This window comes from Wyeomyia smithii, chromosome 3 (genome assembly GCF_029784165.1).
Source record: "Wyeomyia smithii strain HCP4-BCI-WySm-NY-G18 chromosome 3, ASM2978416v1, whole genome shotgun sequence".
Taxonomy (NCBI): domain Eukaryota; kingdom Metazoa; phylum Arthropoda; class Insecta; order Diptera; family Culicidae; genus Wyeomyia; species Wyeomyia smithii.
The window spans coordinates 124,159,917-124,229,424 of NC_073696.1; the positions used below are offsets into that span (position 1 = coordinate 124,159,917).

General features: G+C 37.9%; 8 protein-coding genes and 2 long non-coding RNA genes across 15 annotated transcripts; 5 read left to right on the top strand and 5 right to left on the bottom strand.

Annotated features, from left to right (window-relative positions):
- Positions 1-437: 437 nt before the first annotated feature.
- Positions 438-4,175, top strand: LOC129729445 (uncharacterized). 2 transcript variants are annotated; one of them, XM_055688009.1, is made up of 9 exons: positions 438-492; positions 570-718; positions 781-887; positions 1,351-1,411; positions 1,466-1,858; positions 2,399-2,527; positions 2,580-2,739; positions 2,792-3,329; positions 3,825-4,175. In XM_055688009.1, exons 1-9 carry the CDS (start codon positions 466-468, stop codon positions 3,905-3,907), a joined length of 1,647 nt encoding a protein of 548 aa, XP_055543984.1. In that variant the 5' UTR covers positions 438-465; the 3' UTR covers positions 3,908-4,175. The 2 variants fall into 2 exon arrangements, with proteins under 2 accessions (XP_055543984.1, XP_055543985.1); XM_055688010.1 differs by having other exon boundaries at positions 440-492; positions 557-718.
- Positions 3,970-5,029, bottom strand: LOC129729446 (BOS complex subunit TMEM147). The gene is made up of 3 exons (XM_055688011.1): positions 4,840-5,029; positions 4,624-4,765; positions 3,970-4,564 (listed from the first exon to the last, which is right to left on the bottom strand). Exons 1-3 carry the CDS (start codon positions 4,914-4,916, stop codon positions 4,094-4,096), a joined length of 690 nt encoding a protein of 229 aa, XP_055543986.1. The 5' UTR covers positions 4,917-5,029; the 3' UTR covers positions 3,970-4,093.
- Positions 5,030-6,535: 1,506 nt separating this feature from the next.
- On the top strand, positions 6,536-8,389 carry LOC129731562 (syntaxin-5). 3 transcript variants are annotated; one of them, XM_055691657.1, is made up of 4 exons: positions 6,536-6,613; positions 6,746-7,324; positions 7,394-7,674; positions 7,733-8,389. In XM_055691657.1, exons 2-4 carry the CDS (start codon positions 6,823-6,825, stop codon positions 8,192-8,194), a joined length of 1,245 nt encoding a protein of 414 aa, XP_055547632.1. In that variant the 5' UTR covers positions 6,536-6,613; positions 6,746-6,822; the 3' UTR covers positions 8,195-8,389. The 3 variants fall into 3 exon arrangements, with proteins under 3 accessions (XP_055547632.1, XP_055547634.1, XP_055547633.1); XM_055691659.1 differs by having other exon boundaries at positions 6,550-6,613; positions 6,810-7,324; XM_055691658.1 differs by having other exon boundaries at positions 6,612-6,744; positions 6,810-7,324.
- Positions 8,390-9,925: 1,536 nt separating this feature from the next.
- On the bottom strand, positions 9,926-10,965 carry LOC129731563 (protein SCO1 homolog, mitochondrial). Its single transcript, XM_055691661.1, has 2 exons — positions 10,622-10,965; positions 9,926-10,565 (listed from the first exon to the last, which is right to left on the bottom strand). Exons 1-2 carry the CDS (start codon positions 10,854-10,856, stop codon positions 10,009-10,011), a joined length of 792 nt encoding a protein of 263 aa, XP_055547636.1. The 5' UTR covers positions 10,857-10,965; the 3' UTR covers positions 9,926-10,008.
- Positions 10,966-11,493: 528 nt separating this feature from the next.
- LOC129733176 (uncharacterized) lies at positions 11,494-27,805 on the top strand. Its single transcript, XR_008729442.1, has 3 exons — positions 11,494-11,655; positions 27,288-27,406; positions 27,462-27,805. It is a non-coding gene; the product is annotated as an uncharacterized LOC129733176 (long non-coding RNA).
- Positions 15,626-34,790, bottom strand: LOC129733172 (cullin-1). 2 transcript variants are annotated; one of them, XM_055694797.1, is made up of 13 exons: positions 34,295-34,790; positions 28,424-28,509; positions 28,196-28,281; positions 19,245-19,339; positions 18,688-19,177; positions 18,272-18,629; positions 17,950-18,213; positions 17,543-17,887; positions 17,354-17,485; positions 17,197-17,278; positions 16,819-16,945; positions 16,525-16,744; positions 15,626-16,413 (listed from the first exon to the last, which is right to left on the bottom strand). In XM_055694797.1, exons 2-13 carry the CDS (start codon positions 28,478-28,480, stop codon positions 16,333-16,335), a joined length of 2,337 nt encoding a protein of 778 aa, XP_055550772.1. In that variant the 5' UTR covers positions 28,481-28,509; positions 34,295-34,790; the 3' UTR covers positions 15,626-16,332. The 2 variants fall into 2 exon arrangements, with proteins under 2 accessions (XP_055550772.1, XP_055550771.1); XM_055694796.1 differs by having other exon boundaries at positions 34,255-34,790.
- Positions 34,790-43,362, top strand: LOC129733173 (hepatoma-derived growth factor-related protein 2-like). The gene is made up of 9 exons (XM_055694798.1): positions 34,790-34,992; positions 35,064-35,119; positions 35,299-35,446; positions 36,444-36,512; positions 36,637-37,099; positions 37,159-37,296; positions 37,352-37,533; positions 42,549-42,675; positions 42,741-43,362. Exons 1-9 carry the CDS (start codon positions 34,912-34,914, stop codon positions 42,863-42,865), a joined length of 1,389 nt encoding a protein of 462 aa, XP_055550773.1. The 5' UTR covers positions 34,790-34,911; the 3' UTR covers positions 42,866-43,362.
- A 3,780-nt stretch (positions 43,363-47,142) lies between these two features.
- Positions 47,143-61,516, bottom strand: LOC129733174 (uncharacterized). 2 transcript variants are annotated; one of them, XM_055694799.1, is made up of 4 exons: positions 61,086-61,516; positions 48,053-48,184; positions 47,662-47,992; positions 47,143-47,603 (listed from the first exon to the last, which is right to left on the bottom strand). In XM_055694799.1, the coding sequence occupies exons 1-4, from the start codon at positions 61,153-61,155 to the stop codon at positions 47,303-47,305; spliced, it is 834 nt and encodes a 277-aa protein (XP_055550774.1). In that variant the 5' UTR covers positions 61,156-61,516; the 3' UTR covers positions 47,143-47,302. The 2 variants fall into 2 exon arrangements, with proteins under 2 accessions (XP_055550774.1, XP_055550776.1); XM_055694801.1 differs by lacking the exon at positions 61,086-61,516 and adding an exon at positions 48,284-48,424.
- Positions 48,300-51,815, bottom strand: LOC129733171 (transcription elongation factor SPT5). The gene has a single exon (XM_055694794.1). It carries the CDS (start codon positions 51,696-51,698, stop codon positions 48,429-48,431), a length of 3,270 nt encoding a protein of 1,089 aa, XP_055550769.1. The 5' UTR covers positions 51,699-51,815; the 3' UTR covers positions 48,300-48,428.
- Positions 59,058-59,565, top strand: LOC129733175 (uncharacterized). Its single transcript, XR_008729441.1, has 3 exons — positions 59,058-59,137; positions 59,196-59,303; positions 59,367-59,565. It is a non-coding gene; the product is annotated as an uncharacterized LOC129733175 (long non-coding RNA).
- Positions 61,517-69,508: the final 7,992 nt, after the last annotated feature.

Below are 69,508 nucleotides of genomic sequence, written 5' to 3' on the forward strand. Positions count from 1 at the left end.
ATTATTAGCGCTCTCAGGCTTTAAACAGTCGGTTCCCGATCTTCTACAAAGTTTCTTGGTATAGTTTGGGCTTTGATTTGGATGTTTGAAATAGTTCGGAACTTAGACGCAAAGGTGGCGTGGCAATGCCAACTTCGCGGTTTTCGACAAAATTGTAGATCTCTAAATTTTGTGAACACTTTACAGAATGTACGAAATTTATAGCTCTTCAAGTTTCAGAGCTTTTATAAAATTTGTCTGAATTTCTTGTGGGTTTCTTGTTATAGTTTTAGGAGTTAACTTAAATTAATTTCTTGCAAATTTTTTCTCGATAGAAATTGAATTACGTCGTGAGCTTCGTTCAATTTTTTGTCGGATTTCGATCACATATTGTCGGTTTTCGGGTCTACATTTTCAAGAATATCTGGCATCTCTGAATAGAACAAATTAGACCGATTGATCGCAGTATCCGTGTCGTTGCGACATATGCCACGCTTGATTTATTTGAATTGGGTACCTATACCTACTTGAATTAGTTTCTCGCCAACACTACATTTACTTTAGATTTCTATAACAGAATTTGTTTGCAGTTGTCCAAAATGTACATTGACGTGGACCTATGGTCACGGCAGAAGGAAAGTCAATTTTCGGCGGTATGGCTTGCGGCAACTAATAAAACTCTGTTTCGCCGGTATTTTAAACGTAATCACTGTGAAAACATAGCGATCGATGATCTTTGGTAAGTGCCTGCGCTACCACATCACATAGATTAGTCAATTTTGATCTTTTTTTCTTGTTCAGTCAGTCTATACTGGATTACATGAAAATAAATAAACCCTTGGTTATAGTAGCGAGACTAGCATACGGATTAACCTATATTTACCAACAGCAAGTTAATTTTCTTTACAGTAAGTGTGCACATTTTTCTATTAGTTTTAGTATTGAAATATTTCAGAATTGTGAAAACCGCCGGCGATCAATCATGCTCATGTATAAAGTATTTCAGAATATTATTTTATGTTAAAAACAAATGAACAAATACGGCACTTCAAATTTATTTAGTATCTTCAATGATTCGCTTGTGATTTTATATCAAGTATCATAGTATTCGTTACATATTAGTTGTTCTAAAATAAAATAATCCAAGTGATAACGATACATATTTTGTAACATGGTATATATGTATATGTTCGTCGTTACACCATAGAACTCCCTAATGGAATCATGTGGATAACCATTGCTAGGATTAATTGACCTTTACAGAAGCCGAATCAACTCGACTTGCCCAAGTATTTCTAATGAGACGAGTTGCTTGTCGAAACAACTGTAACACGGCCCTATATGCTATATTCCTAATCTTTTTATTTTTAGATCGAGTCAGTGCAGCATATAGTCAATCCATTGCCCTTCACAACATGAAAAAAGAGAAATTGTATGTATTGTGTATTCAACTATTACTAAACTTCTAAAACATTTTTCTTATCAGTGTCTCGGTTAGCCAGCGATATGACAAGCATACTGCTCTCGATTTTGTAGATATTGACGAAGAACCTTTGCTTCCAATGGAGAAGATTATAGCAGAACTTGTCACTAGTAAAAATGGTTCGACAGTCCTACACGAAGAAGACATTACTTTGAGAGATTCAGTCGCAGTTCCGTCAACTGTTACAAATGAATTAGAATTTGAAGAAATGCATTTCACCAATGATGAAGATGTTCTTGAAGTAGCTCTTGAAAACTGGAACTTTATCGAAACCAGAAACGATTCGTATCTAGCAGAAAAAACATGCAGTGCAATGGAATTACCTCCTGATAATTGTACACGACAAATGCTTGTACCACATGAAAAAGAAATGGAGAGTCCTTCGCTCGCCATTCTGTAAGTATAACACCCACTTATCGTGTCGTGCCATAAACTGGTTTTAATTGGAGTCCCTAACAATAATGAAACAATCTATGACACTTCCGAAATAGGCTTGACGTTATATATTTTCTAAATTATTCTTTCTAATATGTGTTTCTTTTTAATCGATTTAATTTTATTGATTATAATTTTATAGACGTACCCAAGACTTGAAAAAGGGGAAGGTCGAATTTTTCGAAAAGTAACAAATTAAAATAGATATTGAAAAAAATGTTTTCTTTTTAATTTTTTGTTCGAACAACTGACTAGAACTAGGATAAATTTTCCAAAATGTAGATGGCCTGATAGGTCATTGAATCAAATCACTAAAATTCTCCATTGACACAGAGAATCAAACCAGGGGTGTCGCACCCTCTCTTTCTCCGTACCCCTTGTCTACGCCTATGTATGAAAAGATTGAAATCTACCTACTTCACTTACGATCAACTGTTATTTTCTTTCAATTTTATTGAAGCTAAACTGAGCAATATGTTCATCGCAATTTTCTTTTTCAAGTGAAATGCCTATCGCAAGCACTTACGATTCACATTCCACTAATGATAATCAACACACCGGAAATTACTTACCTGTAAATGAAGAGTTATCTGATGTTTCATCAAGCATGTCGAATTATTCTCAGCACCGGTAAGTCCGTTGTCCTAATTTATCAAATCAGATAATTAATAAAGCACTTCAGATCTCTGATCGAGAAAAACTCAAGTCAAATTATAGACTCCGTACTTAGTGTCCGTAAAAGAAAAGGTGCTAAACATTTGATCATGGACAAAAGAACCAAACTAGCAGCTGATGTCATGAGGCATGCTATCGAACATAGCGCAAATACACTGCGATGCCAGGTGATACATGATAGTTTCATGAGTCTCCTAATTATTTTTGTAATGATTCTAGGATCCTCGGAGTGACATTTTGCCGATTCATATTATTCGTTATCCACTCGATATTGTGTCAGCTATTTTTAAACATCCTGCACGAAGTACGCGATCATCTTTTTTAAAACATTTGTTTCAACGAAATGCTCGAAAACGAGCAGCAGATAATGAGGATCTACTCATGGATGAATGCTTTGATAGAACGCAAATTATGAGGAAAGAAAATGATGGAAACGATCCTTCTTCAAAACTAAGAAAGGTGGAAAATCTAAGTAAAACACCCACTTTACCTTTGGGTCATATACATCCTGTGTACAGTGGCGCGCAGCAAACAGAGAATGTAAATTTACAATGGAATATAGAATCTAACCGGCCGAAACGGCACATTTTTGACTCGACAAACATTCGAGAGACGGTTGATGAATTTTGTGAGGAACGTCTACTTAAATTTCTAGAAAATTTGTGGAGTAGTAATCCAAATTCGATATTATTTACAAGTTTGGAAGCGTATTTCTTTAACAAATTGGATGCAGTCAGATGTTTCTCTGCCATTTTAGGTACGTAAGCTGAATTATTGCTCAAATATTTTAAATTTAAATTGTGTTGAAAATTCAACACATTTCTCTTAATTCTGAACATTTAGAACTTACAAAAAAAGAGCATTTCTATTAAGAAAGCATTATAATTGAAATTTAGTCACAGTGGTCCATTCGGAAATTTACTCAAAATTTCTGTGCGAAGATTGAAATGTTATCCGTTGCAAATTATTTGATAAACTAGCCATCACATTCAACCCGGAAGATATCACCCAAACCTAAAACTTCAATAAAATAGCGTAGATATCTAGCGATGCGCATGATATAAATATTTCAAATAGATTTTTTGCTCAAGCAGAGGTTGGCTGTGCTTGGCTCTCTGTGACTCAACTTTCATTGATTAAATATTCAAGAAGTGATTTTTTTTATTCTTGTTAGTTGTAATTGATTAAAGAAAGCGCAATGCTACCTACTATACTTACACTGTACAAATTCTAACAATAAACTTGTTTTTAGTGCTTGTTGCGAAACAAAAACTGGAAATATCTAGAACCGTTGATAACCAGATCTCTGATATAAAAAAAGGACCTGCATTTTAAGTATATCATTTCGAGTAGACTGATTGTCTCAAGGAGTTTAGGGTAACGGTGGTGAACAAAACTACACATTTCATCTTATTTATTTGATTTAAATAAAAAATGAGAACAATCATGTATTTTAGGCAATAAATAAAGCCAAAACGGTTGGAAACATACATAGCTTTTCTATAAAAATAAAATATTGGTTTATAGTCCTATCGATTGCGCTAGCCCAGAATAAATATGAAGAGTAACAAACCCAAAACTAGCTGTCAAAAGCGCTTTCAAAGCTAATCCAAACCATGCCCCTGCTGACAGGGCTTGTAAAGTTCCTTCCAACCAAACTCCACGAAAAGAAATTGCTATGAGCAGCGTTATTACCACTGGAAAGTATTTCTTATCGAGGTCGTGGCGCGAAAAAAGCCACAATAGTGTAGCTGTAGTTAAATGCTGCACTAAAAGAATGTTCGATTCTAAACATCGCTGGATGTAAACCCATGAGAACTCGGCTCCGCGAGCACCAACCCACAACATTAAACCACGTGACAAAATAACTTCGGCTGTTGCCCATCCAAGACCGGCCGTTATAAGTTTACTATGCCCTTTTCCAGGTATCTTGGACAAGACAAATGCCAAGCCAAGCAAATCTACCAGATCCACGCTACAACGGAGGAATTCCTAAAAATGAAATTCAACAAGGTTAAAGATTATAAGCAGATTAGCTCTATCAAACCTACCGCAATTAAATTGAAGTGTTCCTCTCCTGTAAAACTTTCCGTATCTGGAAAGAATGTCGCCAATACCAACATTTTACACAATTGAGTAAAAATGTAAATTCCGCCGGCTTGAATGCATTTCCAAAAGGCTCCATATTCAGAACTAATTGACAGGTTAGTGATTAATTTAATTTGCTTTAAATTAGTGGCAGGGATATCAAACTAAAAAGCACTTACAGACCAGAGTACTTGTATGTCATGTAGTATGGAACATAAACGAGCGCTACACAGTTTCCAAAATGGTATAAAGTCATTTTACACAGTTTTAATTCAAATTTTTTAAAGTAAGTATTTATACAAAATATAGAGATCGAAACGAGCAAGGAAAAATCATGGGAAAATGACAACCAGTTCTAGCGTAACCCAACAAAAGGGTGTCACGTAGACGATTGTGCACTCAAAAAAAATATTACCAAGTGAACACATAAATTTACGTGAACCTGAATATTTTTACTATTTTGGGTAAAAATACGTGAAAAATTGGCAAAAACAACGCAACAGCGCAATAAAATGCAAATAATTATTTTCGGTAAAAAATATTATTGGGTTTTTTATATTAATAATGATGGTTCAAGGCAATCAATTTTACCTAGTGATGAATTCAGCGCAGGTACTCAAAAGTAAGTAAATTTCGTTTAAGAGTTCCTTCCCGCACAGAAGGGCCGATATACGTTAAAAATACGCATATTTTGGGTATGGGCATTAGGGTAAAATAGGCCTATGAAAAAAGGCCACGCACACATATATGAAATTTGTCAGCAGTAAATCTCTGGCAAAAAAAGTAAAATGCGCGAGTCGTTTTTTTGAAGTAGAATACTTCTCTCAGGAAGTTCGGCTACATAGGGATGTGAAATGAAAATCCAAAACTGAAAAAAGTGAGAAATATGTCAAATTTCAAATGCTAATAAATCGGTTAGTTTTCGATGGATTTCCTTCGTTTTTGCAGCAATCGATTAGAAAATCTTCTAAGATTCTTACCAAATGCATGAAATTGCAATTTTATTATTCGAACTATTGTACTATTGAAAATTCTTAAGCCTTGTCAAAACACAAAATTCGACCTCTGATTGGTCGTTATACTGCGCTTTCCCAAGCACGGTCGACAGAGTTATGGACCTAGTAAATTGGGAATGCATCATTTGGCCTATATAAGAGCTTCATCAGATAATAAACAGACATTTCATCGGATATAAAATTGAACAACTGAAATATGAAGAACACAAATTAATATTTGAAGAGTTAATATTTTCTCGTTTTGCGCTATAATCCAAATTAATTATAATTATCTTCATCTACATGCATACTCTGACTATTATTACGTGTTTGCGTCGCTTAGTGTTTGGCTACGGTTATGCAGAACGCAAATAACGGCGCGATGCGATTCGGCAAGACGAAATGTGTTGAAATGTATAGCTCTACTTCGCCTAAAAAAGAGCTGTACATTTTACACGGTAAGGCGAATCGCATCGTGCGTCATTCGCGTTCTACATAACCGTAGCCTTTGTTCCGTTCCCGTTTAATGATGTCGTATTAAATGTACATATTACAATTCGGCAGCACTTCAACTTCTCATTTGCACAAAATTTAAAAATATTCAATGAACTTCATTCAAATTATCAAACAAAAAGAAATTGCAATACTGCAAATGAACGGTCAACGTTTATTTACTAGAAAAAATGACTGACTCGCAAGCAGCCGGGTTATCTTTCTTGTAAAAGTATTCTACTTCAACCTTGCGGTTGTGGCTTTGCATACAACCTTCCTGTGATTTTTTGCGATTTTTAGCTAGAACGGTAATAACATATTCACACTTTGCGACTTGCGCCCATTTGAAAATCTTTCCGAAAGTTTTTGCTCATTTCTGTTCACATTTATCTGTTCTGGCATCTCTGCTGTTCGTATTAGCTGTCTAATAGGAAATTTGAAAAACGTCACTTTAAATTAGTAAATGGTAAAATATTGTATTTTTCTTTGTGATTCCACGTCATTTTTAAATATAATGTATAAAAAATAAAATCCTGAAGACTAACCATTGCTTATAGGAAACAGTATTCTGTATATCATTGAAATTTTGGTTTTTTAGTTGAGAAACCATCAAAACTCCAAGTTTTCCAGTTGAGCAATAATTTGTATGTTTTGATTGGCAGACATAATTATGAGATGCAATCTAGAGCTAGACGTCGCGTTGCTCTATCGGAAGGACACGATTTATTATCTGGAGTAAAAAACGAAGAAATTTCCGACAATACATATATAGTGGAACCAGAGGAAGAGTTTAAAGAAAAATCCAAATATCCTGTCTCATTTGGAACAAGTTGGTTGCCCTCGATTCCGCATAAATTTTTGTCCAATATCATCAACCCAATAAGCATCTCAAATACCAATCAGCAGTCGACTATTCCTTTCGACTTAAAAGATAATAGTGACCATTATTTGTCGGAAGATAACGAACCTGAATTCATGATGACGGCTAGAGATCGATCAACTGAGTTTTCCAACGCAATTCGTTCTCTACAAGGTAGAAACATTCAACGAGCGGCCAATGTGCGGGACCCACGTAAAGCTAAACAGTTACAAAGCTACTCAGAATTTATGATGATAGCAAAGCACATCGGTAAAAATATCGCTAGTACATACACCAAGCTTGAAAAGTTAACTTTACGTAAGTAATGAATAGTTTAATACGTTTCGAAGAATCACTTATACATAACTTTTTTGTACTACACTCTAGTGGCCAAACGAAAAACATTGTTCGATGATCGACCAGCGGAAGTTCAAGAACTAACTTACATCATCAAGGGTGACTTACACTCGTTAAACCAACAAATTGCTAGACTTCAAGAGGTTTCAAAATGCCAACGGAAGTCTACTACTGGGAAACATCTGCTATCACATTCCTCAAATATGGTTGTAGCCTTACAGGCCAAGTTGGCTAATATGAGTTCAGATTTCAAGCAGGTATTAGAAGTACGCACGGAAAATCTCAAGCAACAGAAATCGCGTCGCGATCAGGTTGGTATCATTCAATATCCAAGAGACGGTAAAATTACGAATATTTTGAATATTGTAGTTCAGTCAAGGTCCAATTTCTAGCAGTTTACCACCTTCAACAATGCGTGGATCAACGCAAAGTAGCCTACTTTTGCAGGAGCAGCAAGAGCAGACTACTATTGACATGAATTCTTCTGGTGCTGCAGAACGAGTCCCTCTACTTCAACAGCAACATCAATTAGTTCTGTATGACGAATCTGACAGCTATGTACAAGAGCGAGCTGAAACGATGCAGAATATAGAAAGTACTATTGTAGAACTGGGTGGCATCTTTCAACAGTTAGCTCACATGGTCAAAGAACAAGAAGAAATGGTAGAACGTATCGATACAAACTTGCAAGATGTAGAGCTGAATGTAGAGGCAGCGCATGGAGAAATTTTAAAATACTTCCAGTCGGTGACCAAAAATCGTTGGTTGATGATAAAGATATTTGGTATATTGATACTATTTTTTATCTTTTTCGTAATATTTTTGGCGTGAGCGATTATTAATTACTTGTTAGTGGTATACATTCTTTTCAATCTTTTTGTATTCGGACGCTGGAGTCGCTATGTATGTAGGACTAGGAACCTATGACAACTGAAATGTTAGTTGATGGCACTGCTGATGGTTACGTTGATGTATATATATATTTAAATCAATTTATCACACATAAATATTCAATATTTTATCACAGATGGTCTTATGCCGAATCCGTTTTTGCGGTGGTGCCAACACCGTTTCTGCAGTTGAAAAACGAACATACAAATCAAGCTGCTTAGCTTATCTTTTTTTTATGATAGAATTTGACAGCATTTGTATTTGTTTTTGGTACTGGTACAGTCTGTTTCATACGTTTCATTCGCGTGCAGTGAAAGTGTAGTCTGATATAGCTTGAAATGGACAACGAACAGTTATGTGCAGAAGAGTGGTTCTGGTGTGGCTAAGCCGCAAAAACAAATTCGGCAAAAGTTTTTTTATAATCATGTTACGTTTCGAAGTTGAAAAGCCGAATTCCTGAACCTTCACTTACCCTTCTACGAACGAAAAAACAGAAAATTCAAAATATTTGTTCTTGATCCCACGAATTTTACGTCATGTACAGCAATATTCTTGTAATATTCTGTAATTGTAAAATGCTATTCCCAATGCCATTCCAATTCTGTAATTGGAAAATGCTATTCCCAATTTTGTATGAACTTAATTAAGAAGCGTTGGCTTAATCAAGTTATATGCGTTTACTTGCGAATTAAAAGTGATGTGTTCGAATGAATTCTTCCAAAGTTTTTATAACAATTGATTTACTAGTTAAACTAAATATTTTCACTAACATTAAATCGACTAGCTCAATTAAGCAAATCAAATGAGAATCTGATGCTGTGCTTGCAGCGTAATATTTTACTACCAAGGCAAGAAAGCCGCAGATAAAATTTGAACAGGCATTGCTAATATTCGAGTTATGATTGCCAACTGATCCAGATCTCTCGCCCAAAGGTTTTTGTCCTTAGAAGAAGAAGCGTGTTGAATTGGTCCGCCCAAAGTTAACGCCGCAGGCCCGAAAACTTGTATAGGGCATACATAAGGCTGAACGCACGAGAAGCTGAATGTCAAAAGTCACGGAATCACGAAAAATTGAACATTCCATAATTTTAACCTTTATTGATTTACATTGAAGTAATATTAGTACATATTGGCGAAAATGCTTATTCGAGAACAATAAATCGAAGTAGCATAAAATTACTGAAATTTCCGCTGAGTTTCTCAGGTTTTTCTCAGCACTAGGAATTATACTTTAACTAGGTTCGAATTATGCTTTATACCATTTTCACACATTCGGGTTTTCAATCTTACGACCCTTCATTTACTGCCGCTCCAAGCATAACTGTCCCTGCGTCCATAGGGTTTGCATAGAATATGGGACAGTTATGCTTGGAGCGGCAGTTTAGTACTTTGTAGAAGACTTGATCATCGTATGATCTCACTGTTATGGTTTGTCGAATAGTTTATACTATAAATTGTTGTTCAATCAATACGCGTTCAGTGAGACAGAACGACTTCAAAAATTTGTATTCGTTCTAAACTTACATACAATTTTAAAAGAGTGCCAAAAAACAGAGCTATGCAATAACAATTCGAGAATGGTAAACGGAATAATCGTACGGCCATCGGCAGCAGAAGTGTAAATTGTACAGAAACATCATCAATCATTAATTCCCAACGAAAGAACTATAATTTCTTGTTAGCTTATATTATATATTTTATTATCAGTTGTTATTTTATATACATTAAATACAAATCTGCTGAAAAATACATACTTAAAACCATGATTTTTTATTTGCTTGTTTGAACTTTGCCATGTTTATAAGTATGGAATTTTTAACTTGCTCCTTATCGCGGTTTTGTCCATAGTAGTCAACAAATTGACCACTTGGATCAACTAAATACATAATAATTGTATGATCCACAATGTAGTCATCATCCTGATCTTTAGGGCCGGCACTAAAATACACACGGAAAGCCTTACACACCCGTGATACCTGTTCTACTGTGCCCGTTAGCCCGAGTAGTTTCGGATGGAATTCCTTTACGTATTTTCCAACCAGTTCTTTGGTATCTCTGTGGGGATCTACTGTAATAAATATCGGTTGAACTGGCTCAGCTTCTTCGTGTTTAGCTAATCCATCAACTACAGCTGCCATTTTTTCCAATTCATCTGGACAAATGTCGGGACAATGCGTGAATCCGAAATAAATTAATAGCCACTGTCCGATGAAGTCGGACGATTTGCGGTCATTACCGTTGGAATCTACGAGCTCCCAAGCTCCACCTATGGCAGCTTTACCTAGTTGTCGCTTACGCTCCTTCAGCAAAGCTGCGAATAATGAAATTCAGAACTATTGTTACAATATAAAGATTTATAATACATACCCTGTTCCTTTTCGTCTTTCACGTACCACATGAAACCAAGACTGCCAAGGCCAGCTGTGGCAATCAATGCAAAGCTTCGCCATGTGATTGGACCTTTTCCTTTCATAGGATCATCGGTTCTTTTAGTAGCAACGGAACGGAACAAAGTGGTATTCCAACATTGAGCATTCCTAGATTTTGACATATACACTTTATTGCTCTGTTGCGAAACAACACGGGTGAAAATTTTAAACATGTTTAACGACTTAAAATGTTAATATGAAAACAAGAAATAAATTTATTTTGTTTAACCCGGTGTTTTGTAACTTTCGGACGTGCGCGTATTGCTGTTTTTTTTTTTTTTTTTTTTCATTCTATGTGTCAAGAAGACAGAAAAACAGTGAAATCAGGGTACGTATATCAGAGTCTATGTGTATATAGAGTCGCGCGAAGAGAAAATCCATCGTTTCGGCAACACTGTTTTTGTGCCGTTTGTTGCCAAGAACTATACAGTTCTGTTTTTCACCATGCATAAGCGAATATCATTTTTTTAAAATTCTTCACAAGATACACAGGTTTGAAAGATTACACCGGTGATGTTTTGTTAAATTTAAGTGAACCGGTGTACAGGTTTAATGTTGGATTAAAATGTGTAAGTAAAACTTCGGAAAAACACATATTCTTTATTACGCTCAATTACAACACTTTTCATCCACTCCTAACATCATCACCTTGTTTATTTACATTGCTCGATTGGTGCCCTCGTTTGACACTGATTTGGTTCCTTTGGTTTCATCTTTGCGGGACTCTTATTATAAACATAGACTCTGACGTATATGACAGCATAGTCTGTTAACCATATTGCATCAGTAGTAGTGCGGCTTTGACGTGTACTGCCTATAATCGCATAACAGTCCCTTTTGCATTTTCATCGTTTTTGAGTTAAATATTTATTAAAAGCACTATAGTACTAAAGAATTCATTAGACTTATTTCCCTTACCCCTTATACCCCCTACTGTTGCCTGTTGCGTGCAATCCAACCATGCAAATAGGGGTATGTATATTATTTTTTCTTTTGATAAGAAATGTCAAAAAATTCATATTCCACTGACCTTTTTATTTCAAACAGCAGAACTATTGAAAAAAAAATTGATTTCGAATTTTAACAACTGTAAAGGCCTGAATACACACACAGCGTAATGACGCCTTCTCTATTTGGGATGCCTTTCAACCAGAACCTTCTAGCTTTGCCTTCTAGTAAAGAAGGTACTCGTTCGCCGCCTTCGGCTGCGTAGTTGACTGCGTTCCGTGTAGACGCATCGTGCCTTCCACACGGTCTTGTGTCGCCTTTTTTTGGCGAATGCGCTGAAAACGCCGTGTATCATTTTGCGCCTGCTGGTGATTCTTTATTTTTTCTTCCAACAACAATAAATTAACATAAATTGGATGGCATGACGACAAAAAGGTAAGCACACGGAGCACGGGTGGAAGGTGGCAGATGCTACAAGGCACATTAGAAGGCTTCAAGAAGGTACTGGCAATCTTCGCCAGGAAGGCGTTGTCGTTGTCCTCCGTGTGCTAACAATTCATGTTTGTTTATGTTTGTTGGAACAAAAAATAAAGCAACACACTTCTTGAATCACCAGAAGGCGGAAAATAATACAACACGGCGTTGTCAGCGCCTTCGCCAAAACAAGGCGACAAAGACCGTGTGGAAGGCACGGTGCATCTATACGGATATCAGTTAGCCGAAGGCTCTAATGAAAAATCGAAAATCGTTTCGATTTTGTACATCCTTTAAGAAAAAAAAACGCCGAAAAACCTAAAAAAATAACTTTTTCACCCACGCCCAAGTCTTTAAGAGACTGCAAGAAACTAGTGAAACCACCTGGGAGAGCTAGTACTAATCCCCATCTTCCGAGTGAAGACTGTTGTTTTTGCAGCTTTTCGAGAAATTTTATTTCGAAAAAGTGCATTTTTTTTATCTAAAATGTCCTAAACCCTATGAAAAAATTTAAAAATTTGCCCAAGGTATGTTCGGCAGAATGATGAGAATGAGTAGGCCTCTAAAACCACTTAATAAAAAGTTATTTGGTGTTTTTCGATTTTTATAATTTTTAAGGATGTCTGTATAAAACTATCTGTATGTGGTCGATTTTCAAGAGATAGAACCAAAGTGTGTTCAGCAAAGTTTTTCTACATAAGATTGTCTACAACTTTGCTGAAGACTTTGTTTTGATTTGATAAGTAAATAAAAAATAAATTTTTTATCTCACTTTTAGGTGAATTAATCAAAAATTTATTTGCATCAAAAGATGCCCCTGAATATCTACAAAAACTTTGTCGAATACACTGTAGCATTTGAATGGCATTTTTCTACTCAAAAGGCTGACGATCACGTTTTTCGCGTTTTAAACCACTGTGAAGTGAACCGCCTCGATTTTATTGATTCCGTTTTGGTAATATGGCGCCCATATGACGGCTGAGTACTCGAGCGTTGACTAAAGCACAATATAGAGCCTTCAAGCAGTACACATCCTGGAAGTATTTGCCAAATCGGAAGATGAATCCTAACTGAGATGATGCTCTCGAAACAACGTATGACACTTGATTTTTGAACGTTAGTGAAGAATCAAGAAGTACTCCCAGGTCTTTCACGGTGCTCTCGCGTTTTATAACAGTGCCGCTTAAGACGTAGTCGGTGGAGGCTAGCTGTCGCTTACGCCCAAAGGATATCAGAGCATTTGGAAGCATTGAGGACCATTCGATTCGTCTTGCACCATGCCGCAAAGACGTTCAGTCCATTTTGGATAAAGAGGGCATCACTTGGGTTTTCAATAACATAGTAAAGGTTTAGATCATCAGCGTGAGATTTCTTCTGGCATTTCAGAACGTGGTTTACATCGTTCGTGTACAACAGAAACAAGAATGGTCCGAGATGACTACCTTGTGGAACGCCGGATTTTACTTGGAATGGGAACGAAACATGATCACCTATTCTAACGGAAGTGTTTCTGTTAGTCAGGTACGAGCGCAGCCAAGAAAGAAGACTACCGACAATGCCTAATCTTTCAAATTTAGCCAAAGCAATTTCGTGATCCATTTTGTCGAATGCAGCAGAAAGATCTGTGTAAATTGCATCTACCTGCGACCCTTTTTCCATATGCCGTACAATAAAAGAGGTGAATGATACAAGGTTAGTGGTAGTGGAGCGTTTTGGAACGAAGCCATGCTGGCCTGACGAAATACACTAAAGCTGCTTTTTACGCGGGGGATACATGCCGCGTAAATTCCGGATTCCGCGTAAAAAAACCGCGTAAATTCCGGAATCCGCGTAAAAAAACCGCGTAAATTCCAGAATCCGCGTAAAAAACGCGTAAATACTGCGAGCATTTCTGTGTCTAAAGGCTAAAAACAATCAGCTCGAAAAGCTTTGACGAAGCACACAAGGCGGCAATTCCTCAATAGTTGGAAACGGTACGCTTACATCCTTTTTTGTGAACCGGGAAGACAAGACTGCTAACGGGGACGCAAGAGCATAAGTGCAGTTTTTGAGGACAACGGCTGGAACACCATCTGGGCCAACACTGGAAGAATTTTTCAAAAGTTGCTGCTGTAATAGTAACATCCCTAGTTATCGAGTGGTGAGGACCAATATCTGGGAAAACGGGAACATTCGCAGTAGCGCTGATGATAGCATCGGAGCTGGCTGGTACACCCAGGAAAACGCTGCTAAATTGTTCGTGAAAAAGAGAGGCTATTTCCTCCATGGTAGAAGCCTCGCGATTGCCATTTCGCATACATGTAGGAAGACCAGTTTCCTTCCACTGAATACTAACATAGCGCCAGAATCCCTTCGGCTTCCGTCTCAGATCACGTTGCAAATGATTAAGGTGTGCATGGAACAACTGTTTGTTTATACTCCTGAACTGAGTATTAGCTATGAGATAGCGCGCTCTTGACGTCGCAGTTCGAGTTTTGCTGTATTTTTCCAGCGCCTTTCTTTTGTTTTTCTTAAGTCGTTTAAGGTAAGAGGTGGCCCATGCGGGATGACGTTGCTCTTTTGTAAACTTCTTCGGAACAAACTGATCAATGGCATACAGTAGCACGTTACAGAGAGTAGAAGCGGCTAAGTTGACATCATGATCTCGAATAAACTCGTCCCAGGCAACTCCCATGAGAAAGGAGTTCATCTCTTCATAATTGGCTTTGCTGAAGTCATAATAAACTGCTTTCGCGCTAGCATCAACGGAAACACTCTCACTGTCACGCTGCATTGATAATAGTAATGGTGGGTGATGCCTACAATCTTTTACTAACGAACATGGGGCCCGCATTACGCTACACTTTGTACCCACGACGCAGAGGTCTAACAAACGCTCGCTCACGAAGCAGAGGTCTAACAAACGACCGTTTTCATTGAGAACCCTATTCAGCTGTCTAAGGCAAGCTGTGCAGAGGGCATCCAACAAACATGCGGATTTATAGCTAATTCCAGAGCGAGTGACGTCGGGATAGAAAAGGCCTTCCGAATTTGACTGCCATGTAATACTGCGAAGGTTGAAGTCGCCGATAACGATAATGAGTCCGTTGCATTTGTTTGAGAAACGATCCAATCAAGTGAGTTAATATGTTTCTCTATGACTGACTCATCTTTGCAGAAAGTGTGTGAAAAATACCTTACTGTAATTTCCGAATGAAAATTTCAAAATTAGAAATTTACACAAACAATTCTGTTTTGATTGTTCTATCTTTTCAGATTAGTATAAAATTTACCATACCTACAAGCTAAAGGTGTATCATGCATGAATAAACTATTGTATGGAGTAAATAGTTGTGTCATCAGGCTGATGCGTAATGAGAGAAAAGATAAGTTTCAGTACATTCCGTTACTGCAAAATTGCTTTAAAAAAAACTAGCAAATTCAAGCGGTAGCGTGACGTGTTGGTGATTTCTGGAATCCTTACTCTTTAGGTTAACATTATTGGACATTTTCTCAGCCAACTATTAACACACGAAAAGTCTACATTTTTGCCAGCAGGCTCTCTTGTGGAGAACTAAGTGTAACCGTTTATTTTACAATCGCATCTTTTGTCTATTGTGTTCATTCAAATGATTAGAATTTCCTTCTGAACATGTATCAACATTTTCCTCTGTAGAATCATTAGGATAGCTATCTATTGTACAACAAAGAAATGGACTCGCACTATTGTAATTTTTTCTGACGGATTATTGACGCTGGGTTCTCTAAAACATTTTGAATATGTCAGTAACTGTAAATTAAAAAAAATAGTGTACAACCACAAGCGAACAAGGTATAAAATTATTAGAAAAAAATTAAAATTCGTCTAAAGTGTCTTGCACATCATATTACTCTTTTATGATACACTGGACGATATCACATCGTTTTATTGAAAATGTGTCCAAAAACCAAAAACATAAATTAATTTCAAAGAGCTGATCCGTCCTTAATTTAAAACGCCTAAAACAAGATACAGTTTGAAACAAAACAAAAATATTGAATATAATCTGAATCTTGATCGTGTTTCTCAAATTCTGTAGGACGGAGGAACAGTATATTTTAAGGTTTAGCTTGAATCCTTTGAACATTACAGCATGTCGGCATTATATCTGTTCTCTATTAAATGTTATAGTTAGACTTTATTTCTACATTCAGTTTTGATATTCAAGGAATTGTATGTATAGCTACGAACAGTAATCTAACTACTGATCAAGCCAAATAACTGTACGTATCTTTTTGTCCTTCCTGGCGTTCGAGATATTCCTTCTCTATCAGGATGTCAATACATTTCTGTGGAATAAAAAATTATAATGTTATTTCTCTCACATTATACCACTAAAAACTATGAAACCGAACTTAAATATATAATTTGAAGTTATTCTTAAAACATAGTACACTTACCTTAATCACTTGAACCTTAGGTTTAAACCGTGTCGACAACTGATTTAGCACTTCACCGACCAGATGTGTGTGATTTAGTACTTTGCGCATTTTCATGATCCTTACAATAGCTGCCTGTATTAGAATCTTTCGGTCTTCTTCAATATGTTTATGTGTTGCTTCTTGCTCTACTTTCAGTTCTGTTTTGAGCGGGAAGTTTATGTTGATCCGAAGCTTTTTGCTAATCAGCATTGAAAAAAAATGATATAGATTGGTAAAACTAATGAATCGACGTTTAAAAAATTGAAAACTTACTTTTTGAACCCAGTATTAAGCTCGACACAAGATCCAAGCTGAAGGTTGGCTTCATCGTCATAACATGTGAGCAGTTTTGTTTTCAGAAGAATCTGGAGTACTTGAATTAAGCTTTCGTGATTGATACCTGCAACAAAATGTAGCAAAATGTGTAGAATATAATCATTTGTTAACTAACTTTTCAGGATAACTGTTTTCTTTTTCAATGTGGTCCTTCATTCACAACCGTCACTGAACATTCAGAATAAGATATTACAAAGAAGAAATATACTCCTTTCAAAAGGTTAAAGCAGAATTTCACAATATAATTAGTCATTGCAATGTCAGTTGCGCACATCTTATGCTAAACTTACATTTTCATTTTAATTTTATACTTACTTGTGTTTTCACCTAGCTGTTGAATCGTCCATGTTGTCTGCTCATTAAACTGCAACAAGACAGCCATTTGGAACGTGCTGGCCTGTGAAAATAGAACAAAAATTACACAGTTTCGCTACTGCCATGTTGCACCGTTCCTGCTTAACATGACACTCACCTGCAATGTATATCGTAGTCGGAAGCAATTCGTTGTAAGTTCACCACGACACATATTGTAAAGCCAGTTTAATTTTCTGCCGGAATGTTGTTTAGCGTAGAAATTATTGAATCGGTGAACAGATTGTTCCAACTGCGAAAGAATAGTTCTAATTTAATTACACATATTACCGTTGGACCTTGACGTTACCTCAAAAGGCAAAGAAAAGGTAAAGCTCTGATTGAATGGCCAAGAGCCACTAGACAGTACAAGAATACCAAAATCAATTTCATTGCCTGTGGATTTGGATGCTTCGCGTAAACCTTTAACATGCTGTCTGTATTGTTCATTGAGATCCTTCGAAACTCCTATGTCCTGGAACATCCGCTGTAGCTTACTGGTGTACTCGAAGCCACAAGCCTGTTTAAGCTTGGAAATCATTGACGCTTCAGCATCATCACTAGCGGACATGTGATGACAAAGACGCTTGGCGAGCATTTTACTGTAGAACTTTTGAAACACATCTTTGTCTTCGATGTACTTGAAAACGACCATCTTGACAAAGAATTTAATTTAGAATGGTTGTAGTTTTCTTTTATTTTGTATGATATACATACCACTTGATTGAGAGTATCTTCAAGCTCGGCCTCCTCCGGATTTTTGCTCGATTTTTTCAATAACAAATCGCAATACTTCGCCAGTAGTTCGGGACTTTTACTGGCACTTTTACTCGCATCCGTTACGGCATTAGTGTTAATGAATTTTCCGCAAGCTTTATCTAAAGATGCAACAAAACCGCTGTCATTATTAAATGCGGTAAGTACCAGGGCATTATATTTCTTATGAACCTCCAGGATAGTCTGAACGTAAATTTTTGGATCCTGAAAATACATCTATTGTAATTATAATCGTCTACGATTTAAATCGGGATATGTTTACGTTCAGCGCCGCCTCGCCACATTTTGCAATCGCAGCCAATCCTTGGTTATGAATATGCATTTCAAGAATTGATTTTAGTTCAACCAAGCCTTCAGTAATACGCGCTACTAGTGAATACATCCTACGCAGATCTGAGTTTTTATCGGAATCGAGCAGATTTTGAAATTCGGTCCGAAACTGTTCCAAGTGCTTTTGAATCAACACTCGCTCACAAGTTTTCGCCAGTCTATCCTGTGTGCTTTCATGCAAATATACCTGCACACGTTTTTGCTCTTCATTCAAGCGTAGTTCTACACGCTTCATATACTCGGTAACAGGATTCTCCCGGAGGAATTCCGCACTTTCTCGTGTGTAGAACCTGAATAAAAAATATTAAGAAAATAAAATATGCACGCTTCAAGCACACCAGTCCTTACATTTCAGTATCTTCAAGAAATATGTTTTCGAAGCTTTCTTTGTACACGGAAAGGTTTTGTCCTTTAGCATTTGGATCTTCTTCGTTCAGACCTAGCTCGACATAACAATTTATGACACCGGATACCAAACGCGAATTAATTGTTTCGCCATTACGTTCACGTTCAATCAGCTTGAGCACTGCATTGGTAACCTGCTTATTCAGGTGTTTGAACAGATTTCCACGCCAAGTCACTAGTGCCAGTTGATAAATTTCATACACGTCTTTGCGACCTTCTTCGCACTCACGTTTTACCCAGTGTCGATTCAGATAGGCACAAACGCCGTTCAGGACCTTACTAGAGAACTGATACTCTTCCCATCGTTTTGTGTAAAAGCTGAGCACTTCCTCGTCCATGAGATCGATACCATTTTCTTGCAAGGCTATCAGATAGTCCTCAAGAAACTCTTTCAATCGTTTGTATAACTCTTGGCCTACAAGTTGTGCCCCACCTGGAACGTGATAGCAAGAATTCTAATCCATCTTTGCATTAGTAGTACATTTTCACTTTCAACTCACCAGAAGGGACTGCAGTTCCTTTTTTCGATAACTTCGAAGAAGTTTGCCCCTTTGTCGGTTGTTGATGAACGCTGGTGCAGTAGTTGTAGACATGTCTGAATGAAATAAGATTAAATTGTCATTGACTGTAGTAACTTCATTGGTGGTTTGGTTATTATAAGAATTGGAAATGTCAAGCTGGCATCAGATCAGAGCATAATCGTTTTTGTGAAATAAGCGTGTTTTCCTCTCTTCCAGAAAGATATAGCAATCACTATCAAAACCGAAATTCAAAAGGTTGCCTAACGGGCCGAATGTCATATACCACTTGGGTTATTCCGAAGAACTGAGTATTTACTGTACATGTTTTTATGTATGTATGTCACGTTATCCCATTCACTCTGCTCAGAGATGGCTGGACCATTTCACAATCAAAGATTATATGTATTATTGGAACAAAAAAAGTTTTTGCTTTTCTCTTAGAAAGGTATAGTCAAAGACAAACAGACGTGCCACTCGATGACGATTTCATCGACCCGAAAAATGATGATTACTTTGAAATTTTGCTTAGCGGGCAGTAATGCCGCTAGTTTCATTATCAAAGACAAAACCGTCAGTAATGCCGCAGCTGTTTATTTGAGCAAGCGTGCACACCCATTAGCAAAGACAAAAACCGTTTTACGAAAATAAGATAGTAGGCAATAAGCTCACATGATGGCGCATGAGGGTATGGTTTCGAACAACGACGAAGATTTTTCAGGATCTTTATTCGAAAAGGCACGTCTGTTTGTCTGTGGTATAGTAATCACTGGCACAACCGAAGGTATCAAAGGGCTCCAAAGGGCCGAATGGCATATATCACTTCACTCAGTTCGACGAGCTGAGTATTTTCTGTGTGTGTGTGTGTATGTGCAACTTTTCAATCTCACTCGATTTTTTCAGATGGCTGGAATCAAAGATCTAGCTGCCTTCTAACACCCTATTGAATTTGACTGTAATCGGACTGTAACTTCGTCTGTAATGTATCAAAATGTGGAAACCACGTAACTTCATTATCTCAGAAATTATACAACCGATTTGAACAATACTGGTATCAGATGAACGGGCTAGGGTTGACTGACTGATGAACTATTATGATTGAACACGTGGTTCAAAAGTCAATTATTTGAAAAATATTTATTTCATGTTATTTGCATTGATGTGTTGATGTATGTTAATATGTGTTTGAATGTTATGTTCCAAATGTTCGGTATAATTTAGGTTTTGGCTACCAATAATTTGTTGATTGGAATGATAAATAAATCCAGCAAATATTATCAAGGTGTATTTTTTTCTGAAAATTGAAGTGTTCGTTGTAACTCGATTACAAATAATAAGTTTGAATGAGAAAGGCTAAGTCTAACTGCTAGGTGGATTAATTTGTTTTTTTTTTTTTTAATTTTTGCAAAGTCTGGAATAGTGAAATATGCTTTCAGTATGCTCTGATGTGCTTCTCGTAGACAGTATGAACCACCACATTGAACAGGAAACCATATTTTTTATCATGCGAAACAATGCACCTTAAGCACAGAATCTCTTCGATATCGGCCAGAAATCATAGCTGTCCCTTATGGATTTTTATCAATTTAGAATTGAGCTCAAAAGTAGCTTAATCATAAACTTTCTGAAAAAAAACACGTAAATACATGGATAACTGTCCCGTGTTGGCTTTATTTCATAATCAACTTTTCTTTCTAAATGAGGCAACCAAAAACCATTATTGTGCCGACGATATTTGTTTTTTTTTTTTGACTTACAGTTCGGTTTTTCAAGCACCGAACACGCTTCCTCTCTGTTAATTGTGTGCTTGCAACGGCACCGAAGTCCGAAGCAGATACCAGCTGACGCTCTTGCAGTATTCTACGGGTGAACTGAATCATTATGGTCCGTAGAATTTCTTGACTGCTTTTTATTCTCAGGAACGAACTGAATCGCTATGATTTCCCGAAGAATGGACTTTTCTTTGTGAACGAACTGAATCGCTATGTTTCCACAAAGAATTTACAAACAGAACGATTTTATCAATAATTCTTACAGGGTTTTTATACCTAAATCTAATGCACTGCCTTAAATGTAAAATACATGCTAACAATAAGAAATAAAGAGAGGAGATTCCTTCCTTCATTGAGAATGGCTAGATATGTACACTAAAGTCGCTTTTCACGCGGGGGATACGCGCCGCGTAAAAAAAAACGCGTAAATTCCGGAATCCGCGTAAAAAAAACCGCGTAAATTTCGGAATCCGCGTAAAAAAAAACCGCGTAAATTCCGGAATCCGCGTAAAAGAACCTGCGTTAATTCTGCATTCCGAGTGAAGGGAAACCGAAATCCGCGCAAAAAAATACCGCGTAAATTCCGGAATCCGCGTATAAAAAAACCGCGTAAATTCCGGAATCCGCGTGAAAAAAGCCGCGTAAAAAAACCGCGTAAAAAGCGACCTTAGTGTACTTATCTTTATCAATGCGCGAAACAAGAATAGAAGTTCATTCATACAACTCGATATACTAACTAACACATGCATTTTCAGATGCATCTCGCTTATCCTGATAACAAACGCTAAGGATAATACGGGATACATGTACGATTGGGCAATCTTTAGGAAAAGATCGATTTTGAGGATCGATTCAGTCGGGGGGTCTTGAGATCGATTCTCCCCAAAGATTGAGGCCGCGGAATCGATCTCAGCTGGATCGATCTTTTTCAACGCTTTTTCGCGGCGCTGTGAAATTTATACTAACTGATTGGAACTGAAGTTTATAATGTTATAACACCGTCCGTGGTTATAATGCACAGGAGATAGACTAGATTGTTTTATTAAGTTCGAAAGGTTGTTGAAGAAATATACCTAAAAGTTTACATCATTTGATAACTTCGGTTATGTGTTTGTTAGCGTGTCGGAACATCATTCAGAATACATTGCAGAATCATACGTCAAAAAACCACACTTTTGCTCTATTGTGTGTGGAATGTGATACAGGATAGCAATGATTATAGGATGGTCGGTGTGCGATCAGTCCGAACCAAGCCCCATTTTTTCGAAAATTAAGTCACTGACGAGGTGGGTAGAATGTTTTATTAGAGACCGCAAGTGAAACTTGGCTGCTGACAACTGAGTCGAACAGTTTCGCAGGTGAGCTATTTGTCCAAAATCCAGCCGACTCGTCATCTATAATACCGAAATTGGTCAGGCGACAAACTCGCCGCTCGCCTGGTTTTCTGTAATAAGCCTGTATAATAAAAATGTCCTTAAACTTTGAACGCCGATTACAGGAAATAGCATGATTCGATTTGGTTGCACGCCGATCATATCATGTCTACTAATGCGTCACCAGTTGCATTTTTTACAGGAATGGAATGGACTATAAGGAGGTATGATGATGTCATAATCGCACGCAACCATTCAAAACCCGATAAAACAACGATACACGATCACTAACAATGACTCAAAATTGCATCTAAAAAAAACTGCTGCATGCTGAAGAATAATTTAAATTTTTGAAAGATCGAAAAGATCCAATCGAGAAGTAAACGATCTTTTCGATTTCTGCCGGGCTTAAGAATCAATCTAAAAAATCAAAGATCGGCGCGAAAAAGATCGATTCTGCTTAGATCGATTTAAGATCGACCAATCCTAGATACATGCGCGAACGAAACATGCGTAGGCGTGGTCGTGCGCTTATGAATGCGATACAAAAGCAAAAACGCTACATTTACATGCGATGCTTTTTATATCCTTTTCGTTTTCGCGGTGTAGCTACACTCGGACTACACCATAAATGTTTTATTTCACTTTCCGGACTACATTTTTACTGTCTCTGACTACACTTTTTCTTTCCCAGAACTACACCCGAAAAAAGCAGAGTGTACTGTAGGGAGTTACCAACACATTCACACGTATGTGCAGTAGCGTCTCGTCCTACGTGCACTACACCAGGTGTTGTTGGCCGGACCGATAGAGCTCTCATAAAGGGAACGAAAAAACATGTATTGTGTCGTGTTACGTGGCTGGGAAGAAGAAAATGTTCCCGTCCCCGTGTCGCATGGAAGCAGATTGTTGCGTGTTTGATATTGCCTATGGTAGCCATGAGTATGAGGGTGGAAATTCTGCTGTGATGTCAAACTATAACCGTTTTGTTTTAAGACGCAATAGCGTAAGTGCTGCATTTCTGTTATCTGCTGCCATCCAGCACGAGTGTACTGTAGGGAGTTACCAACACATTCACACGTATGTGCAGTAGCGTCTCGTCCTACGTGCACTACACCAGGTGTTGTTGGTGGCAGTGGCGTCTCGTGGATTTGGATATTGACTGTGCACTCAAGGTTGTCCCATACAAACACCTACCCCCTCCCCTCCCCTCCCCCTTCCCCAGTGACCATCACCAGAAATGTACATAATAAAACACATGCATTGAATTTATCTGATTTGCCCTTGTCATGCAGGATGCGCGGGATGTGTTTGGACGCGCGTAATCGTTTTCATTGTTAATATTATTCTTCACCGTGAAAAGACACTTGTCGCGCCTTGCCGCATACTGCATGGCGAGGGCCTCACTCAGTTTCCCACCTACCCCTTCTCTAATGAAGCTGTATTCAATGCTTGAATGAAGCAGCACGGAGTGCACGGAAGTGCACGTAATCAATACTAACACATCGGTCTTGCAAACCAAATCCACTGGCCACACGCGTACACGCTCTGTATGCAGATACATAACATTGTGTACATTGATAAGTGCACTGCGCAGAGAGGTTTTTGGTCTGTTTTATGCCTCTCGTTCGCATCACTCATTGACAGAGTTGCCAATAAAATTTTTGATTTAACTGGAAAAAGGCTGAGGAAAAAACTGGAACAAACTGGATTCCAAAAAAATTTAAAAAAAGCAAAAAAATGATTGTGAGAGTGCTTTTCTGTTATGGGGACTAAATCCAGTGACAGTTTTTTATACAATAACTAAAGAGATAACTCTTCGCAAAAAGTTACTCATTTCAATCAGAACTGTTTTGTTTCGGGCTTACGTTTTGTTCAAATTAAGGACTGAAAAATTTTCTCTAACAGCAGCAAAATTTGAAATTACGCAATCAATTTATCTCAAAATTGAGAAAATAGAGCAACATTTTCTTCCGTAAACATCAGTAAAGTTTAAATTTCAATTATTTCTGACTTCACTATCTTTTGGTATCTAATTCTTCTAACAATTTTTTCACTGCTACGCAACAAAAAATAAAAAGAATTTTTTTTCATGGTCTGGTCAAATCTATTTGTTTTGTTTTATCTCAACCACGTCATGCAATCTTTAATTTGACCGTGTTTCGTGCAAGAAGATAGAATACTGAAAATGCTGTTAAGAGTTGTCAAAATAATTTTTCAATCTACAAAATTTACGTTTTAAAAATATTTCCGAAAATCAATCGGAGCTTCAGTGAATAAAAAACTGGATAAAACTGGCAAATATCTGAACAAACTGGAAGATTTTGGGAATAAACTGTTTGACTGGATCACTTGAAAAAAACTGGAGGAATCCAGTTTAAACTGGAACATTGGTAACCCTGCTCATTGATTTTCAGAGTTAACTTATGGTAGAGTGGGTCACATGTACTTTTTCATTTGGTGCACTAGAAATGGTACACAGCGAGCAATACCTACTAGTTGATCATTGAAACTGTTTGATGAATTTTTTTAGCTTTAGATTTTTGTTAGTTATTCTTGAAATTGGTATGAAGCCCCCACCAATAACACCTGGTGTAGTGCACGTAGTGCACAATAAGACGAGACGCCACTGGAAAAAGTTGAAGAAGTTGTTTATAAGATACGACTGCAAGGTTAACGTAGAATTACGACAGCCTGTCTTATGTCAATAAATTTTTTGCAATAGCTTTGGAAATACACTCGTATATACGGTATATTTTTCTGTATACTTTTCGTATATTCTTACATGAGTTTGAAGGTCAAAATTCTGCTGTGATGTCAAACTATAACCATCTTCTTCAAGATCCTTGTTAATGAAGTGTTGTGAATTTTCTAAAACAGACTCAGCATCGTGAGCAGAACGTGCCGAACTTTTCTGTTTGAAATCGGATTTGTTTCGTATATACTGCTTATTATGCACAGTATCAACAAATCGTAATAAACATAACACTGCTGTGCATTTGCAGCAGCATCAAACCTCAGTTGCAGTTTATTAATAACCATTCATTAAGCTTTTCCAAATACATTTATTGTAGCCTTGAAAAAGGCCGATTGCTGCAATTGCAATTTTCATTCAATTATCGCATAAATGCTTCATGGTCAGATAGCGTGCGATATCCACTCTGACATAACAAATTTTTCGAACGTTGTGGAATGGTATAACTGGAAAAAGGGGTGTGACCTAATTATTTCCAGTTATACCATTCCACAACGTTCGAAAAATTTTATTCCGTAGCGATCTTTTGATAAGCCCCGCCTTTATTTTCAGTATCTACAGATTTTCTGTTTTGTAACACGGATATACAAAAATGATTTCTTGTGGACATTCTGTCGAGCCGGACCGATAGAGCTCTCATAAAGGGAACGAAAAAACATGTATTGTGTCGTGTTACGTGGCTGGGAAGAAGAAAATGTTCCCGTCCCCGTGTCGCATGGAAGCAGATTATTGCGTGTTTGATATTGCCTATGGTAGCCATGAGTATGAGGGTGGAAATTCTGCTGTGATGTCAAACTATAACCGTTTTGTTTTAAGACGCAATAGCGTAAGTGCTGCATTTCTGTTATCTGCTGCCATCCAGCACGAGAGCAAGTATAAATTACAACCAGCCCTTCTCAGGGCCACCAACACGTTTTTGAGGCAATGTTGAATTTTTCTTGGCTTGCGAATACTGAAATTTGTGGTTTTCCGTCTGTTACACATGATGAAAAATCTTAACTACTTCAATCGCATAATTGTAGAGCACCAAAGCAAAGCAAAGCCTTGGTGCTACATTTCGATTCGGAACTTGACCTTCTGTTTATTTATACACAGACTTCGCAGCCGACTGTTTAGTGTACAGGACAATTGCGGGGCTAGCGCTACGATCCTACTGACACTAACAGTCTCTCCCGAGTAGAGACTCGAACCTACGACGACTGGCTTGTTAGGCCAGCATCGTACCTCGAGACCATCTGGAAGAGTAAGCACCAAAGGTGCCATTATATTTTACGACAGTAACAACACTGGCAAGTTTGTTCAATTATCATCATTTCGGATAACCATTCGCCGATGATTCTAGTTCTCCCGTTTTCTGTAGTAGAATTGCCTGCCATTTCCGATAGTTCTGCAGCTACCGAAAACTCCATAACAGCCGCCAGATAGATAGGTGATAAGGTATCAACGGGCCCAGCGCGATCAACCAGGCTTTTCTTTCTTCGTCACGATCAGCAACCAACGTCCGTGCGGTATCGGTACAGTCATAGAACGAATTATACATAAAACACAAAGCGCGCATTCCAAGTCAACTAGGTATTTTCTGCGACCTTGTTAGGGAAAGAAGCACTGTGCGACCAATCAGGGGTCGACTTTTGCGTTTCGACAAGGCTCGACAATTTTCAATAGTACAATCTGTCGAACAATCAGATTACAACTTTCTGCATTTGGACGGGTGCTTGGTTGATTTTCCAATCGATTACTGCAAAAATGACGAAAATCGGTTGGAAACTGACTGAGTTTGAAATTGGACTATTTTCGTGACGCTCTCGATGTTTTTGGTTTTTGAAATTGGATCCCTGTATTGAAATAGGTCCCCTGTATATGTTGCCGTAAGACGTAATTCTACGTCAAAAATCAAGAATTAAAAGCATCGTGACACTGTTAATATATGAAATGTGTTATTTTATTAGAACGATTCTCTTATTTTTCAAAAAGATGGTCCTTTAAGTTGAACGTTAAAAACAAAACATAAATGTTAGCAATTTTAATAAGTTTGCATTTTTCATATATGTTGAAGCCATAACTCACATGCGAAATGTGGCACTTTGGTAAAGTGATAAACTCTTATTTAAGGCGGTATTTGCAGATATAATCAACTTTTGCAAGAGAGCAAGTAACGAGAAAAAATACATGGAACTTAAAAAACTTGGTTCAGGCTCTGTACTATCAGGTTTTAATTTTTCCGTATAATGATGACCCTTTCTGGTAAGTATATATATATATAGACAAAGGATTTCAATTTGACAACTAATCTTTGCAGGCTAGCATCGACCAACCTGTTCAACACCAATTCTATTTAACAGCATCCATAAACGGATGACAATCCATATTACTATTTATTGTAAGCAAATATTTTGAAATACTTAGCCCATATTTTGAAACTCATTACCATGAACGGAGAAATTTAAAAAAACAACTTGCAGATGCCTTGACGGAATACATATTTTGAATATAATTCACCTTATTCTGGTATACGGCCGCATCCAACATTCCTACAAACTTGGAAAATGGTAGTCCTAGTTTCGAATACCATATTTTCTTACGAATGTGATCTAAGCAAAAATAAAATTGAGAACCCGTCTTCATTTACGCTTTTTTTAGTATTATTATAGTCGTAGATAAAACGTATTCACAATTTCCTAACATTATTTTTGGTTGATTTACAAAAAAACGGTATGTTGATGCGATTTTTTAGTTTTAATGAAAAACCGTTCCTTGTCATATTTTTATACTATTCTATCAAATGTTTTGGAATACAATTTTTTGGATTCTTTCATGCAGTTGACAAAAATAAGCAAGAGCCTCTCAGTTGCATTTGAGGTTTTCGATCCTCTTAGCGCTACTGTAATAATTCATCAGTCAAAACTTTACAAATAATAAAGCCAGTCGTACAGACACACATATCAATACTGTTGCAAATCATTTTTCCACTTTATCTTTCATCGCGATTCAATTGCAGTGTCATTTTTTGAGAAAACTTCCAAAAAAACTTACGTATAGAGCTGCATATAACGAGCAGAACGAAGACTTTGCTCTTGTTTGTAAACTTGTTTTATGCCACCTTCCAGGTCCGCCCAGATCTAAAATTGAAAAAAATACGCGTAGGGTATTACTCAAATTGTGTGATGAAAGTAGTTTCTGAAGCTAATTACGAAACATTTTTTCGTCACCATCTTCTACGCAATGGCAGCAAATCAAATCAATCTTTAAAATACTACTTACCTCTTCGAGATTGATGTTTCTAAGCCCCGTCGCTCCATGTGAATTTAGTTTGGACATTGGAAATTTTGTTGTAATAGTGAAAATTCCTGCAAGCAATGGTTTAACAATCAGTACAAAGAAAATAATAATGGAGAAGAGGCCTCTAGCTGAGCTGATGAACGACTGGTTTTTTTTTTGCTTTCGCAAGAGTGAACTCTTTCGTTTGGCTTCAACTACACGCACACTAAAAGCGAACACAATTATAGAGAAAATGTCAAAACGCATCAATAAGCAGCAGTGATGCCATGAAATTTAATTTCGAGTTATCTAGTTTTAGCATTAAGGCAAATATCTTAAATACCAATATAGTTCACTTACGTGAAATTATGAAGACAAATTGAAAATGACAGAAGCGTTAGTCACCTTTTCGACCGCTAGGTGCGCCACTTCTGATTTTGTTCTACACGACATGCGAAAAAGAGTAACTTTTGACAATAATATTGCCCTAATGGGTACACTGAAAAAAATGCACATATTATTGTGAAATGGATTCGGCCGAATATTTTATAATAATAAAGTTCGCCTATGTATGAGGCAATCCATGAGTGGTGTTCCACGGTTTGTACGTTTGTCGACCTCCGACAACATTTTGAGTTGTAAAATGGCAACTTCCGATGACTGGAAAACTGCCAAAAATGACCAAATATTACCAAATATGGGTGTTTCTTTAACCAGAATGACGCTCAGAGGCCAGAAATTGTCTCCAAATGCCATTTTAAAGTCCAAGATGGCGACTTACGGTTTCTGAAAAATAGCTTGAATTGACCAAATATCACTCAATATGAGAATCACCGGATCCAGAATTTAACTCAGACACCAGTTTGAATTGTAAAAAGGTAACTTCTGGGAAACAACGGAAATAACCGAATACTACTACATATGGATATGTCCGTAATCGAAATGATGTAAAAAAGCCAAGCATTGACCCTGGACACCATTTTGAATTCGAAGATGACCACTTTCAGTTTCTGGAAAACAACGAAAATAACTGAATTCCACCCAATATGAGTGTTTCCGGAATAGAAATGATGTACAAAAGGCAAAAGTCGTGTATGTTGTCATTCCGATAAAACCAATAATTTCAAACGATATAAACAAATCGCAAGAAATCTATGAATTTGGAATGTTGAAAATTATTAAATTAAACACAAAAACAGGCGGGACGAAGTTTGCCGGGTCAGCTGGTAAATACATAAATATACTGGTTAAAGCAAAGCTGCAAGTGATGAATACGAAGATTAGAACTCGAGAGCGAAAAATTCGGAGGGATGAAAAAAACAAAAAAATATTTTCGAAACGAAGAAAATTAAACATTAAATAATAGTTTTTGCATAACAGTTGTTATCACTAATTATGTTTGTTTTGTTAAATATCTTTTATATATAATAAAATAAAGCTTTTAAACCAATTACAACATTACATGTATCCATACTTAAATTGTTAAATTGATAGAACATTCAAGTGTTATCTAAGCTAAAAGTTGCACAACAACCATATACGACAATTGACAACCATTGTGCGGTTTCTCCTTTTATCTTTTCCACGAGGTAATTGAAACATTCATTTAATTGTACACTTCGTGGCCTGATTATTGAGCTTGACCTTGACTGCCGCACATTTCGTAGTTGCTTCCCGTGATGGATCTGAGCTAGTGAAGTTACACAGGGAACCACGTATATAGCAACTTGGGATTAGTTTACCATTTACACAACGTGGCCTGATTATTTGAATATTTCTTCGTGCCTCGATAAGCTACATCTATTATATTATCAATATTCAACTCCCGGAATGGCGTTAGTTTTACATACAAACAATATACGCACGAAATCTGCAACATATTTTTTATAAACAAACAATATACGTACGAAATCTGCAACAAGTTATTTTTTTCACATGATTTGAGGTTTTTTCTGTGAAAGTATGAAATTGAGTCAACTAAATCTAAAATTGAGTAAATTCAGTTTCGTGTGTGAAATTGTCGGTCACACGCTCAAAGAAATTCAACAACAATGCACAGTGGTACAGTGAGGCAATGTAGGCGGACATAAGTTTTTCGATGCGATTTTGTGGTGTTAGAGTAAAATTTTTTTCCTAGAACTTGTTTCTTATATTTAGTCTTTTTTTATGTGCAAATGAAAATTAGGGTGGTCCTGAAATCGACTAAATAAAAAAACTAACTTTTTTATTTGCAGAAATAAATGTATGCATTCATCGGCACAGTTGTAGATCAACTAATTTTAAGCAACTTTCGGTATTTCTTCACAAAATTTATACAATATTTGTACTTTCAAATGATACCAATATATATTATTTCATTTGCCCTAAACGGAGACATCAGTATTTTAAAAGGGCCTATTTTTAAAACAGAAATAACAGAAAACTTTTCATCTGTACAATATATCGACAATGTTTTTTCGTCAAAATTGGCGTATTTTTGATTCAAGTTACCGAAGAAAATTTTGTTTTTAAATTTGAATTCAAAAAATAGAGCGAAAAGACTGATTTTGGAAACCAAATTCAATGTCTACAAAAAAGTTTTTTTTACAAAGTTACTTAGAATTATTTTTTTTTCTTCACAAATCATTTATTTGACACGGCACAAATACAATTCAATGTTTAACGGCGCCAATCATATCGGATGACTTAAAATCTATAAGCAAATTTTTTATCCTCGCTGCCGACTACGAGCTGAAATTAAGTCTATCTTAAAACTAGCATGTATTATTCAATCGGTTGTCCGACTTTTCCTAGAAAACCATTCCCCAGAAAATAAAGTGTCGAAGGATTTTCCCCAGAATGAACCAGTCTCCAGAATACCAAATCCCAGAATATACTAGTTACCAGAATTCTAAACCCCTGAAAGCACTAGTTACCAGAAAACCGTTTCCCAGAATGCACTAATGCCCAGAAAACTATTCTCCAGCATCACCGTAACCAGATAAAAACATTAGTATTCAGTTATTATATTGTTAACATTCTAAATTATTTGACATTTTTAATTAACACTTGCGTACCTGACCCCTCCAGAGCCGAAAATATGAAATTCTTTTACCTGCCGAACCGAATTTGATCGAACCTTTTTCAAAGGATCACAAATTTATCATAGTTTTTGGGACGGTAGGGGATATTTGTTCCGGATTTATCGAGGGGAACGGTGGGGTCAGTACCCTTCCAGACACAGGCTAAATTGAAAATGGTAGCGAAACCTTGCTTCAACGTATCAAGCTTTAGGTTTTTACAAAACAACACTAATAACGATCGGTATTTCGCCACTTTGTTTCATTTCGATAGTCGGATTCCCTCAGCCGTGCCAGTTCTGAGTTGACTGTTTATCGATGACTGCAGCCCAAGCCGGGAAGCGTATGAACCCGGGCGCGGCGGGCGAGCGAGCGCACCGCACACCCACGCGGGGCGGACGAACGGGTGGCCCACACCACCACACGGCCGGACGCCCCGGAGTGCGTTGAGGCAGAAGCGCTGGCAGGCCCACGACGCGACACTCGCGCGAAGCGGGAGAACGACCGCAGACCCGTGACCCGGCAGCCCCGTAGCCCGAGTCATCCCAGTCTCCAGAGCCAATCCTTATCCCGAAGTTACGGATCTAATTTGCCGACTTCCCTTACCTACATTGATCTATCGACTAGAGACTCTAAACCTTGGAGACCTGCTGCGGATTCGGTACAAGCTGTTGAGAGTTTGCGTGCCCCAGTCTTCGATTTTCAAGGTTTAAGAAGATAATATCGACACAGCAATTTAATACCATGCTCTACCAGCCTGTCCAACCATATCTCTCTATGAAAGACTTCCGTGGCTAGTATGACTGTTAAACAGAAAAGAAAACTCTTCCGATAACTCTTGTTGGCTTCTCGAAGGAAAGGATTCATGTTGCCATGATTACAAAGGCGCTACCGTTTCCGGTGAGCACGCCAATGCAAACGTATACTCAACAGGCTTCGGAATTGTAACCGGGTTCCCTTTCGCTCGTTTAATATATACTTGTGGATGTTGCATCAACAGAGGTAATTTCTGCAGGGGGCTGCCCCCCATGTGAACTAGATTAACCGAATTAAAATAAGAAGGGGTATTTTAGATTTTTGGTCAAGGAGCCTCAGAAATCAATTCGCTACTGTGTTTTTGTGGTCGACTTGTGATGTTCATTCAGCCAAAAACGATTACTGAGTTTTCTTATTTTATGACTATGGCCTGGTGTCAAGCGCTGACTTATTTACTCCATGAAAGAACAAATGTATTAGTTGACAATAAGCTGATTCAAATGATAGAATCGTTATACATTTAAGATAAACAACTCAGTTTTAACAGATTTTCATGTTGAAAAATAAAAATGCTTATTTCTTCGTTTTTGGATAACAGTTTTCTGGAAAACGGTATTTTCTGGGAAATAGTTTTCTGGGCATTGGTTCATTCCGGATAATAACTTTCTGGGGATTAGTACTTTTTGGGTAGCAGTTTTCTGGTGATTGATACATTCTGGGATTTTGTTTTCTGGGGAAAAAGCTTCGGCGTTTTATTTTCTGGGGAATGGTTTTCAAGGAATTGTTATACAATCTATTCAATCAGTGTTTTGTAGTCTGATGATTATCGAATGAATATGCAGCATGTATGGATTTATTCTGCTAAGCCACGATGTCATGAGCTGGGACAGGGGCTTGTAATCCTCGGGTTCTGAGGGTATTGTGCGGGGTCTAGTTCCTGGTTTTGGTTCGTTGTTGTTGTTCGCTGGTGTTAAAGTGGCCATATTGTGTGTGCGTTACTTAGAATTAGTTGATCTACAAGTTTGCCAAAGAATGTTTACAATTATTTATGCAAATAAAAACAAGTTAGTTTGTTTTTATTTCATTGATTTCAGGACCACCCTATTTTCATTTGCACATAAATAGAGGACTATGTATAAGAAACAACTTTTTACAAAAACTATGGCTTTAAACCGCAAACCAAAATCGCAACGAAAAGCTCATGTCCGCCTAAATTGCCTTACTGTACCACTGTGCAATGAGTTTAGTTACCTTTTTCACCACAAGAGGGGGTGTTCCCTGTCTGTCTTCACGGAAATATATGGGAAATTCGAGAGTGAACTATATTGTTATTTTAAGATATTTGATTAAGGGGACGAAATAAACACAGACTCTGGGCAGATAGATTTGACATTTCATGCGAGTTGTCAATTTACTAGTTCAATAAATATTTGTATTGAACTAAAATTAGTTCAATGCAGATCTTTTTTGAACAAGTTTTAATGCAATAGAAAAATCCATTGAACTAGCAGTTTTACAATCTCCATTATATGTCAAATCTATCCCGTATTACCGTATTAAACATACACTAGAACGTGTTGCACCCTCTCTCTACCACGGTTACTTTAGAGCACCCCAATTTTTGATGCAAATATGATATGATATATGATATATTCTTGAACAATATGCTTATTGGTAAAAAATATATTTATGTATTTTAAGTAGAATTGGTAAATGTTTTGAGAGGCCTTTTGCATCAAAACCTGTGGGGCTCTAGAATAACCATAAAAACATGGTATTTTTCCTATGAGCCCAAAGTCGGCACATTTTATAATTATGGATTATAGGAGCCAAATAGATAGGGAGTTGCTAGAAATCTTCATTGTATTTCTTTCAGTGTATGGTAATTCACTATACGCTTTTTTGCCCATCTATTGTTTAAGATCTCTAAGCATTATTTTTCACAGAATGAACCTCACACCTTTTCTTAACAAATTCACCAAAGTTCGCAGTTCCCCATTATTTTTTACTAAAACATACCTTTTTCCACCAATACGAGAAAAATAGCAAGCACACAAACCGTTTTCAACAACCAGAAATCACTATATTTAGCAACGCAAACTCAGTTTTTGAACCAGGAAAACAATTTACAAGAGACTCTTCCTATTAGCGTTTGTGAATGATGTGATTGTGAATGTGAAAAGTGCCACTTGAAGATTTTTCTTTTTTCGACTCTTCACAATGAACTGACAGAGAGGAAAATCCCCTTGAGATTCTGCAAACGCGAATGAAACAACCAAATTTTATTTGAGACTTTAGAACTGCATGGGAGAGAAGAGTGTCTTTTATGTTAACACCTCTGTGAAATCAGTGCTGCCAAGTCGTATATAGAGCGATGTATAAAGTGAATTGTGCTGCAATGGCTCTGCAAATGTCATAAATAACTGCTTTGCCTAAAATGAGCTTGCTTTCGATACGTCACCGCGAGGTTATACCTTTTTTTGTATCTCGCGGTTCTTGCTTCTAAGTTTTAGTGCGCTGCAGACGAAAGCAAGCAAGTTACGATAGCTAAAGCGCATCATCGGCCATCGGTATTCTGCTCCCAGGAACATTTCACCCAATTTTACCTTTGAAAAGCAACTCAGCCTATTTCGGTATAAAGATTATTTGAGGATTGTATATTAACTGTTTCCAACAATGGTTGCATCAAAGAAATCTTTCAACGTTGGCGATTTGGTGTTCGCAAAAGTTAAAGGTTACCCGCCTTGGCCAGCTAAGGTATGTATAGTAGCTCAATTTTATGCCGATGATGGCTTCCCATCGTTTCTGATTTGATTAAAAATTCACAGATAACTAAAATTGAGAAAAGCAAGTACAATGTATACTTCTACGGCACGGGAGAAACGTAAGTATTACGAAGAATTCCTTTACTCTGGCAAGAAATTTTCGACAAGCTTAGCACATCTTGTTGGCTTGGTACACTAGCTTGTACGGGGAAGCAAGCAGTACGAAATCTAAAATGGATTCCTTGCCTTAAGTAGTATTCCAGTTACACTAATTATGCGTTACGTTTGAAACTTGCAGGGCTAATATAAAATTGGAAGACTTGTTTATGTACCGCGACACTAAAGAAAAATATGCTACGGAGAAGATTATGAAACGCAAAGGTTTTAAGGAAGCCATCATTCAAATTGAGTCTGCGTTGAATGGGGAAGATCCAAGCCCAATTGCTGTAAGTCGTTATGTTTTTGTTATTTTTCACTCGAAGGTTTGATTTGTGTAATACGTACGAAAAATGAAGAATTCAGTTCACACTGGATACTGTTATTTACACCAACAAAATATTTTGTTATAAGAATTGTTCAAAAAAGATCATCTGCTAACCTTACTACACAAACGTAGATTTCATCTAAGACTGCGAATGGTATGGTCGACTGTTTGAAGCGCTTCAATTCTATTGGCCATAAATTATCTCTTCAGTAGACGCAGAAGCTATTGAGATTTGCTACAAAGACGCTTTTATACCATTGGCCGTAATTTTCTTTATGACGTAGTGCAACGTTTATAAATTTCATGTTCTTTTTTTTATTATGTATTATAGTACGCAGTAGCAATGAGTTTTTTCTAACAATGTATTTATAACGAAGATATGGCGGGGCTCTCATCTACCATTACTTAATATAAACACGAACAAAACCATAAACCATTTCACATAAATACTGTACTCCCTACACCAAAAGACTACCTTGCCATGTCGTTGAACAACATGCTTTTCTAAAACAATGAATAACCATCTAACAGTCCTCTAACGTTATTTGTTTTGTCTTTATTAATTGCTAAATAACTAGACATGTACTCTAGCCGCTTCAAATAGTTTTAGGAGAGTGCTTCGAGTACTCTAACACAATACCATTCGGCATTTTTTTGCATACATACTTTGTATGTTGAAACATCTAATGCTTTTGAGAAATTCGAGCATTTTCTATAGGGAACGACCGAAACATAAGTATTTGAATTATCATCACTTTTGAGTTTCAATACACCATAGTAAATAAAGAGTTGAATCACGAAACAAATCTTATAAGTAGCTGAAATCTTGACGAGTTTATAGTACATTGTTATTAATGTTGCTTAAACAATAATGTGATTTTAAAGTATATGTAAAAATGAGAACCAATGCTGCAATACGTTTTAAAATACATAAAACAAAAACTTCTGAATATTTGCAGCTCGCTGGACAGTCTGTGCCACCATCTGCTGGCGAAATCAAAACGGAAGATACCCTCAACGCAACCGAGGCAAGTAAACAAAAAAGTGCCGTATAACCAATCAATGTTAACCGTTTGTACAGTCGTTTTTCGGAATGGATTCTAAGTGGTACTACTTTATTTATTCTACCCTAACTGCTTTTTTAATTTTTAGACAAGTTTCAATGCCTCTCGTATCTCGGCGAATTCAACTGTTGTTGATAGTTCTGTAAAAATTGAAAAGGATACCAGCTCAAATGGCGAAGAATCTCTCAAAAGCATTAACTCCGGTGGAAAGAGACAAGTCAAGAAAATAGCATCCGTTACTGCAACTGTCGCTGCTGATGACGGTGATAGTTTTTCCGAGGCGTCTGGTACACCTAAACTAGGAGAAAGGCAAAGAGGTGGCGCTGTTGTTATCGAGGAGAAAATTGGCAAAGAGATTGTTACCAGTCCCGTTAAGGATCAACCGGAGGTTGTCAGTCGTAGTGGTCGCAAAATTAAACCCAAGCGATTTCTGGATGGTGAGGATGAAGAGGCAATTGCTCCTACACCAGCGAAGAAAAAACCACCGGCGGTGAAGGAAAAACCTATCACTCCATCCGCTAATGTTCATTCGAAAAAAGCGAATCCATTTGGCAAGAATTTTAAATGATATTATTAACTGTCGACAATATTGTGTGAATTTTATTTGCAGATAAAATCGAAAGCGAGCGTGTCTACTTTCTTAAACTGGAACGTGAGTTGGTGGAATTGAACTTGGAAATTAAGTCCTGCGTTGGGTTAGCAAAAGCTGATCCCGAAAAATGTGTCGATTTAATGGAACGATATCAAAGTATGTATGATAATAATCTACAACTAAGCTTCGTCCTGACATCTCATTTTCCTAGAATTGAAAGTTACTCCAACAATGTTGAAGAAGAATCCAAACTGTGTAGAGACAATGAAACGTCTTAGGAAATACGTTGGTAACGCTAAAGCATGGAATATGGCTGATGAAGAGCGAATCAAGTTCGACTTCCAGGCTCAACAGATTCGAACCAAGGCAGAACAGATTTATAATCAATTCAAGGTAAGATCTAAGAAATTACATTCTTGGTAACCAATTTAAGGGCCGTCCACATTGCACGTGGACAGAAATATCGTCATGTTAGAACAATCGTGAACATTGACAAACACCCCTCCCTTCCTTTTTTGTCTACGTGGTCTTTTTGCACAAAGAAAATTCGAAAAAATGCTTGTTTCTGTGGTTTGTGGATTGAATATACACAAACTATAACGATAAAAAAAAACTTTGTGATGATTTGCTTCCAATTTCGATGAGAAAATCAATCCACATTTCGAGAAAAATCGACCTGTAAAGAGATAAGAAAATAAATTAAGAAAAATGGACATAAATGAATCATAAATACCGGGTTATAGAGATCGTATGGCGGAGGATTAGAATACGCTGGATACAGCTTCAGGCTTCATGCTTTTCACGCATTTTATACACATTTCCACCTTTTTTCCGCAGCAAAAAAGGTGGAAATGTGTATATATCGCTAATTTCCTCTGGTCCCGGAATCACAAGCCCAGTGGGTGCTCAGCTCATTGAGAATGGTACTGGAAGAAAACCGTACTTTGATACGTTATTCAAATCACGCTTGCTTATAGCGACACTAGTGGTATTGTTGCCCGCTAAGCGAAATTTAAAAGTAATAGTTATTTTTCTGGTCGATGAAATCGTCATCGAGTCACGTCTGTTCGTCTGTGCTTGAAGGTTAAATGCGGATCCATTAAGAAGCAGCATCTTCATTCATTTAATAGTCCTTATTCATATGCCCCTCGTTTGTTCCGATTTTTGATGCATGTTGTCTCTAACTTGGAATCGTTCAAGTGAGCAAGCGCCCTGGTAATAAAAAAACCCAGTTAAACCGTGCCCAGTGAGCGAACAGTTACCGTAATGTCAAACAGTCGAAAAATCGAGAAATAAAGAACACGTCGATTCTTCGTTTAACAGTTTTCTTTCATAAAATACGTTTAATCCAATCCATATTAGTGACCCCGAACGCGAAAAACAAACGTTCACGTGTATGGTCGAGTAGTTAGCAAAAGTCGAGACCACATCAATTTTTTCAACATAATTTCAAAGGTAAACCAATTCATCATATTCCACATACATGATCTCGTCACGAACTTACCAGTAGCAAACAAATATCAAATCATTAAGGAGCGATTGATTGCAAGATTCAAAGTGTCAGGCAGGGAAGACTCGAACGACTTCTGGGTGCTTGTGACCTCGGCGTTATGCGTCAAACACATGTGCTTGCTAAGTTACAGAAGCTGTTTGCCGGACTAAACGTCACGGATGGATCAATAAAAATGTTTTTTCGCAACGTATGCCACTAAATGTAAAGACCGAAATGGTAGTCAACATGGTGGAATGTCCTTCCAACGCTACAGTCGGCCCTGCGAGCGCCGCCGGAACAGGCACCGTTAGCGCACAATCAAACAGCAGCATTCACAGCTGAAGTACGTAACCTCAAGTTATCAAAAGCATTTTACAGAAGCTTATCACCATCAAGATCCAGTCGAGATGCAGAAGACGAAATTTGCTGGTTTCAAGGGGAAAATCGGCGCACGGTCGCGATTCTTGGGAATACAGCTCGAAATACTAAATCCACGTTCACTTGAAACGGTAGTTTGCTTTAGATCAACCCCGAAACGCTACTTGACGGGATCCATCACATACTAACAAAACTGTCGCCGAATGGCTCCAGACAAACGTAATACCGCTAAAAAATAATATTAAGCGATGTTCGACCTCGATATCTGTCGTCCCTCCAGTAGTTCCTGCGATGGCCAACCCCAAAAAATGATAAATGGCGATTTATCGAAGACTACCGTACGCTCAATGGAGTAACTGTTCCGGATCGCTACCCTGTACCACACATTCATGATTTACTTGATGCATTTCAAGACAAAACAATTTTCACAACTCTAGATCTGGAAAGAGCATACCACTAAATTCCAGTGCATGCGGATGACATATCTAAAACTGCTCTGATAATTCCTATTGAGACATTTGCATTGCTTCAATTTCGCCGAAGCAACACTGCGGATATAAGAGAGCTGTTTTCGAGCGGTTTGGTGGTAAATGTTACTAAAAGTTGGTCTGCAAAAACTAGGGTACACTTTCTAGGATATGTGATTAACAGACCCGGAATCCTATCACTACCGGATCGAGTGAAGGCTGTCGCAGAGTATCCAATTTCCTCTACCGGATTTAAGCCGTTTCAATGCCAAGTTATTACCTGGAAAGGAGAATATCGATTGTCGGAAATTACTTTGGATCGAAAAAAAAACTAAAATGACGTTCGATAAATGCAAAAAGCGTTTCAACATACTGTACAATCTTATGAGGCTTCATTCAAATTTGTGTAGCGCCATGAAAAGTTTATAAACGTGCTAAACTCTAAAACGCAGACAATATCGATCGATCGCCTTAAGCTAGTATTTACATAACATCAATGTGTAGATGAACACCTATTACCAGACGTGAAAACTAAAATTCTAACTAACCATCAGAGAATAAAGGGGAACCCATGTGGTGCTGTCAGCGCTGATGAGTTTGTCCACCAAAATGTGGGAAATTGTGATTATGCCACGCTAACTAACGTTTGCGTAAAAAAATGGACAAAAGTTGACGATTTTTCATGGGTTTACCTTTTCAAGCTACTCCGTTCAGAAGTGTGCGCGTTCAAAGAACGGTACCTCGTCGCGTAAAAAAGCACATCGTGCAGCAGTTCTTGGACACCGGTATACGCCCGTTCTGGCATCTACAACATCTTGGCACTATTTGACAACAAACAGAGCATTGAAAGAAAGCCCGCTTCTGGACGGCCGACAATCCTGAGCGCCAAGAAGCTCCAAAGGATTCTGAAGAGGAAGACCGAGAGAAAAGTGGCTACATCGCCACGTACGCTCGGCCAAGAGGTCGGTGCAACCAGCCAAACAGTGAAAAAGTACCTGGCGAACATGGACATACATGTCAGCACAGAACAGATATGCAACTTCGAACAAAACTCTGCAGCAAATTGGTGCCCAAGCTTTCGCATTCATTTTTTGCTGTTCCATCCTACATTGATTTTACAGTGCATCGTTCGAACAGTGTGCTCCAATAGTTTGAACATGCACCAAAAAACTATTTTTTTTTTTTGCTTTAATAACCAGGCAAAAAGGTGATCTTGAATAGTTGAATCCATCAAAATCAAGTTCACAGGACCGACCGCACTTCACACAGGACCGCATTCAAGAGATCTTTGAAGTGAAAATTCAGTAACAATTCACAATCAACGTCAATAGAACAAATTAAACTAAAAATCTTTCAACCATTCAAACATTGTTTAACAAATTTTCTACTATTTTAACCTGTTAGTTGATTTACTTGAATATTTTCGTTGGACTTGGAAACCGAATTTCTCGACCAACGACAATATTTTTTTCTCGTACCGTTTTTTTACCTAACATTGCTAGAAATGCATATCAGACGCGCTGTACCAGCACTGCCTACGACATTAGGTACAATATAAAAAAATAATTGTCGTTAGTCAAGATATTCAGTTTTCAACTTGGGCAACAATGAAATTCATTAAAAATATATCTACATAAAAACCGTTGCACGTATGCGGGTGACACTGTACGTTTATCATGAAAAGGCAGGGTTATACCAGCACCGGGGAGAACAAAGGATTCTCTCGACGAAAAAGCGGCGAGAGCTCATACGGTCCTTTTGTTGAATGAATGGAATATAAGCGTGATGAAATTTCGGGTGTAAAATGCATTCTCTCCACCGCTAGATGTCGATACTTAAAATAAAGAGATTCTGTCTCGTTTTTGGTTCTTCAGTTGAACAGATGTGATGTCAGGAAGCAGCAGTCCCGTCCGTTAGTCTCGGAGCTGCAGGCAATAACGCAGCGGCAGCGCCTGAATAAGATGGCAGGAAAATAATGATAGACTGGCAGGGCACTTTGTATTTTACCTCCCCCACGAAGGAAGTGAGCACCGAGGTGAAGTTTATTTCACACACCAAGTTCCCCAAGAAGGTGCTGCTGTGGCTGACAATCAGCGAGAAAGGGATGTCAAAGTTGATCTTTAGCTCCGGACTGGTCGTGAACGGGAAAATTTATAGTACGAAGTGCCTGGCGGAAGATGCGTCATTCATTAAAAAATACCAAAAGGCCGAAGACGCGGTGTTTTGGCCGGATCTGGCGTCGGCCCACTACTCGAAACGTTCGGTGGAGATGGAGCGGCTGAATATCAATGTGGTACCCAATTGGTGAACCCGCCCAACGTCCTCAAGTTGCGTTCCATTGAGGATTTCTGGCCAAGCCTGAAGCGTAAGATCTACTCCAACAATTTCGTTGCGAAAACTGAAGAGGAATTGACAATTATAACGACGAAAGAATTAAAAAACATGCCTACACGCTTGTTTCATCCGCCATGGCGAGTGTTCCGGTTAACTGCCGGAAGGCCGCACACAAGGAAGTGATTTTTTTGCGAGGAAACTGAAATGATTACCTTCCATGGGAAATTTATCAAACTCAATTATCTGTCTCAGTTATTTTTTCACCACCATCCGAAAAAAGACTTTTTTTTAACGTATACGTTATTGTACTATTGAAAAATACAGGACTTTGTTACGCGCATACTTCGACCAACCAGAACTGAAAACAAAGCTAAATATCAGGCGAAACTCTCAGTGTCAGTCTGAACCAAACTAAACTGCCAATTACCTTCCTTCCTCAACACAACCGAGATTAAGAGCCAGTTCGCGAAGACCGCAACTCTTGTTTCGAGGTTCTCCGATCGGACTGAAACTTTCAGGGTTTGTTTATCTATATAACAACTCTCAGTAGTGACGTATGAAAGCCAGTATGAGGGCATTAAGTCTTGATTGTAAAATCGATTACTGCAGCAAGAGGATGGTGTCTTATAAACAACCTCTTTAACTATTCAAATAAGTGATTACTCATAGCCTTCAACAAATATGTATTTTGCTCTCCAGTATGTAATTAAAAGAAACTTCATCAAACTTTCTTGCAGACAATGTTTCCTGTGCCCGAAGGAACTGTTCCATTCTGGGAAGCTTTTTGCGAAGAGGTGAGCAAATTTGAGGAAGCTGCTAAGCATCTAAGCCAGGAGGAGTTATTCCTACTCGTCGACGAAGCAGGTATTTTTATCTTGAAAATTGATTTGGTTGTTGTGCTGAAGCCCGAATCTGAATTTTATTTCTAGATCTCAAGTGTAGCACAGATGAAGAGAAGAAAAACGGAAACAGTACAGATGACGCGACGGAAGATGAGGTACAGAGTATGGATGCCCGAAGTTTATCATTGAAAACAGTCACTGACAGTACGTAAATATTCACCCGGTGTTCGAAGGCTAATCTAATACGTCATCGTATGAATAACGTGCGCCTAGTTTAGATTATAGGAAAATACTCGGAATGAGAGTATTGAATTAGTTTACGCAAATAACTATTGCAAAAGTAGGTTTAAATCGCTTTTAAGTCTGATACATTGCACTGTTTCTTGTTTTACCGGAGCATGAAGCAACAATCAAGCTTCAGTTACGATCAGTTCATTTAGGTTGGAGTAAAAAGCCACCTTTTATCGAAAGTTATATCGTTGAAGCAACATTTGAAATTGTAAAATCTTGTCCGGAATTTTATTCTTCGGGATAATATGCGATTGCCGTTCGAAAGCAATCTATAAGAGTGAACCTTCAAGACAAACGATTTATTTCGCAAAACAAAACGCTAAATACAGTATATCTTTTTTATTGTGTACATGAGAATAACGAGAAAGATAATTTAATAAAGTTAAAATAAGTTATTACGATAGGTTTGATTTCAAAATTCAGCTTTCAATTATCCTTCCATATCACTACTGTCAATAATATTCACAAGTTTATCATTCACAAACTGTGGAAGCGTCTAGGGGGACTTCTTTGGCTATGAAAAACATCAGCGTGGCGAACGTCCCAAGATCCAGTCAGTGATAAGATGTCAGCGATACTTTTACCTTACCAAACAGTCCCAAGCCGTGGGTGGCCTTTGCTGTACGTAAGAGTCGTCTCCACTCTACTCGGTCCATGGATGCAGTTCACCAGCTCTGCATTCTGCATAGGGTCCGTAGGTCGTTTTCTGTTCTCAATCTGAAGTCCACCGGAGATGGTACGCAACACCTTCCGCTCAAACACTACAAGGGGGCGTTGGTCCTCCACAAGCATAGTCCATGTCTCATGGCCGTAGAGGACTACGAAACAGAATACCTTCCATCCACTCCTCCGGTATTACTTCCAAATCTTGGCAAAGTTTCAGTGAGAATTGCTCGATATATAGTTATGGAAAAGGAATTAAATAATTAATATCTAGGTTCGCGTATGTCCTGAAAAGTTGAACCAAAACCTAATTCCAGCTTCAGAAACAAGAATAACCTCCATTTGTCCAGTTCACACACAATTGTGATCGGAATCTAATTCTATAAGGTAGTTGCCCAGTGCATATAAATCAGTAATCGTTTGAGTCGGTGAAATGACAGCTTCATATGATTATTACGGACCGGCAGGGGCAATTCAATAAAAAAAAACTATTTTAGAGAATTCAACACAAAAATCAACTGATTTCCACATGTTTACATGTTTTTTTTTCCTGTTGGGTACATTTTCCACTGCGACCAGTTATTTGATCTATTGTGGCGGGCCCCGTTTGATGTAAGCCTCATCAGGGTGTCCTACCACTATTTGATTGAGTGCTTTCCACTTGCTGATTATAGGCATCGTCCCAATAAGGTATTGAACAATAAAGTTCACTGCCTTATTTGGAGAAGTCATCCAAACATCTAATGGTTGTAATATGTTTTTATCAAAAAATTGCTTCCTCGTTTGTAAGAGTGCTTCGCAGTCACATAGTAAATGTTCCGAGGTTTCTCTATCTAGGTTACAGAAGCGACAGGCATCATCTTGCAACTTACCCATCTGCTTTAAGTAATATTTGTTTGAGCTTTCCCCGTCACAAGGCCACTTAAGGTTCAAAGATCTTTTTTGGAGATATTGAGTAATTTTTGAGTTACTGTTTTGTTTGGTGATATAAATCTCTTCGATTGTCGAGCTGTTTCATTGTTTTTCCAGATGTTATCTATTATTGATTTTTCCCACTTCTTGAGTTCCATTTTGAGGGCACATTCTGAGATTCCACAAAATGGTTCTGGTCCTATGAATGGTTGCGTTGATCCATTTCTCGCCAACAGTTCAGCTCTTTCATTCCCTTCAATGCCACAATGTCCAGGTACCCACAATAAGTTTCATTACTATTTCTAGCTGCCTGTTGTAGTAATTGAATACAATTCCAACCCAATTTTGCAGTACAGCGGCCGTATACTTTCAATGAAGAAATTTTTTTCTCTTCAAAGAAAAGTGTTCTCGGAATTCGGCCGCAGGAAACGGATTTCAGTGCTTTTAGAGCAGCTTGCCTATCCGAAAAATACTTATATTTGCATGGCTATAGTTGCGTCGTAAACAAACTATAGCGCATTCAAATATTGCTCACAGCACAACTGTGCTTGAAACACAGTTGGCTATTCACCCATCGGTATAGATATGTTGACTCCGGGACCTGTTACCCCAGCCCCAACTCTATTGTTCAGCCTGGAACCATTCGTGTAGAAAACTATTGAGCCTGGTTGAATACTAGACCCTCCTGATTCCCATTCAGTACGACTTGGCTCATTCACTTGGAATAGTCGCTCAAAGTTATACTGCCTATCCATCCGGTCTTCCTGAGTTGGCAGCGCATTGATCTTGAAGTTTTTAAGAATACTAAGGTGTCCCCTAAGCTCTCCTTCAAAGAACTTTTTCGTCCTTTGTAGCCTTAGTGCGTTTTTCTCAGCTTACAATTGTACAAATAAATGCAATGGAAGTATACTTAACATAGCATCTAATGCTTTCGAAGGCGTACTTCGAGTTGCTCCCGTAATGGAAATCGTAGCAAGTCTTTGCAACAATTCCAATTTTTTCTGAGCATATTTAACATTTGTCTTAGGTCACCATACTAGAGAGGTATATGTTATTCTGGGTCTAACGATAGCCGTATAGATCCAGTGAATCATTTTCGGCTTGATCCCCATTTATTACCAAAAGTTTTTTTACTAATCCATAAGGCATTTGTAGCCTTACTTATTACTTTGTCTATGTGTAAGTTCCAATTTAATTTGCTATCTAGGGTTACTCCTAAGTACTTTACCTCTAGAGAAAATTCTAATTTCGTTCCATTGAGGTACAAATCAGGGATTTAAACTTTTTTTTTCCTGCGTGTGAATGGAATAATATTAGTTTTCTCCGGATTTATCGATAGTCCCTCTTTTTCGCACCACATTGTGGTTAGATTAAGAGCACGTTGAAGTCTATCTCTGATTACGTGCTCATATTTTCCACGAGCTATACTATGTCGTCCGCAAAACCAATTACATCAAAACTTTGTGACTCTAGTTGCATCAACAGCTCATCAACTACTAATGACCATAATAGGGATGAGAGAACCCCTCCCTGTGGGCATCCCTTTGCGGTCTTTACTGTGACTGTTGAGCTTCCATGATTGCAAGTTATTTCTCTTTTTTGTAACATTTCAAATATCCAATCGACGATTGTTATGTCGAAATTACGTTTTCTCATTACGTCTTTCATTGAGTTATGAGATGCATTATCAAATGCGCCTTCGATGTCTAGAAACGCAGATAACATAATCTCTTTGACTTCAATTGTTTTTTTTTTTTTCAATTTTTGTTACTAGCGCATGAAGCGCTGTTACTGTTGATTTGCCACTTTGGTAAGCAAACTGGTATTTATTTAGAGGTTTTAGTTTTAGATATTCTAACTTTATATAGTTATGTTTACATGTTCATTTATATCATAACAAATTTGTTCTAGGTATATATTCAAATTCAGTATGCGATGAACCAGCCTCTTGTGCAAAATAGAGAGAATATAATGATTCAATATCTCTTGTTTCATCCTGGTTGGTGGTATATTTTTAGAGAAAAGAAAATATGGGTATTCATGTCGAGCTCGTAAACAAATACCCAGCCGTAAAAATACTTACCTCCATTGACGAGTAATGGAAGATACACAGTTTACGGCTGGGTATTCGTATACGAGCTCGATGTGAAGACCCCTAATGACTTTATTAGTAAAAGGTTGTAGAATAAATTTAAGTCATATCTTTTTCTGAAACTGAACGTTTTTCATTGGTAAAGGTAAACATAACTGTCAACTAGACAGTGATCCGCCGGATCCAGCCAATCGAACAGGTTCCACATTTATAGAGAGTTTTGAATCATACTCGGTATACTAGTTGGTTAGCCCAATAGCAATTGCATTGATATTTCTCTCTTCACAACATCTTGAAAATTCTTTGCCTGCAAATTTTCTAAGCAGAAGGGGAACCGGTTTAGAGAAATATCCCAGTAAGTCCGTAGAAGGTATAACTCTCGCAAAAATGCCTTTTCATCGATACGCAAATTTCGCCATACATAATAGACCCCTAATAACAACTAACTTTCAATTACGTTTTTCAAGCAAAATATGACTTCAGGGAAATTAAGTGATGTTTAAATGAAATAAATAGAAGAGATGCGTCTCATTTAAAGTGTTACAAAGTTTCTATTTAGTCAAATGAATAAGCATATAAATTATTTTAGATATCACTAGCAGACCATCCTTGGCGAAGCAAACTAATGGCATCGCCCTAGAACCTCGGTTTTCTTCATATCATTAAATCAACCTACGCAATAAGCCTGTGGCTATTCGATCTTGGAATTTTCACTTTCCTCATTTTTTTCAGTGGTTTTGTCAGTACCTTTACTATTGTTCTCTGGTCCTGGTTTCTGCGTTTTGTTAACATCAAGTCCGAACCAGCTGGAAATCATGGCAATTCCTTCATCCGTCGATTCACTAACTGCTGCCAGAATATCTGCAGTTGAAAGATTATCAAGAATTGATAAAGGAGATGTTATGTTGAGTGTTGGCGTCACAACTGGTTTAAGTTCGTCTTCCGCTACTTTCTTTTCATCGGCAGGTGGCTGCGTTGTAGTTTCTGTCACGCTGCAAACGAAATTAGTAATATCTTGAATTGAATTTATCGACGGGCAAATAAAGTTACCTTTCTTGTGGTTGTTGTTCTTTGATTTCTTCTTCGGATGATTTTATAAGTTCTACACCCTTAGGTCCCATCCGGAAACAACCGAGCGGTAGCTCGATTTGCACTTCACCCAATAACATTGGTTCCAACTGTAGACAACCGCGTAGGCCATCGTCTGTTGGTAATAATTCGCTAAATCTAGCACACATTTGAGCTAAACGGGCAAACATATTCAAACAGGTCGGCGCTGGGTCGGGACCTGTAACTCGTTGGCTATGTAGCACACTATCACCATACGAAACGTTCAAAGCAATGCCTTCTTCCACCGATAAATATTTTAATCGAACGCAACCTAGAAAATGGTTAGAAGAAATTAGTACACACAAAACAATTTACGATTTGATATACATACCAGGACCACCAAGATCGATGTAGGACATGTTGAAATCTATACAACAAATACAAGACGGGCCATTGCAGAGACAGTTACTCGGTCCAATTTCTTCTTCTTTTGCTTCCACATCAGTTGCGAGTGATAAATAATCTAAAAGTAAATCAGTACCTTGTAGTTCGTTCATATTGAAATTGTTTCTGTTTCTGTTTAAAAATATACTTTAAATTAACGTATTCATTGCAAAATTACCTTAATTGTATTGAAGTATATGCTACAACTTTTAAGAATTGATTGAAATATAATTTTACGTTGTCTAATATTTTCCGTGGACAAATCAAATTGATAAAGGGTTGCTGCTAGCTTTAGAACAAAAATACATCTGCGAGTAATCCTCTTAATCGACTTTAATTTTGCATAAATAGTTAATAGGCAGCAACTTCTTTTTGCCATTGATGGACACGACTGCCTCTTTTGGGCCGGACATGGATAAAAATTCACCAATTGTTTCACGTTCTTCGCCGAAAATAACCTTAAACCGATCACCGGCCCCTGGAACTACAGGTTCCAGATTATTGCAAGGCACATTTACAACTCGGTCCTCTTCTGGCAAGAACACCGAGCAAGTGCCACTGTTGACAGTTCGAATATATCCAGTTTGACCCGCCAGGTCAGAGTCATCATGATTACGAATTTCGACCTCAATTTCCGTGGTACACCACTCGCCGTACTGTGAATCGAGGCTAGCGCCCGGAGTTTGCGGGTTATAAGGCGACTGTGGAGCGCCTGGAGTGGCCGGAGAGTAAGCGCTTGGCGAAGGAGTGCCCATATAATTCACTTGATAGGAGGAAGGACTGGGACTTGGACTTGGCTGATATGGACTGAATGATTCTGTATTGAACATATTGCCGGGAGTATGTGGAGCGAATGGTGTGTTTATCTGGTAACCAGGTGTACTTGGATTATAGCCTGGACTTGGAGATGGTTCTTCCATATTGAAATCAAAGTCGTTCGAACGGGCTGGTGTATTTGTTACCGCTGGATCCCAAGCTCCATGTCGGGGGGTCATGCTTCCATCGTGGGATGGAGTCATTGATCCATAAGGAGTGCGGTTTCCAATATCGTATGAAGGAGTTTGAGATCCATGAAGCGGAGTTTTCGAACCCGAGTAAACTGGTGTTTGGGCTCCATAACTACTGCCAGGAGTGCGACTCGGAGTACGAATATAGTTTGAAACAGAACCTTCCTTCGGAGTAGGTCCAACTACGGCAATATGATTTCGATCAACCGATATTGTCTGGCAAGCAGAATGCAACTCAACACGAGCGGTACTTTCGGTAGCATCTTTAACAATGCCAACAGAACCTTTATATGGCCCTCCAGTGATCTTAATACTTTTGCCAAGAATTTCTCTATCCCGACTAACACCGCGGTGACCACCGCGGCCACCCATTCTTCCCCCACGACCACCTCGACCACCAGATGGATGCATCGGTGAATGTATACGGGGGGACATAAAACCAAATTGTCCAATAGGCATAAGCGCGTTGCCCTGCGATTTATTTCCTCCAGCTAACTGAAGATGTCTGGTTTTACATACAAATATACCTCCATTTTCGGTATACATTCGTGAGTGCAGAAAAGCCAAATTTCTATACAAGTGCTTGATTTCCCCATCACGGCCGGCATGCGGACCTTCCATAACTTTAACTATGTCCCGACGACGTATTGGATTTTGTTCTGAATCCAAAGCAAGTGTATTTCGATTTTCGCGGCGCTTTTGCAAAGCAGCTGGTTTGCACTCCATAACCTTTCCGTGCATTCCAAGCACGTGAAAGTTTTCCCTTTCCAAGCGCACAATCACGCCAACTGTTTGTGCATCTAGTTGTACTAAATCTCCCCACTGATACTGACCCAGCGAATCCACGCCGGTTGCCATATCACTGCATAGCTGCAAATCTCGTGGCAGTACTTCCAACTCGTGCATTGTTAAATCAGATACCATTACAATACGCTGCGGTTCAACACGAACTATTAAACCAGTTTCTCCTTCATAGCGGCCTGCTAACACCTTTGCATGATCACCAGTTTTGAAGTACTTTCGTAATTCAGAAGCTTTAAATATTAAAGGATCTTTAAGGTCTTCATGTTTCGGCATAACAGTAATTAATGCGCCATCGATAGCAATAATTTTCGCCTGTAGATTTTCCAAATCACCCACGCATACTTCAACGTTATCACCCATTGAGAAAGAATGGGACGATACAGGATCCTCCTTGGTCGAAACTGCTAATTCAATGTTAATTTCTTCTGGCTGTTCTTCAAAGCGTTCCAATTCAGCCAATGTTGGTTTAACACCATCAGCCAGAATTGCTGACATTGTAAAATTTTTGTACAAAAATCCTTTCCTGGAGTAACGGTTACCTTCAAAAATTAGAAAATCTCCATCAGAAGTAACCTCTCCTCCAATTGCACGGATTGCTTCTGGGTCAAATGGTTTTGCCGCAGGCCGTCTTTTCTTTTTCCGCTTGTTTTCGTCATTATCAGCAGACGTGGTACGCAAGGCGCCTCTCAAGCGTGTATAATCAATGCGGGGAAGCAATTTCAAGTGCACTTGGTTCTGAGCAAGATCTACATAATCTACCTGTGCGATATCATCTTTGTAGATTCCTCGCTTTAAACGAACCCATTGCTTTGGTTTCAGTCCCGTTTGTTCCTTCACAACCTTTAAAATGTCTGTCATTTCTTTAATTGGAACCATCTCCTGTTTCCAAATACCCATTCGTAAATTTCCCACATTGGTGATAGCGGCCTTAACGTGAGTTTGCTTGTATGCTTCAATGTAAACATATCCTTTAACACCTTCTGGAGCGACTATGGATTTTATCTGCAAAGGTTCGTCCGTATTAGAGTATGTAAGAAATTTACGCATCAACAATAAAACAGTCGCCTTCTCTTCCCCTATTCGACATTTGACCATCCACAAATTCGGATCCTTAATTCCAGGAAGTAATGTTTGTTGAGTAATCTCATCGGACATTTCCTCACCACCATCGCCAAAATGTCTCCGAGCAATCGATTCGTCCGCATATTTCTTCCGTAAATACTCTTCAATCTCATCCTCTTTCTGATTATCCCACAAATTAGTGCCACGACGTCTGTTTTCAATTTCCCGAGCCGTTTGTCCAAATTCCTCGACTTCATTTCCCACAATGCCGATTTCTTGAGCTCCTTCCTCCCATTCCTCATCTTCATCAACCTCATCGTCAACTTCGGCTTCATCAATAATAAATCCTCCAAAACGTTCTTTCTTTTTTTTCTTCCTTCCCCCACGACGGTCATCCTCATCGTCGTCCTCGTACTCCTCTGAATCTAAATCTTCTCCTTCAGGTTCCTGTTCGTCTTCCACTTCCTCTTCATCATCCGAGCCACGATCACCAGAAATTTTACGCTTTTTCTTCAACCGTGGTTCCGCATCTGACCCAGATTGTGATCCAGCTGACACCGACCGTGAACGGGATCTCGAAATAGAACGCGAACGAGATCGAGATCTAGAAACAGATCGAGAAGCTGAACGCGACATTGAGCGGCTTCGATTTGAAACACCACTTTTGCGCGATCGATTAGATACAACGCTATCATTGTCCGACCCACTGCTATCAGACATTTTCTGATGGTAAAATGCACTTGTGCAACACTTTCAAAACTAAATTTATTTATTTTTTCACTGATATACCACGCAGCTACAACAATCAGTAAAAGAGGTGAAGTATATGACGTTTCACGACTGAACAATCGAAAAAAATAATACCTCTGTTTGATGTTTGATATTGGTTGGTAAAGTAGAAGTGAGGCCAGTAAGAAAATATCGGTGGGGCTACATGTATGCTGCAGGGGCTTTTTCACAAGGTTAATTTATATATCTTAGAGATTCTCAATATATTACATAACAAAACAATGAATACCATTTACAAAACTTTCTGACAGCTTACTTATGCACACTCACCGTAAGTTATACGATTTATAATTCCGCAAAAATGTATGCACGTGGCACGTTTTTTAAAAGAAGCGGTTTTTTGCGTCGTTTTTTTTTTTTTCAAATAACGCGGTTTTTTATACGGTTTTTTTTGCGCGGTGCGTAGAATCATGTAAAAAAATACTTTATTGTACATTGTGATATATCATTGCTGCCGTGAATATTGAAGTACATATACATGAAGTTGATAGTACAGCGGGAATTCGTTGGTTGGGTCACGACTGCCATGGCGACTTGTGTTCGTAAGCTGGGTGAACTGACAATTTTTTCACAGGGGAGCGCCGATTCATCGTTTTCTTCATTCTGCTTTGAAAAGATCAGGTGTTGGAAGTACAATAAAGGACTGAACTGCACACAATATGTTGTACAATGTACATGTACAATATGTAGTTTTTTAATTACTCTATTGATTATGGCAAAAAGATCTGCATGAAATGACCAAACCAATAGCAATGAGGAATACACTTATGGAAGAAGCGGGATACGTAAACATGATTATAAACTTTTCACAAGAATGAATAATATCGTGTTATTTTGGCGCCCGACTAGTAAACACTCAACTAAAGGCTCTTAGACTTCAAACTACCCAAGTAACAAAAAGTTCAGATAAAACAGACATCGTAGACTAATCAACTAATCTAACGAACATGAATAGAATTCTATTTAGCTCATTTTTTAAGTAGTTAACCGTACTTTCAATTTCGCATTTGTTGAGTGAACTCCGAGTAGCATGCAAAACAGCTTCTAAACCGAACTAGGAAGTTCACATTAAGTTCGGATAGGTCGCTAACAGAGCGCTATTCAGCTTGAAAAGAAAATCTCAAATAAACTAATAAAAATCAATTTACAATTTTTCAATTCCCTCACTCATCATTCCGTGTTGGTATTATAATCCCATGATAATCATTTACTGAAGCAATCTAGATCAGGAGAATAATGTCTGGCTTCATGTGTTTATAAATTTCATATTTTTTTGCAACTTACTACAACAAGCTTCGAACTCGAGTCCTCTCTCTTTGAAGCCTAGATTCATACCACTGCTCCGTTCCCGCTATATGAGATCAGCATCGATTTTATTCGATGTGCTGATTTCTCTTCGTTACCTACACGTTCATAGCTAGGAACATACCGGGTCTCTCTTTCAGCTTGGAACAAGGCTCAAAATAGAGGTAGGTTTACTAGATCATGATTCTCAAAGCAGTTTTCAAATCGAATCGCGACAAATCGACTCTAGTGCTTGCTTACTTATCTAGGGACTAAATAATATTATGTTCCGCCTGTACTTTATCTGAAAGAACAGGCGGAACATAAGATTATTTAGTCCCTAGATTATCCCCTAGATGCTGTAAATTATCGACAATTAATAATATAAATGCAAAATTTTTCATTGATGATAATTTTTCACAAGTGTGCATAGCGAATCATATCATTTAACGTGAATTATTAGTGCATCGAGTATTTCATATGACCTTTTTAATTTCACCCGTCTGATAGTTCTGAATAATAAATTATCTTATAAAGACTCGACGATTCCGTTCAGTGTAATGACGTTTGACGTTACGTTCCCATGCAGGTCAACTTTATACATAACCTGTAAAAATCCAGTAACGCCAGCGACATTACTTATCTAGGGACTAAATAACATGAACTAGGAAGTTCATGTCGTTTTCGTTTTCGCGGTGTAGCTACACTCGGACTACACTTTTGACACCGTAAATGTTTTATTTCTCTTTTCGGACTACACTTTTTCTGTCTCTAACTACACTTTTTCATTCCCGGACTACACCCGAAAAAAGCAGAGTGTACTGTAGAGAATTACCAATACATTCACACGTCTGTGTCACAGCTGATTTGTTTCGGTTCTCGTTCCACGTGGTAAAGTGTCAGATAAATTTTTATTCAGCACAATTGCGAGATGGACATATGAAATGGAAACGAGACAAAATGATGATGGCGATAATGACCAAAACAAAACAAATTGACAGCTATCCCTATTATTACGCATACAAATGCAACTACACACTTAAATTTTTTTGTCGGGTCTCGGTAATTTTTGCCGAGAACGGCACCACTGAGTGCTCGGTTAGAAAAAAAATGACAGCTGTCACATTTTTTCGAAAATCTCGGTTCAACCCAACTGAAGTTTCGGCACAAAATATTAACGAGCCGAAATATCAGTTAGGTGCACCGAGATTCACGAAAAAATGTGACAGCTGTCATTATTTTTTTAACCGAGCACTCAGTGGTGCCGTTCTCGGCAATAAATTACCGAGACCCGGCAAAAAATTTTAAGTGTGTACACTGAAAATGTTTTATTTGAAGCTGCAAAGTGTAGCCCGGAAAAGTGTAGCTACACCGCGAAAACGAATTCGACATTATTCGGCTGCCTTACGCAAAATCCAGTGCAACCAGAAAAATTTATTTATTTGATATTTTTATTTTTATTTAACAAACAAACAACAATGAAAATTAGGTTACAAACAACATATAAAACAATACAACCAAATTTCGTCTACATATATATCATCATATTTCTACCACAGACAATCAGATTTCCTACTAACTAATCTTCGTAAAACGGTTTTTGTCTTTGCTAATGGTTAGGCACGCTTGCCTAAATCAACACCAGCGGCATTACTGATGGTTTGTGTCTTTGATAATTAATGTAGACGCTAGCTTCTAGCGACACCAGCGGCATTATTGTCCACTAAGCAAAATTTCAAAATAATCGTTATTTTTCTGGTCGATGGAATGGAATCGTCATCGAGTGTGCCGTCTGTTTGTCTGTGCTTCTACTGTCAAACTGTTTTTTGTTTTTCTCACTTTTCCGGACTTTAATCGAAATAAAATAAAAAAACAAGGGAAATTACTCGACAAAACACTCAATTCCTGTTGCAAAATCAAGCGTAAGTTCTTTGTTTGTGAAGAAAAGCTTGATTTCACGTTACAACGAACAACTAAATAAACAACATAACAATGAAAAGAAATACCTTCACTGCATATTCGCTAATTGCGTGAGTTTTTCAAATTTGGAATATCTTTTTCAGATTCCACGCATATTTTTACCCACTGTCGATACGCTTCTGCTTCCTTGGGAAATCTATAAAATTCAATGCCCAGACCGGAAACACAGTAGTTTTTACAACCAAACGCTTGGCACTTCATTCAAATGCTTGTTTGCTTTTGTTTGCCGCAACCAAAATAAAATTGTGTCCACGATATTACATTTTCACTTACTCAATGATTGGATGAAACACCAGCTGTTTAGCGACACGGCAAGCTGAGCCCCCTTTTGAATATTGTCGCACACACGTGCTGTCAAAATCAGCCAATCACGTTTGGAGCAAAAAACCTGAAGCAAACCGGGGTATCATCTTGGCCACTCTTCTCTTATGTCGAATTCGTTTTCGCAGTGTAGCTACATTTTTCCGGACTACACTTTGCAGCTTCAAATAAAACATTTTCAGTGTAGTTGCATTGGTATGCGTAATAATAGGGATAGCTGTCAATTTGTTTTGTTTTGGTCATTTTGTCTCGTTTCCATTTCATATGTCCATCTCGCAAATGTTCTAAAAAAAATACCTGACACTTCACCGCGTGGAACGAGAACCAAAACAAACCAGTTCTGACACACAGTGGTGGGCACCGCTAATCGAAAATTTAGCGACGCTAATCGCTAAGTCGCTAACCGGAAAATTTAGCTCGATAATCGCTAAACGCTAAACCACATCTGTTCAACTGAAGAACCAAAAATGAGACAAAATCTCTTTATTTTAAGTATTGACATCTAGCGGTGGAGAGAACGCATTTTACACTCGAAATTTTATTACGCTTATATTCCATTCATTCAATAGAAGGACTGTATGAGCTCTCGCCGTTTTTTCGCCGAGAGAATTCTTTGTTCTCCCCGGTACCGGTATAACGAGAGTGCCTTTTCATGATAATCGTACAGTACCACCCGCATACGTGCAATGGTTTTTAGGTATATATATTTTAATGAATTTCATTGTTGCCCAAGTTGAAAACTAAATATCTTGACTAACGACAATCATTTTTTTACATTGTACCTAATGTCGTAAGCAGTGCTGTGTATAGCGTGTCTGATATGCATTACTTGCAATGTCAGGTATAAAAAACGGTACGAGAAAAACATATTGTCGTTGGTCGAGAAATTCGGTTTCCAAGTCCAACGAAGATATTCAAGTAAATCAATTTACAGGTTAAAATAGTTTCAACAGTCGCGAGGTGTACAATCCAAGAAAATTTGTTAAACAATGTTTGAATGATTCAAAGATTTTTAGTTTAATTTGTTCTATTGACGTTGATTATGAATTGTTACTGAATTTCCGCTTTAAAGATCTTTTGAATGCGGTCCTGTCTTAACTTGATTTTGATAGATTCAACTATTCAAGATCACCTTTTTGCCTGGTCATTGAAGCAAGAAAAAATAATTTTTTTAGGCATGTTCAAACTATTGGAGAGAACTGTTCGAACGATGCACTGTAAAATCAATGTAGGATGGAACAGCGAAAAATGAATGCGAAAGCTTGGGCACCGATTTGCTGCAGAGTTTTGTTCGAAGTTGCATATCTGTTCTGTGTGTAGAATACAATGTGTACAATTTGGGCCTCTTTATCGAAATTTTTTTTTTCTCATTTCGACTTACCTTTAAAAAGGTCAGATAAAAGCAGCGGAATTTGATTTTGGAAATTCAACCGACATGCTGAAAACTCCGCGTAAAACTAGAATTTTCTTGGAACTCCGCGTTAATGTTGCGCCTAAAGTCAGAAATGTATGAATAGTAGTAACACAGATAACAGATATCCAAGCTAGAACAAAGAATTCCAGAAATCGTGTGTAAAAATCTCACTCGTTTGGAATGCTAACGACATCTTTCTGCAACTTGCGACCTTAACAGAGATGCCAGATGTTTTTGAAAAATGTCTGCAACTGCTCGAAAAACCGGAAAAATCTGCTTGAAATTTGAACAAAATCTATTCGTGATTCGAAAAAATTCCACTCGCGCTGGTAAAAGTCTGTAAAAATCTGTACACATTTTGAGAAAAACTGCGCAAATATAAGGAGGCTCTGACAAAAATCTGCAGAAACTATGGAAAATCTGTGAATATCTGCAAATGAATGAAAATCTGCACACGGACTCTAAAAATCTGCGTTTTGCAGACAAATCTGCACATCTGGTATCCCTGGACCTTAACTACTTTAGTGATGGCAGCGCTGGATAATAGTCAAAGCTGCCAGACGCATGAAAATTCTCACAAATTATAGAGTTGCTGTTTTTGCAACGATATAACACTGTTTTTGTGAGGTTTGTGTATTTTTTTTTCATATCAACACTAAAACAAACAAATTTATCGCAAATATAAACTGGGATAGAATAAAATTGTCGATTATGTACAAATTACGACTGCTCAAAATTTCTACATTAAAAACCGGAAAAAAGGAAACCCTTTTTATTGCAATAGTATCGATTAGAGGTGGAAAACTATCGATTTTATCGAATCATTGACTGCTAAGTCACAGATAACAGACTTCCAAGCTAATTTTGCTTCAGGTGTAAAAAGACGCAACGGTTTTTTAGCAAGTCGCAATACGCAGTACGGTGACGCTAAGAACACTTAGTGGTCAATGATTCGTCGTCTGGCAGCTTTGACTGTAATCCAGCGCTGCCATCACTAAAGTAGTTAAAGTCGCAAGTTGCAGAAAGATGTCGTTAGCATTTCAAACGAGTAAGATTTTGAAATCTTACACACGATTTCTGGAGTTGTTTGTTCTAGCTTGGTTATGTGTTATCTGTGTTTATATAAATTTGAAACTTCAAACGTGTTTTTTCTCAAAAACATGTTTTCAAAATCGGCAAGCAGTAGAACTAAAAAACTTTACATCCGATTGACTTGAAACACACAGTGTTAGTTATAAACAATCAAAGTCGATTTTTTTGTCGAAATCGAACTTTTTTTTCAAACCGTTGCCATTTTGCGAAGAAAAATTCTAAAAACATAATCATGTGTACTTCACTAGCGACACTTATGTAGATGGTGAAAAAAAATTTGGTTTTGGTTATAGCTGGAGTTGGGCACGACTTCTACTGCTCGCCGCGGAACAACTTTAAAAAAAGCGGTTAACGGCAATCGCTGCACAGCCGCCATTTTGTAACAAAAATAGCAATAAAAATATTTTCTCTATTCTGCAAGAGTTGCTCAATCCAATGATATATTGTTTATATACCTTACATCTCAAATGTCCTTTAGAAAAATCATGAAAAAAGCTTTGTTTTTTTTTGAGCATTTGGTGGATATTACCCCTTAAAATGTTATCAAAAACATTTCAGAAAATATTCTCCGAGTTCTTATATCGTAACAGAAATTATTTTGGGTCCTGTTATTAGCATGATTAGGATTTTTTGAAAATATAAACAAAAAATATTTAACATTCACTTCAAAAAAAAAAAAAATGTCACATGAATTTCGCAAATTACGCACTTTCGTATAAATGCAAATAAAAAAACCTGCAGTCGAAACTGGTTATGATTTAAATCACGTTAATTTTTTTTAATTTTTCACGGATTTTTTGCATCCCGGAAGTATTACCTGTCCAGTCGGGTGGCTCCGTTCCGGCCCGGTCCGAAAAAAAATCGGACTTTGAAGGTTCCGGTCCGATCGGCCTTCGATTGGGCTTTCCGGACCCTACCTGGTCCGGAATCAAACACTATATGAATCTCTGAAATTTATCGTAGTTACTAATTCATCGATTTGATGAAACTATGTGTCAGAAAGACATTGAAAATCAGCTGGAGAAAGCTAGCTTGCAGAGTATCAACACTTCTTAGACAAAAAGAAGCTGAGTAGAATGCATAGGCAAGATTCAACATTAAAAAATTTACGAGGCGAATATCTGATAAAGCTATCTCCTAGCCTACATTATGTGCATATCTACATTCTAACGAAACTTCAAAAATTATCCAAAGTGACTGCCTTTCGCACTGCTGAATTATCCTAGGACTGTTTTTTGCGCTTTCACTGTTTCTTTTTAAAAAATGGAAGAAAATCACGGTTTAATGTACAACTTTGATGGATATATTAAATTCTACCAATTTGTTTTTTTTTCCAGATGGAATTAAGCAAAAAATAGTATGTATATATAAGCTGGGTAAGACCGCCCATTTAAGCAATTCTGATTATAGAAACGACTGCAATTTCATGTTTTCTTTGGAAAGAGGTTCTTCTATTCAATACCCGCATCTAAAAAATACGATCTGAAATATTTTTGTTTATTTTCCAGCTCTTTTTTCAATTTAAAAAATGTATTAAAAATTTCCAGATCTTCTTCATATGGAGTAAGCCCGCCCACCAGGGGGGTAAGATCGCCCACCATCTGTTGATGATAAAAAATATTTTTAGGTCCAAAACGGTAGGTTTTATCGGTATGGAATTTTTGGCACAGTTGTAGATGATATTTTTTTTCTTGTTTTTTTGTTTTTTTTTTTCTTGTTGTATTTGAAGTATAAAATATGAAATTTGACGTAATGTTAGTGCTCAGGAAATAGCGAAATAAAAGAAATGACTCTTAATCTCGAACAATTAAATAACGTGCAACACCGGAAACGTTCAAATAGTACGATACCACATTTAAATTATATTGAGGCCACATATATTGATCAAAGCAGGTATAGTTTTAAATAGTATTTTAGTTTCTTTTATTTCCATAACTTTTGAACCACATATCAAATTGTTATGAAGTTTGTTATTTGTTAGTTTCAGAGATGACTCGTTCGTATGACACTCTAGTTATGTTCAAATAAGTCGTGTAATTTTTGAGATACTAGACTCGTTGTTTTAACAATTGAATACAGAACGGTTGCTTAAGTTTGATTATAGTCAAATGAAATGGGAACGTATTGGGCAGCCAAACTTTGAAACCACGTGTTCAATCATAATTCATCAGTTAACCCTTAACTAGCCCGTTCATCTGATATCAATATTGCTTAAATCGGTTGTGTAGTTTCTGATATAATGAAGCTTCGTGATTTTTACATTTCGATACATTACAGACGAGATCCGAGAAAATTTATTGTGAAAACCACAAAAAAATTAAAACTTAGAAAAAAAATTTTTTTTCAGATTTTTTTTTTAAATCCAGGTTGTTCCGGAAGTGGCCAATGAAGCCTATATTCAAAAATATGTCTTTTGAAAGATTTCTGATGAAAAATCCTGGAGATAGAGGTGTCACACGCTATATTTGGTGCAAAAACGTAAATGTCCCCTAGTAAAGGTTCTTCTGAGGACTTCCGGATGAAAAATAGCCATTTCTCGATGAGTTCTTGGCCGATTCCGGATCTTGATGGACCATTCGCTTCAGAAATGATTTTGTCATCTATGTCAATGATGCGAATAAGCATTTTTATCAGGTAACCCATTATCAAATCCATCCAAAAAATTGCAGATTTGACATGCCTACCGGAACTCAGGAATATGTCCTACATCCGGTGACCTAGGTCAGATCTGAGGTCAGAAAATGAAACTTCAAAAGTTTTCCAGTTCAATAGTGTTCGAATTATTAAAATCGAATAACATTTGGCAAAGCTACAGCATTTCAAATTCCATCAAAATTTTGCCTATCCTACTTATTTTGACTATCCCCTGTAAGTGTTAAGGTGTCATCCCAGTGCATGTAAGTGCCCCGACATCCAACCAACATTAATTTTCTATCTAGTCTTCTATAGCAAGTACCTTACAAGGTAATAATGGTCACCAATCAAAGGTTTTATCGCTATAACCCCAAAAGTTTGGCATGGTGCAATTGATGAACCTTTTATTTGAAGTCTATATGCTGATGAAAATTCCCTTCTTCCAACGGTGAACATATTTGTATAGCTAGCTATAACGCGCTACACGTTTTAAGTAAATCCCAGATGAAAGGTATACGATTAAGAGGCATTTAGAAAAGAAAGTGAAAACATAAAATTGAGCCTCACTGAACAGCTTTTCCATTTGTACTTACCTAGAATGCTGGCAGAGAGAGCCAACGACGTTAAATAGGTCAATACGATGCCGAACAATATTTTCTTCATTATTCTGATTCGCAGACGCGCATTTAAAATAATACTTTTTTTTAATTAAAATGTATCGCAGTTAATCTATATTTATTCTAACTATTATTGGCTGATCTATTGGTTAGTGCCAGGTTAATAAAAACGAACCGTCTTACAATCCGACTGAAATAGGAATGATTTTGGCCGACTGAGTAGAAATGACTCAACAACGGTGCCAAGTGAAATTTTAATCGCCGTGTTTTGTGCCTCGCAGAGAAAGAGAGCCTTTCGATCTCGTACTATCGTGTTTTTACCCTGGAGAAATGGCTCTCCATTCGATGCGCGCATTGATTAACCTGTATGCTATTGCAGGCCGCGCGCTTTGCCGGTTGTCTTCCTGTGTTGCACCGCGGGAGTTATTCTCTCAGTATGATTGTTGTTTGTGAGATACGAATTATCTCAGCTTGTTCAAGTTCAAGGGAGAATAGATCGGCAAACTGATGTCTAACTTTTTTTTGAAGTAGAATACTTCTCTCAGGAAGTTCGGCTACATAGGGATGTGAAATGAAAATCTAAAACCGAAAAAACTGAAAAATATGTCCAATTTCAAATGCTAATAAATCGGTTAGTATTCGATGGATTTCCTTCGTTCTTGCAGCAATAGATTGGAAAATCTTCTAAGATTCTTCCCAAAATAAGATAATTGTAATTTTATTATTCACACTATTGTACTATTGAAAATAGTCAAGCCTTGTCAAAACGAAAAATTCGACCTCTGATTGGTCGTTATATGCTTGCTTCCCAAGCACGGTCGACAGAATCATATGCCTTGCAATTGAAAACATGCTATTTGGCCTATATCCAGATTAATCCAGAAGAGCCTGTTTCAGCCGGAGCCGCTCATAATAGTTCTAGACAGCGACAACAGCAGTCGTCCTTCCTTAGCAGCAGCACTAGCCCTGTGGTTGGTCACCACGTCTCAGGAGCAGCGCGGTTTTTCTCAGCGTGTGTCGCCAGACAGCCATTATTCCCCCCGTGTTGGGGCAGCATGAAGATTGCCATCAGGAAATCCAATTTTGGAAATCAAAATGCCTTTTTGAAGGCAAATAAACAAGTCATTGAATGTTAATAATTTTTGTCAACGCAAGCAAGTATTCTGTGTTGCATCCTAGCAATTCAAATTTGTCGCACCCGTCTAATTTACTGAATGTGAAATAGCTTCCACAGTGCATGTTGTCCGTGTATCTTAATTCCCCCAAGGTTAGGGCAGCTCAAAGGTTGTAATTAGCAACCGATTTTGAACAGCAACATGCTTTTTTTAAGGCAAATAAAAAAATAATTGAAGGTTAATAATTTTCTGGCATCAACACAAGCAGACATTCTGTGCGGGATGCAATCAAATTATGTTGTAGTTGTCTAATTTTTACTTTATTTAGTAAACTCCCCACTGTAGGGGCAGCGCAAACGCTGCGATCAGCATAACCGACATTGAATAATAAACTGCCCTGTTAGAACGCATTCACAAAAGCAGTTAGTTCGACTATGCAGAGCTAATATGAAGACGATTCAATCAATCAGCGTAAACAGTATTTCGTCGTCTCCCAGCTGCCAAGTTGTCACATGATGCAACACGCAACAGCGAGCAAACAAAATCGCTTGATGTTACAAACCGCAATAAAATACGGGTTAAAACCGTTGCGTGTGTGAGAGCACCATCGGTGTTTATTCGCTGGATGCACTATCTACTGTCTACTGAACGCAATAATCTGCTTACATGCGACACGGGGACGGGAACATTTTCTTCAACGAAGCTGCGCAACACGACACAAAACATGTTATTTTGTTGCTTCAATGAGAGTGCTATCGGTCCGGTTCGACAAGAAATCATTTTTGTGCATCCGTGCTACGAAACTGAGGGAAAACTTTAGAAACTGAAAAAAGAGGTGGAGCTTATTAAATGATCGCTCTGAGCCGGAATGAAGTCACACATATTTTTCAAGTTATGTCATTCCACCACCTACGAAAAATAATTCATTCCTATTTTCATCCCTATATAAGAGCCTGTTTCAGCCGGAGCCGCTCATAATAGTTCTAGACAGCGACAAGTCGTCCTTCCTTAGCAGCAGCACTAGCCCTGTGGTTGGTCACCACGTCTCAGGAGCAGCGCGGTTTTTCTTAGTGTTGGGACAGCATGAAGATTGCCATCAGGAAATCCAATTTTGGAAATCAAAATGCCTTTTTGAAGGCAAATAAACAAGTCATTGAAAGTTAATATTTTTTGTCTAGGCAAGCAAGCATTCTGTGTTGCATCCTAACAATTTAAATTTGTCGCACCCGTCTAATTTACTGAATGTGAAATAGCTTCCACAGTGCATGTTGTCCGTGTATCTTAGTTCCCCCAATGTTAGGGCAGCTCAAAGGTTGTAATTAGCAACCGATTTTGAACCGCAACATGCTTTTTTCAAGGCAAATAAAAAAATAATTGAAGGTTAATAATTTTCTGGCATCAACACAAGCAGACATTCTGTGCGGGATGCAATCAAATTCTGTTGTAGTTGTCTAATTTTCACTTTATTTAGTAAACCCCCCACTGTAGGGGCAGCGCAAAGGCTGCGATCAGCATAACCGACATTGAATAATAAACTGCCCTGTTAGAACGCATTCACAAAAGCAGTTAGTTCGACTATGCAGAGCTAATATGAAGTCGATTCAATCAATCAGCATAAACAGAATTTCGTCGTCTCCCAGCTGCCAAGTTGCAACATGATGCAACACGCAACAGCGAGCAAACGAAATCGCTTGATGTTACAAACCGCAATAAGATACGGGTTAAAACCGTTGCGTGTGTGAGAGCACCATCGGTGTTTATTCGCTGGATACACTATCTACTGTCTACTGAACGCAATAATCTGCTTACATGCGACACGGGGACGGGAACATTTTCTTCAACGAAGCTGCGCAACACGACACAAAACATGTTATTTTGTTGCTTCAATGAGAGTGCTATCAGTCCGGTTCGACAAGAAATCATTTTTGTGCATCCGTGCTACGAAACTGAGGAAAAACTTTAGAAACTGAAAAATAGGTGGAGCTTATCAAATTATCGCTCTGAACCAGAATGAAGTCACACATATTTTTCAAGTTATATCATTCCACCACGTACGTAAAATAATTCATTCCTATTTTCATCCCTATATAAGAGCCTGTTTTAGTTGAAGCCGCTCATAGTAGTTCTGAACAGCGACGACAGCAGTCCTCCCTTAGATAGCGGATAGCGGCCACAACTGTGGCATGGCTGTGGATAAGCGTAGCAGTTTCAGCGGATCTCACCATCGATAGCAGCAGGGCCAGCAGATTCAGGTACAGCGGATACCAATGGCGGCCACAACTGTGGCATGGCTACGGATAGCGTTGCAGTTGCTCAGCAGTTAGGCCAGCGTATAGCGGCCACAACTGTGGCATGGCTATGCATAGCGTAGCTGTTGCAACGGGTATATCAGCATCGATAGTAGCAGGGTCAGCTGATGCAACGACACTCCCTTCACTAAAATGCTGTTTCAGTGTGGTAGCGGGAAGCATCAGCAGCAGGCTTGCATGAAGTGAATACATCAGCCAGCAACTTTCTCGAAGGCCTCTGCCATAGTAGACGCGAAAAACGACGCAAACCGATTCGCTCGGCCTTAGGTTGATGTACAGCTCTACTGATGGCTGTACATTAACCTACAGCTGAGTGAATCGGTTCGCGTCACTTTTCGCATCTATTATGGCAGAGGCCTAATGGGAAAGTTGTATCAGTTTGTTCAGAAGAATATTATTGTCGGTAATATTACAGAGATGCGATTGCGTAAATCCGATTTTGAATTGAACAATTGAGAACAAATAACACACTTATTTGAAGAGTTAGTAGCTTTTAGTACCAATAGCAGTATAGTGACAGCCACAGCGGTAGATGCAGATGCAGCCGGTACTTCCCTGAGGCCGATGTAAAGGTAAATGGGAGCAGCACGGCGAAACAGTTCGGGTTATGCTTAGACGCGCGTCATTTTTCGTTGTTGATATTCCCCACATGAAACGACGAGCTTTCGTATGATAGCGGTGGTATTAGCGGTAGATGCATTTGCCAACACTTCCTCCAGTAAAGCCGTGTCTAGATTTCAATGTGAAAACACCTTTCTCATTGTGTTGACCGTGCGCCTTAGTCCTCACTATCAATGATAAATTGAACAATTGTCCTTATAAGGACAACAAATGAATTAATGAAGATTTAATTTTGAATTAGAATACTTCTCTCAGGAAGTTCGGCTACATAGGGATGTAAAATGAAAATCTAAAACTGAAAAAAGTGAGAAAAATTTCAAATGCCAATAAATCGGTTAGTTTTCGATGGATTTCCTTCGTTTTTGCAGCAATCGATTAGAAAATATTCTAAGATTCCTACCAAATGCATGAAATTGCAATTTTATCATTCGAACTATTGTACTATTGAAAACTCTTAAGCCTTGTCTAAACACAGAATTCGACCTCTGATTAGTCGTTATACCGCGCTTTCCCAAGCACGGTCGGCAGAGTTATGGACCTAGTAAATTGGGAATGCATCATTTGGCCTATATAAGAGCTTCATCAGATAATAAACAAACATTTCATCGGATATTAAATTGAACAACTGAAATTTGAAGAACACAAATGATTATTTGAAGAGTCATTATTTTCTCGTTTTGCGCTATAATCCAAAGTTAATTATCTTCATCTACATGCATACTCTTACTATTATTACGTGTTTGCGTCGCTTAGTGTTTGGCTACGGTCATGCAGAACGCAAATAACGGCGCGATGCGATTCGGCAAGACGAAATCTGTTGAAATGTATAGCTCTACTTCGCCTTAAAAAGAGCTGTACATTTCACCACGGTAAGGCGAATCGCATCGCGCCGGCATTCGCGTTCTGCATAACCGTAGCCTTTGTTCCGTTCCCGTTTAATGATGTCGTATAAAATGTGCATATTACAATTCGGCAGCACTTCAACTTCTCATTTGCACAAAATTTAAAAATATCCAATGAACTTCATTCAAAATATCAGACAAAAAGAAATTACAATACTGCCAATGAACGGTCAACGTTTATTTACTAGAAAAAATGACTGACACGCAAGCAGCCAGGTTATCTTTCTTGTAAAAGTATTCTACTTCAACCTTGCGGTCGTGGCTTTGCATACAACCTTCTTGTGATTTTTTTTGTTTTATTTTTGGAAGTGGATACCAATTGGAACAAGAGGCCACCGAAAGTGACCCGCGTTTTCCACTCTAATTGCTCCGTACTGGTCGAGCCGTACATAATCGCAAACAAAGGTGACCCGGAAAATAAAGTTATGTTATTTAGAGTTTCAAATAGAAGTCAGTAAGATAACGTCGAATTTGTTTCTACTGATGTGAGAGTGTAATAATTGACTTAAGAAAATCCTATTCGTTTATATTTTATTCAATTTCATTTGAACTTTATTATTTTCTGGCGAAGCTTCTTTGTTCATGATTTGGTTCATGATACAAATCTATAGTGGTGTATACAACGAAAAGTTTAGTTTGCAGAAAGAGACATTAATTCCGTCACGTGCACGATAAATAGTTCAAGAAAAACGGTAGATTGATTCTTTTGACGAATACATCGTTGAAAATAAAAGATTTCTATGCTATCGTAACCACGAAATCGTACAATGGTACCTATGAAAAATAGTAGAGTTTTTGGGCAATTAAGCATTTATTGTTATGAATTATGGCAATAAATTCTTTTTTGTGTTATTATTAGTGATTTCATAATTTTCAAATCTAATAAAAAAAATTGTATGTTGTAGGGTAAGCTGTGGCAAGATAAGTCGGTGTCGTTTTTGAGCGTGAACTTTTTTTGTGATGGCACTAATTTTGCGTGATGCGTAGCGTATTTGCATAATGCTTGTTTTTAATAAATAAAATATTTTTTCGCTAAGTTTCTTAGGCGATTCACACTTTTGAAAAACGTGTTCTCTCGTCGTACGCTTTATAATTTGAAGTAAACCTTTATTGCAAAAGCAGTTTTGCTCATGATGTACTAAATAATATGCTTTTTGGCATCAATAAAAGTAAAATAAACATAAATATCACAATTTTGAACTAAACTAATGATTGGGGCAGCATGAGTCATCTAAGGCGAGGCAGTATGGTTCGCTGATTTTTCATTGTTAACGTTTCAGTTTTAAGACTAGATTCGACGCAAAAGGTGTTGTTACTCCGGTAAAAACTTTCATTGCTTCAATAAGCCGACAGTAGAGAAGTTCTTCAAAATGTTGCAGAAAGTAATCGTCTGGAAAAATTTACTCCCTTCGGCAGCATAACATAAACGAGATGACCCCATATTTTTGTTATCTATGAAGAGGAGGCATTTTTCTAGCTATCCGTAGAAAGTTTATTGAGATTTAAATAATTTTGTGCTGTTTGAGAGGATGGCCCATCTTACCCCTCCAGATGACCCATCTTGCCCCGCCTTCTTTACAGTGCCAAAAAACAACCTATTTTATAAATTCTGTAAGAGCGAACCAACACTTGATTTTTGTTATTTTTTAGCGCAATTTTCTAAAATATACATAACATCAATATCAATAGACCGAAACTAACTTCAGTTACGAGATATCGAAAATTTGCCTTAGGTGACCCATCTTGCCCCACCTTACCCTATCAGGACTAGTAGCGAACTTGGAGCAAAATAATAGTGACTTTTTTCATTAAAAAAGTGACCAAATAGAGACTAAATAGTGACCAAAAATATACAAAAAAGGGTTTTAAAATTTATTGTTGAACCATAAATGAATTAAATTTTATCTGAAATTTATGTCTTTAGAACATAGGTTATACAATGATTTGTTCTCATATAAAAAAAGTCTAACTAAAATCTGTATCATAATTTCACATTGAAATGGTTGTAATAACACCTTGTTCAATATATTCGAATACAAGTTTTCGAGTTATAAGTGTTGATGAAAGTACGTGAACGAATGTATGCACTCTCGAATACGCATTGGTGTGTTGGTGATCTGTCAGTTGTATTTAGTTCTTGATGTGCGATGTAACAAATCCGGAAAGTCGTAGTAAAACGATTTTTGGTCAGTGACTGCCCTTGCACAATATTCAAACATCTCAAATCATGTGAAGCTAGGCTAGATTTCGTTTATCAAACCATCGAAAAATACAAGGAAACATTATCTTTGAGGGATCGTTGAAAATTCTGTCGGCCACGATCTGCAAGGATGCCGCAAGTCGTAAAATTGTGACTGTTATGAAAAAGCGTGTCCGGCGAAATGGTAACGTTCAGTTTGTAATTCCCACTCATCTGAGTATATCTATTGAATCAGTCCACAATATTTTGGCCGATTCTTTTAGAAAAAGAGGCTCGATAGAGTGAAAATGATACTTTCACAACTCGCTGTTCACGAGTTCATTGTTTCTGATGAGAAACTATTTGGCCTGGAGTGTGACTGGTTACACAAAACAATCGAATGTGGGCAGCAGCAAGAGACAACATTTCAGAGTTCTAAGGGAGTGTTCCTCGATTGCAGAGTACAGCTTTAACGATGGTCTCGGGAGCAATTTGCAAGCGAGTAAACTTCCTCTGATTTTCATTTACAAAGACGCCGAATTTAATGCTGTTTATTATAAAACGGCGGTTTTGGAAAAAAACGTTACCCCGCGTCTTCGAAAACACTTCAGAGCTAATTACTATATGTATAAGCAAGACGGTGCATCAGCGCATACTGCGAACTTGACTCAGGGTTGGTATAGGGACAATTCGAGGGACTTTTTGAATAGAAATAAATTGCCGTTAAGTTCACCTGATCTCAACTCAATAAACTTTTTTTTACAAAATCTCCAACTTGTAAAGCGGTTATCCAGAAAATCTGGGAATCCGTGCCGCCTGTGACAGCTTCGAAAAGCGTTTGAAGTTGGTTTAGCTAACTAAGGGAGGGTTTTTTCAAAATATATTAAAAATAACATTGTTCGTTCCGAAAATCTGCAAAAACAATACTAAGCCTGTTTGTCTCATCAATGATTTTCCACGCATATTTAACCCACTTGACATTTTCTAATCAAATTCGTCCCACTAAACACTCGTTTGTTTGATCTGGAACATGGGACAAATATGCGTAGAACGGGTTATCATTATGGAATTTCGAAATGGTATCTGGTAAACACCGGTAGGCTCGGATGATTGAAAGCAAAATCCTACGAATTGAGACCTCAACACGACTATGCACAATATAAGCTCAAAATTTTTGAATCCACTTCAACCAGGAGGAACAGTTGATTTGAGACAAGCAAATCAAACTACAAACGGAATTTCACACACAACACTGGTTTAAGACGCGAGTAGC

What these genes read in the sequence shown, in the direction of transcription:
- LOC129729445 (XM_055688009.1), top strand. Translation starts at nt 466, where the DNA reads ATGCCACGCTTGATTTATTTGAATTGG. An exon ending in GCTTGATTTATTTGAATTGG is followed by an intron (nt 493 to 569) that starts GTACCTATACCT and finishes ATTTGTTTGCAG; the next exon opens with TTGTCCAAAATGTACATTGA. An exon ending in ATGTTTCTCTGCCATTTTAG is followed by an intron (nt 3,330 to 3,824) that starts GTACGTAAGCTG and finishes ACTTGTTTTTAG; the next exon opens with TGCTTGTTGCGAAACAAAAA.
- LOC129729446 (XM_055688011.1), bottom strand. Translation starts at nt 4,916, where the DNA reads ATGACTTTATACCATTTTGGAAACTGTGTAGCGCTCGTTTATGTTCCA. An exon ending in ACATACAAGTACTCTGGTCT is followed by an intron (nt 4,766 to 4,839) that starts GTAAGTGCTTTT and finishes CCTGTCAATTAG; the next exon opens with TTCTGAATATGGAGCCTTTT. An exon ending in AACACTTCAATTTAATTGCG is followed by an intron (nt 4,565 to 4,623) that starts GTAGGTTTGATA and finishes TTTCATTTTTAG; the next exon opens with GAATTCCTCCGTTGTAGCGT.
- LOC129731562 (XM_055691657.1), top strand. Translation starts at nt 6,823, where the DNA reads ATGCAATCTAGAGCTAGACGTCGCGTTGCTCTATCGGAAGGACACGAT. An exon ending in GCTTGAAAAGTTAACTTTAC is followed by an intron (nt 7,325 to 7,393) that starts GTAAGTAATGAA and finishes ACTACACTCTAG; the next exon opens with TGGCCAAACGAAAAACATTG. An exon ending in AGAAATCGCGTCGCGATCAG is followed by an intron (nt 7,675 to 7,732) that starts GTTGGTATCATT and finishes TGAATATTGTAG; the next exon opens with TTCAGTCAAGGTCCAATTTC.
- LOC129731563 (XM_055691661.1), bottom strand. Translation starts at nt 10,856, where the DNA reads ATGTTTAAAATTTTCACCCGTGTTGTTTCGCAACAGAGCAATAAAGTG. An exon ending in GAAAGACGAAAAGGAACAGG is followed by an intron (nt 10,566 to 10,621) that starts GTATGTATTATA and finishes CATTATTCGCAG; the next exon opens with CTTTGCTGAAGGAGCGTAAG.
- LOC129733172 (XM_055694797.1), bottom strand. Translation starts at nt 28,480, where the DNA reads ATGTCCAAACTAAATTCACATGGAGCGACGGGGCTTAGAAACATCAAT. An exon ending in AAGATACTCTCAATCAAGTG is followed by an intron (nt 17,888 to 17,949) that starts GTATGTATATCA and finishes TTCTTTGTCAAG; the next exon opens with ATGGTCGTTTTCAAGTACAT. An exon ending in CTTAATACTGGGTTCAAAAA is followed by an intron (nt 16,745 to 16,818) that starts GTAAGTTTTCAA and finishes AATGCTGATTAG; the next exon opens with CAAAAAGCTTCGGATCAACA.
- LOC129733173 (XM_055694798.1), top strand. Translation starts at nt 34,912, where the DNA reads ATGGTTGCATCAAAGAAATCTTTCAACGTTGGCGATTTGGTGTTCGCA. An exon ending in TTCTACGGCACGGGAGAAAC is followed by an intron (nt 35,120 to 35,298) that starts GTAAGTATTACG and finishes TGAAACTTGCAG; the next exon opens with GGCTAATATAAAATTGGAAG. An exon ending in TTTAATGGAACGATATCAAA is followed by an intron (nt 37,297 to 37,351) that starts GTATGTATGATA and finishes TCATTTTCCTAG; the next exon opens with AATTGAAAGTTACTCCAACA.
- LOC129733171 (XM_055694794.1), bottom strand. Translation starts at nt 51,698, where the DNA reads ATGTCTGATAGCAGTGGGTCGGACAATGATAGCGTTGTATCTAATCGA.
- LOC129733174 (XM_055694799.1), bottom strand. Translation starts at nt 61,155, where the DNA reads ATGAAGAAAATATTGTTCGGCATCGTATTGACCTATTTAACGTCGTTG. An exon ending in TCTCTCTGCCAGCATTCTAG is followed by an intron (nt 48,185 to 61,085) that starts GTAAGTACAAAT and finishes ATTTACTTTTAG; the next exon opens with ATTATTTATCACTCGCAACT. An exon ending in CATCGATCTTGGTGGTCCTG is followed by an intron (nt 47,993 to 48,052) that starts GTATGTATATCA and finishes ACCATTTTCTAG; the next exon opens with GTTGCGTTCGATTAAAATAT.